The 72,089-nt window shown below is 41.2% G+C and overlaps 1 protein-coding gene across 2 annotated transcripts; it reads left to right on the top strand.

Annotated features, from left to right (window-relative positions):
• Positions 1-16,361: 16,361 nt before the first annotated feature.
• LOC125007866 (complexin-2-like) lies at positions 16,362-71,487 on the top strand. Of its 2 annotated transcripts, none has more exons than XM_047584746.1 (4): positions 16,362-16,748; positions 17,588-17,706; positions 61,980-62,155; positions 67,713-71,487. In XM_047584746.1, exons 2-4 carry the CDS (start codon positions 17,676-17,678, stop codon positions 67,905-67,907), a joined length of 402 nt encoding a protein of 133 aa, XP_047440702.1. In that variant the 5' UTR covers positions 16,362-16,748; positions 17,588-17,675; the 3' UTR covers positions 67,908-71,487. The 2 variants fall into 2 exon arrangements, with proteins under 2 accessions (XP_047440702.1, XP_047440701.1); XM_047584745.1 differs by lacking the exon at positions 16,362-16,748 and adding an exon at positions 17,125-17,387.
• The last annotated feature ends 602 nt before the right edge of the window (positions 71,488-72,089 follow it).

Genomic DNA, 72,089 nt, shown 5'->3' with positions numbered 1-72,089 from the left:
TACTTCACTAAAGAAGAGTTCTACCGTGACATGTCAGTCTTGAAACACAACTAAAATACTACTGCAATGCATCTGAAAAGACATCTGCTAACGCTAGCAGAGGAATGGTCCCAATCCTGGGCCAGGAAGACGTACGTATCACCAAAGGATCTGGGATGTGTGGTTAAGAGAAGGAATTCTGTGCTATCCCGCTCCCACCACGGCTGACTCGGATAGATAATTACACTAAAAAACTGCTACCGACCACATTAAATTCACCCGCTATCTTCAGCCTCCAAGTGCTTTGGAAGCTCCCTGCAGAAATCTTATGCAGCCCACATTAACTAGTCACCGCTCCAACAAAAGGACCTATTCACAAACTCCCACAAGAGCATTGGATTTCTACCAAACCCTCACTTTCTCTTCAAGAAGAGGAGCCAATTACGCCACTCTTCCACTTCTAATAACCGTCACCCCCGCGCCACACCCCACGCTCAGCGCTCGAGGGTGGAAAATTTAGTTGTTTGTCAAATAGTTCTCTAGTCTGTGGAGGTTTGCAGGTGAAAGGAAGAAAGGGCACTTTGTACAGAGGTACAAGAGGAGGAGGAGGAGGAGGAGGAGGAGGCTTCTCCAGGTGGTCCAGAGAGATATTGGTATAATCGTGGTCTCAAGAAAGTTTGTGAAATGGAGCCCGGTGGCTAAAAATAACACAGCAAACGAAAAACTTCACCACTAATAAAGAAGTTTAAGGAGGAGAACTGAGAAGTAGCTCAAAAAAATGCATTTCTCTATGATAGCATGGGAGTCAAATCACAGCGTGTGTCTTTAATCACACAGACATACCAACAGAGATCCATCATTAGAAAAGTTCTTCTAAGTCTGCAGCTTCCAGAAAACCACACATGGGGGAAACATGTACAAGATAGTGGACTAGAAGAGAGATGTTAATTCACAGTCCTTCTTCATGTCTATTTTTCCTCATCTATCACTAAGTGGAATTTGGGCATGAATGCACCAGAAAATCTGCTTTTTTTCAAAGTGTTAAAAGGTGGAGAAAGGTGGAGAACATCATATTGGCTCACTGTGATTTAGTTGCATCAACAGAAAGTTGGTTGAATCATCTTGTTTTCAAAAACAGGGTGAATTCAGGGGAGTTTTATTTTTCTGTTTCTTTATTCATTTTGACAACTATGTTTGATACAGGCTTCAGAAAAATGCTAATGCTTATGCTAATAAGATAATCCTATCATTTTAGTCATCTTAGTCCACTGAAAGTCATTGAGTTTTGATCAACTTTTAATAGTTTCAGAATAGTTTTTTATTTTATTTAGTTGTAGTTCAACAAAATGTAATAAAGTGCAATAAAGCAATAAAACAGCTGAACCCATATTCTTGATATAACTTGTCTGCTAGTGCATCTGGGAGGACGTTACTCATACCCACTGCTGTGTTAACTCAAGTACAAATATACTTAGTCTAGACAGAACATCGTCAACTAGCTGAGATAATCGTAGCCTGTGGAGTCCAGTAATACGTAGTGTTAAAAATGCCAAATGTCTCGGAAGAAATGCTGCCTGAAATGAACTAAACATTATATATGTATAACTATATATGTTAACTATAGAGATAAAGAAGCAAATGCCACATTTTGAAAGAGATTCGTGATCTCATTTCGTCATAGTTTTTATCATTAGATGTTAGTTTTAGCTCGTCTGGTCTCAGTCACAGAGAAAAAAGTGCATTAACATTTCTTTACTGACAAAGTAATTATTGAAAAATCCTTGATGATTTAGATTTAAAAAAAAAAAAAAAATACAATTAATTGTGACACCTTTAACGCTTTACTCTAATCTGACACGTTACTGTTTCCAAACCAGTAATCAGATTAAAGTTACATGTCCAAGTTACTGTGTGTTACTATTTTTCCCATTTTATGTTTTGGGTTGGCAGCTACTCAATGTAACTAATAAAGTAACTTTTAAAGTTACTTTTGAAATGAAGTCATCGGTGAAGTAACTAAGTTACTTTTTAAAGGAGTAATGTGTAATCGCTACTACTTCATTACTTTTTCAAGTTAACGGTGGCAACACTGATAATAAGTTTGAAGATATGAGGTCTTAACAACAAGCTCTGTCCTTTCCACTGGCGTCAGCGTTACAGATCAACAGTTCCCTAGAGGAAAGTTACATTTAAAATGTGCATCAGTTTTCCATTGTGGTGAGAGAATTGACTAAACCCTTCATGAAATCAGGGAAATGTTCCCCAGTCAAATTAGGGTCAAATGTGGTCTAGCACCTCTGCATGAACACTGAGCAGAACCACTTCATTAGGTACCATGAAGAAGTGTCCTAATGTAGTTTAATGTGCATGAATGAAGTGCATGAATCATATGTTGAATATGTTCTAATGCTCTAAATATATTTGAACCATATTTTAAATCCATTAATCTTGATTTTTCCCATGAAAATTAAAATAAATATATATATAAACACAATCCAAGCTCGTCTTCTATGGTTGTTGTTTAAAATACTCGCTCTACCTTGATATTCAACCTAAATCTTCTTTACGCTGGAGATCTTTCGAGGAACTCCGCTCCCCTACGACTCAAACGTAAAATGTGTTTTGATCCCCCTTGATGTCGTATCCTCTGATGGTTCGTCTCTCTCTCTCTCTCTCTGTCGTGATTCATCACCACATCTGTCCTCATTCACACCGTTCCAGTGTCACATCTCTGCACCCATTCAACAACACGACCCCAGCAGCTCCTTTCTTCCTACAGAACATTATTACCCGTGATTCCTTTCTTCCTAATTACGGGGCTGTGGCCTCGGTGCTGAATACGGGAAAATTAGATGATAATGGAAACAAATTGAGCCGACACATGTGACCGAGATCATCCGTGTATGGATCGGTCTCTGACGCTGTAACGTCGCATGTGTAGGACAATGTGAGCGTAAAGAATTTGATTGCTCTCTTGTTTGACCCAGAAAAAAATTAAAAAAAATAAAGGCAGACAGCAGGGAGGGAAAATGTAATTGTGAATAATGAACGTGGCAGAGGATGTGCAGTAACGGAGGAAGGTGGTGTCTGTGTTCTCTGCTCAAGACAACAAATTCAGAGGAGTTCAGAAGAGATTCAGATCAGTGTGAATCCGCTCATGAAGTACAAAACTATGCAGGGGGGGTTTGTACCAATGCACACAGCTCAGAAACTGATGCAAAATATAAAGCGAGGCTCTGATTTTGACAGAAATATGAGTGGCACACAAGCCAGTGGAAAGCAGCCATCCGGGGGTGTTTGTAATCATTATTCGTGTGTGTGGCAGCGCGACAGAAATAACTGCTGAGGATTTCTTGCCTCAGGTTTCTTATTAGACATCACCATTCATCAGTGTAGCCGTTAAAATTCCTCAGCTCTGCACACAGTTTTCAGGTTTGCCCTCGCTCTTTTGCAGAAAATGAACTTCATGTCGGTGCAATTCCGAACACAGCCTCACCTGCCCTCAGCCCGAGCGGACGTCTAATCAGAGAGAATAACCGAAATCACCCGCGTGGGCGTGCGCCGTTTCAAAAGAAGTCTGTCTGGATGAAAAGTACATTCAGCTTCACGACTGCAGCGCTAAAGGGTTTACTAGCATTCAACTGCAAAACAAAAAGATGTGGTGACCAATTAAATCGGACCATGAATGTGTTTATGCCCATTCATTCATAGTGTTTTTTATTAATTTATTTCATCTTCACCTATTGTTCTGTTTCTTACATGGAGCTACATGAGCTACTGTGATCAATTTAAAATGGATGTGATCTACTAGTGTGAAGCACAGTGACAGGGAACGTGACCTCGGCAAACATCCACTGTGAGGTTAAATCTGGATACTATCAAGTAAATCCCAATATTCTGACATTGACTTCTTTATCGAATGCCGCCTTTGTACTTGGGGCGAGTCGTGCTTATTCACAACCTCGTGTGTGGAAATACTTGCCAAGGTCCCGAGTTGTGATGTGTTTCTTGACATTTTCAGGAACGGTGGAGGCGGAGGGTAAATTAATATAATGTAATTTTCCTCCCCAACAGCCTCTAGACTTTGCTTCTACACACCGACAGTTGCCTAGCAGCTGTGTACTCACGACTTATATGTGATGCTACCAGTTGAACACTTGTGTATGACCACCTTCCCAATATTCTGTAGGTTTTCCTTGTGCGTTCAAAACAATTGTGACTCACCAGAGAATGGACATAGGTTGAGTGGAGGGTCCTCTGTGGATCATCCCACAGATACTTGATCAGTTTGGGATCTAGTGGATTTGGAGGCCAGGTCAACACCCTGTGTCAGGATGCAGTGTGTCATTGCTATATAAGTCTACGTAACATCCACACAAATTAAAGTTTCCCAGCAGAACGTTGTTTTGTCACACGATGTTTAGTGTTATTAACTTCGCCTGTCTGTGGTCATAATGTTGTGGCTGATGGGTTGAGGCTTTTGAACTGGTGGAACGTCTAAACCAAACTTTTGCAAGATTACTCTTGAGACCTGAAGCCTTAGCAAATGCACCGAGCACTTTTCCGTGGGCGGTAACTGCAGGTTTGAGAGCTCTCTGGTGAACCGCCCACTTTGTGTTCATTCATAGTGTTGTCTAGGCTGCGCTTCTTTAAAATCTGAATTCTGCACAGGCAGGATGTTTTCATGCTGCCGTTTTGATGATGCTGCAGGAGGCGGAGGAAGCAGTCGTCCTTTGGCATCAGATTTAAGACACTTCCATCCATTGACATTAGATGTTCTTTGTGATTCCACCATTTTTTTGTGTATTATTGCCACAGCTGGGTTAAAATTCACATAATTTCACAAACTCTATGTCAAGGACACCTCAGGAACATCTCTGCAATGCCAGTATGTTACACTGAGAAAGTGTTTTGTGTGTGTGTCAGGCTGCATTCTGCTGGGGATGGTAGCTACCATCACGGAGTGTCATTGCTAGGGGGTGGGGGGGTCTGGTCCGTGGGTGCTACATGTCTAAATAACATCGACACATATTAACACCAGGTCCAGCCACAGTTGGTGGTTTTAATGAAATGGCTGGTTGGTTGGTGTAATATCAAAATTATTCCGTTTAAATTGCAGAAAAGCCAAATTCCCTGAAATCTAGCAGGACATCATTTGGGTTTTCAAACCATCTTTAGAAGCTTTGGCAAATATCTTAGTGTGGCTTTTTCCAACAGTAAACTATTGTTGGATACAGCACTTTTAGATTGATTGTTGTCATAACAGCTACAGAAGACATGCCTTTTATTTTGGCCTTTAAAGGAGAAATGAAGCACTCGATCAAGGAAACCGCATTTTATAGACGGAGTTCCACTCTTATCAACAATATATAACACTTAGACTTTATTGTCCCCATGGGGAAATTCTTTTTCACAGCCCGTCTCTAAGTCCACCACATTACAGCACAGAAGGAGACAGACATTTTTAAAACAGACAAAACAGTTTTTAGTCATAGTCAGGCCTTTTGTTAAAGGCTGCTATAGCAGCAGGTATCAGGCTTTTTCCAAAGCTTCTGCGCCTCAGTGCTCTGTATCTTCGCCCTGACGTGACAAATGTTGGCATATAAGGAGAAAATACAGCAGCCGTTGTATGTTTTTTACTATTCGCGCCACTATCTGTGACCATCAAGGGGTTGGTGATTCCCATAGCGGTAGATGTGAAAGAGAGAAGAGAGAGCTGGAAAAAGACGTACGGTGAAAGGTAGCAGGAGATAGATGGTTTTAGTCAGATATGTAGTGTGAACTTGTTTTATACTGCATTTTAACGTGTGGTTACAGCTAGCTTAGCTTATCTACTACAAACGGGACGTTGCAGTGTTACTGCTCGGACATCTTACAGCGAATGCATTGACCCCTTCACAGTTTGTAAACAGTGTGATGTATTTTGAGAGACGGGGCTTAGCTGGAGGCAAAACATAATAGCCTGTAAACGGCAGTTAGCAAACTTCAATGCACTGTTTTTCAAGAATGGACTTGGAAAATGCATATTTTGAAGAATATACTAATACACTCACTCTCCGAGACCATGAGTGTTATTTTAATTCCTACACTCTCACTCACTGGATGAAGAACACAGAGGGGATGAAGTCTGGTCTGTATTTATCAAGCGAAGTCTCTCCAACAAAGATATTACAAGAAGTAAATGGAACCACTGTGGAGGGTAAAGCAGTCAAGTGCAACTTCAGCTTGGACACCCACTGAAAAATACAACTAATGTTAAGTTAGTTAGAGGTTATCATTAGCATTAACCTGCAACAAGGATCCTTAACGTAATTTAAGTTTTGTATAACCCATAACGTTATCCAGTCTGGAACTGATGATGCATTAGATATTAATCTGACCTGATATCAAGTGTGCGCTGCAAACAGAGAGTTATTGATGATGGTCTCACTCCAATATTTTCTTTTAATCGTGTTCAACCAAAGTCGTCTACAAGTGGTTGAAGTGACAGTGTTCGCCTTAAGCTTCCCTTTGTTTTGCCTCCAGCTAACGCCGTGACATCTCAGTGACGTGGACCATGAAGGGGTCTGTTACCACCAAAACGTCCATCTCCCGGCATATACTGTCTTAAGTTCACCCCATAATGATACTTTAATGATCCACGAGGGAAATTGCTTTGTCACTGTAGCTTTGTTATACATAAAAGGTCAACACTCATAAAAACCAAAACAAAAGATTAAAATAAAATAAAAATATTATTGAGTAAAATAAACAGTATAATCAAGATTACAGATTTAGCATCATGAACAAAATGTACAAAAGTACTTGGCGAAACAGTGTCCGAGGTGATGCGGTTGTTTGGCCAGTTGCATAGCAACAGCGGCATGGATCGTGTCATCGGATGGTGTTTCCTTGTCCGCTGAGGGACGGATGCAAACGCCAACGGAGCGCATCAACTCATAGGGTCTGAAGCCGGGCACAGACGTACCGTTGGTATGAACCATGTCTCCGAGCACCTCTCATAACACGCTCCCTCTGGGTCCCATCAAGCGCACACAGTCCATCGATCCTGCTGCCAAAGACCTCACGTTCCCCATGAGGACAGGCGGCACCACTGACCCGAACCTCCTTCTCCGCTCCTCCACCTCCAGCTGAAGCCTGGCATCTGCAGCGTTTTCTTCTGAAGTTCAGCGAGAATCTCATGTCTCACTCCAGGCAGCTCAGGGGACATGGACAGCGCTAGCAGCTGGAGTCGGAGCACACCACCAGACACAACGGTCGCTCCACCGAACTCCACAGCCAACGACACAGCCAAAAACAGTAAGTCCAGAAAAATAAATAAATAAAAACAGCACAAAAAGACAAAAACGACCAAAAAACATTTTGACTGGTTCAAGGAACAGAAAAACAAGAACAAAACCGACAAAAAAACAACCATTAACACACTGGGATTAACCTAAAGAGGTAACATCATGGAGCTACTGCTGACGTCAGGCGACAGACGGTGAATTAAATGGTCCAGATGGACTCCACTGCTCGGTTTCCACGCCATATTGGTCCAAAAACATCCCTCCATTGGTACATTTTCAAAGGAGGGATCCGACCAACCCCATGACGTATGCAATTGCTTCAAAATGGCGACTCGCTAGCAGGCAAACCAGGTGGAAATGACGAAAAATAAACTTCTTAAATCTTTGATTTTATAAACTTTTTAATAATTAACTTTAGGATCTAGTTCACAGCACAGGGACCAACTCATGAACGTTTCCTTTCCCCTTTAAAGACCTCATGACTTAGTGTTGCATTCAGGATGATGTTGCAATGAACAAACGTGTCAACTCACTGCCAAACAGCTATGAGCACATACGTCACTTTCTTTCTGTGCGTGGCTGTAGGGAGTCATCAGGTTTAAGAGGTGACGCAGTAGAGTCGCTTTACTTCTACAGTCAATATCGGCTGACTTATTGGCTCATGTGTATGAAGCGCTCAAAGGTTATGCTACAGCAAAAAATGTATTCACTAAATGAACTTGTTTCATAAGATAGATAGATACTTTATTAGTCCCAAACTGGGAAGCAATGTACAGGCACTCAACACCGTACATACTATAGAACAGTAAAAACACAATCTCCTATATACACGTTAATTACAGAATTTCGATTTATACATTCTCAGCCGCCTGAATTCCCGCGCGTGTGCCTCGACTCGCACGTATTTACGTCAAAAATCTGTCTTTTTCTTTCACCAGACTCAAACCTTCATCTGCTTAATCCCCCACAATAAAAAAGAGAAAGCTCCCAGAGACCTGTTTCTGCTGAAGAGAGGAGCAGCACTGATATCATCAAGCCCGGATCATTCCGCCGTGGACCGGATTGTTGTCTGAAAACAACAACGCCCGTATCTGGATGAGGCTTCTGGGTGGCATTTCACAGCCCAGCTGAACAGTTGTGGGGGTAAAAAAAGGAGGAGGTAGCACTTAATGGAGAGCAATTTAATAATGTGAGCTCAGTCACTGTGAATGCATCTTAATAAAACGCCAGTTCCTCCTGGTCTGTGCACAATAAAAAGCAACAGCACCGGAGGGAGCGGCGCAGAAGGGATTCTGTATTTTGAATATCGGCTGTGTTGGCAAGATTCTGCAACATGCCTGCTCCGTGCTAGCAGATGCATTTCATTTTCTATTAAAATTTCAATTATTTTTCTTTACTTATTTATAATTGTCAGATGAGATGTGTTATAAGGTCTGTGCATACACTTATACCTGTGATTTCTTCCCACAGTTATAGACAAGCAAAACATTTCAGGTCCCACCTACTCTGAGACAAAGTAGTATGAATAATTGAAAGTCAATTTAACGAGCAAACTTGTTCTTGAGGATGATAAAAATGGCTGCAGCTACAATCAAGTGAAAAAAACATAAGTACAGGAAAACATAAGGGCATCACATCCAGGGAAAACACAGGTACATACAGCAAAGAACAACAAACAAACTGAGGGCAAACAGAAAACGACAGGACTATATATACACACACAGGACAGGTGAAACTAATGAAGGGAGGAGCATACAGATCAAAGTCAACACAGAACAGGTGAGAGCGATCACAGACAGGAAGCGCAACCGTCATTTCAATATGAAACAAGAAAAGCTTCAAAACTCAATATGTTCTCGTACATTTTGAATAATCTAATAATAAACAACCGTGAACTACCTCCACTCTGGTCTGAATTTATTTTAAAATGTTCAGGCCAAAATACAAGACTGGAAAATTAACACAGTCCCTGCAGACCACTGACTGTCTTCCTCACCTAAGATGGAACATACCATTTGTCTCATAAACACGGGGGGGATCAACGAGGGACAGAATTCACAGATAGATTAGATAGGTACATTAACAAAATAAAATCTACTGTACTAGTCACAGGATGTGAAGATTTCCTCTTGTTACAGTTCATTGTTCTGCTGTGACACCTTTGGACCTGATATTCATTTGTGTGGATGTTACTTAGACGTGAAGCACCCACCTAGACCAGACCACCCCATAGCAATGACACCTTTTACAAACCTTAACAAAGAACTTATTTTTATTTGATGTTTTCATTTATTAGTAGTTTAGTAGTTGCAATGTGCAGGCAATTGATGTTGTTTTACCCAGAATGGTTTTAGATATTCCTACTAATACGTGCACATTCTCTTCTTGTTGTGTTTGCGAGTCTGTTTTGACAAAATGAGTGTAGCCAGGTTGTGTCCTCATTCTCCCACCTGCAAATTCATCCTCTGGGGAAATTTGTGCATTGAGCAGATCCAGCCTCCGCACCGCACCGGGGGGAGAGAAAGGCAGCTGAGTCTTTCTGGCCTCCCCGTGTTGATGTACAGGCCACCTTAACGCTTAAACACACACATCAGCTTTGGCAGGCCAGTGGGTCAGTGGGTGTCCTGTGATGTTGGCAAGTCAGAGCAGAGAAAGCTGAAGACATTCTACCATCTACACTTTCTTTGGCTGTGTGTGTGTGTGTGTGTTAAGACAGTGACAGACAGGGAGAGGAGAGTACGCATAGTTCCTCAGAGTGGGCCTGAGCTGCATTAACAAGACGTCAGGGGAGCATGTGTGCAAGAGAGGGGAGAGGACGCGTGATTATTTCTGTGAGCGTGAACTCGTTCCTCGCAACAATACGGTCATCACGTTATTGTTCCTGTAATAAAGCAAAGGCAGCGTTATTAGACCGGGTCAGCATTACAGCACGGGTTGGAGCTGGAATCAGGAATAACAGCTACAGCTGGAGAATCAGCGGATGAGTCACTTTAAACACAACCAGAACACATATATATTATGTTAACTATAAGGAGTTTTATTCTTTTGTAGAAAAAGACTATCCACAATAGGTCAAAGGTCAAGAGGTTTTTCATCGTAATTGAAACCATAAATAGCTGGTGTCGTACATCGTGAGATGAGAGTACGTTCTTCCAGGACCACAGAGCCACATGAAGACATAGGACTAAATACAACACAAGGGACTGGGCATGAAGTGTGCGTGTGCAACCTTTTGCAAACAATACAACACAGTGAAAAACGATACGAAGAATAGTGATGTTTGATACCACTGTTTTCCTTTCTGATCTGATACTTAGTAAAGTTCAGTCTGGTATCGGTGATACCGATCGGATACCGATATGTTGTGTAAATTCTCACTAATGTGTCTGATAAACCTAAAAAAAAAGGAGTGTGTTTCAAATCATAGCTTCATAAAGAACACAAGACATCAGAGTAATTTATTAATTTATTTTAAACTCTTCAGTATGTTGAGGTAGTGGCCTCATTTACTTTGCATTTAAATCAACTATTAAGAACTACTATAAAATGAAATCTTTCATCTTAGTTGTGACCCTGTTCTCTCCTCTTCTGTCCTCCTCATCATAAAAGTCTCGTATTCTGTGTTGTGGTTTAACCTGAGTTTGTTTCACAAGGTTTGTTGTGTTGCCACATCTCAATAGTTTAGTTACTTTCCACTGTGTCCCTACATGACCTCCAATGACCGAAGTATCAAAAGTATTGATATTTTGATTTGAGAACCTATTTTAGAGCATAAAGACCTGGTATCATAAGTATCGATATTTCAGTATCAATCACTAACCAACAGTATCAACAGTGCACAGGAAACACAGCAAAACACACATAAATAAAGACTCATGCAGAGTATGACCAGAGTGTGGCTGGATGTAAACATTTGACTGATGTACAGCATGATGTGTGCAAAAGATGCAAAGATGAATGCAAAGCGCTGACAGGTTATGTGTATAGATTATGATATTATTATGGTTGTGGGTGAGTATATCTGTTTGTATATACTTAATTTTGATTTAATTTTGATCAAACAATCTTAGCCTGTGAGGTAAGAGCAGAAAGTTTTATTCCTTCATGGAGAAAGACAGAATATATTTATTATAAAGGCCAATCGACATGAAGAAAAGAAATTTCTCTGGTCTGAATCGTGTAGCCATATGAGTTTGTTCTTCAGTCTTTACTATCACCTTCAGCGCCAGGCTTCTATGAATATTTACAGTATTACAGCTGCTCAATACGATAGATAAGAAGATCTGCTGCAATCAAACCAATTCCCACCGATAGAGCAAAACTGCATGACAGGAAATGATTTTTTGTTTTTAAAAAGAAAATCACTTAATGTGAATTACCATTGATCTTCTATCCCTGATCAATACTCCTCTCAGAGGGTGATAGAGGAGACGTGTGGAGGCTTGTGGGTGGACTCACATGACCAATGATTTGTCGAGTAAACGGCCTAATAGAAATGAATGGAGAGCAGCTGCAGAATCATTGGAACATTTCTATTGGTTTCTAATTATTCTTACATTTTGCTTCACATTGTGGCAAAATTAATTCACCTACTGTGGTATTCTGACACATCTGATGTAATTCAATATTGAATATAGGCAATATATATTTAGACAGTGACACAGGTTTAATTCAAGGGGTTGAACAAAACTAACCTATGAAACGTGAAGGAATTCCAACCATTGTTATACAAAATCTCCTCATTTCAGGGGCTCAAACGTAATTAAACAAATTGACATTATCATGAACAAAATGTTAATTTTTAATACTTTGTTGAGAGGACATGACTCCCTGAAGTCTGGACGCCATCAAACGTTGGGTTTCCTCCTTTGTGTCGCTTTGCCTTTACTGCAGCTGCCTTCAGGTGTTGCTTGTTTGTCTTCCTGCCCTAAGTTTTGCCTTAAATAAGTGAAATTTCTTGCTCGATTGGGTTGAGATGTGAAATATTCCATTTCTTTGCCTTAAAAATCTCCTGGGTTGCTTTTGCAGTATGTTTTGTGTGATTGTGCATTGGTACTGTGAAGTGTCATCCAATTAACTTTGGTGCATTTGGCTGAATCTGAGGAGAAAGTCTCTTTAGAATTTATTTGGCTGCTTTCGTCTCCTGTCACATCATCAATAAACTCAGTGACCCAGTATCGTTGGAAACCCTGCATGCCCATGCCATTCACACTGTGCCCACCATGTTTTACAGAAGATGTGGTCCAAGCCTTCTGCATACGTCTTTCTTCCCATCATTCTGGTACAGGCTGATCTTAGTTTGTCTTCTTCTTTTTTTTTGCATATGCAAATCCAGTGCGTCATTATCCAGGTCAATTAGGCCATGATCATCATTTGTGGAGCAGATGGTCATCACATGTTCCACAGTCCTCAGTGGGTCTCTGCATTCACAGTGGGAGCTGTCCACTAGACCCCACCTCTGCATTGGTGCGCGGAAGCGTCCTACGCCTGTCTTCAGCCAGTTCAGGGTTGTCCACTGCTTTCAAGGCAGGTGCCAACCAAGGACATCTGTAGGATCATCGATATGCCGGTGAAGCGTAGGTGGTTCTCCACAAAGAGTAGATGCTAGGTTGCATAAGAGTAGATGCTAGGTAAGTTGCATGCTTGTGGGTCTTGGTGAAGGTCTCACCAAGGCCAAGATCTTAGTCATCCATTGCTTTGTCCACATAATGCTGTCCTAGAACTGGGCTGAATTTTTAATCCGTCCTTTCTATTTTTGAGGCTGATTGATGGTTAGCACCTTGTGGTGAACCCTCTGTATTTGCTCACATGAAATCTTCTCCATTTAGAGTTCCTGAGGTCACCAGTGTGCTTTCCTTTTCTAAGAATGTACAAAACTCTTGCTTTGGCCACATCTCCACTGTCCCTCTGATGGGATGATCTGACAATGATCTTCTTTTTGTTCAGCCTGAGTCAGTTGTCCAGTTACTTTTGGCCCCTTGAAAAAAAAGGTGGCTACTTATTAAGGAGTTGCAGTTTCTAAACGATCCATCCAATGTGGATGTGAACACCATCAAATTACAGCTGAGAGTCTGAACTTTAAGCCCATACTGAGTGTACAACTGTATCCTCAACATGTTCTGGTAAACAGCCAAACATATAAAAACCTAATTGTGTGTTTTTCCTTATTATCTTTAAAATAAAATAAAACAGCCCAATATTCATCAGGCTCAAATATATGAAATCAATTTGCTATATAATTCAAAACTGGATCTCCCAGCATTCCTTCACTTCATGCCCATATTTAAACAACTTTATACAATGGAGAAAATGACTGAGGGATTACAAGTGAAATGAAATAAACATTATTTCACTCCTTCTCTCCATTTCTTTATGCTGGCGGTCAAGGCTTTAAACCTTTTTTCCTTCCTATTCAAAGCATCACTTTTCAATGACTGTATTTCTACTATAAAAATCACGCTGCGTGCTGCTTTAACCTGGTACAAAATACTCCCATGCAGGTTAGTACCCTTTGCTTTTGCAGGGATTCCCGGGAACTCAGGGCTCCCAGTCAAACGTCACGTATGTGCAGTAACACACACTAACACAGGTGGAACTGACGTGACGTTATCGCCACCTGAGCCTCGGCATTTGCAGGAAACACCGCGGCGAGGAAATTGAGGAAGGCTAATTACCTGAGTTTGGCAGTCAGCTCTGGCTTTTGTTAGCGAGATTCCTCAAATGAAGTGAGATAAAACGAAAGCGGGGATTAAAATTCTCTACACGCAGCCTAATTCCCGGAAACATGTCAAGTCCCTGCTACGCAACCGAACAGTGAAGCGCTTTGGAGTTGGCACCATTTTTTTCATACAAATAAGTGGGAACCAAAGAACATCCATGAATGCTGAACAGGATAAATGAGGAACGGCTGAAAGGGTGTGTGATGTGGAATTTTGGTGTCAAGGCTTTGCATAAATTTGCAGAACACATCATGTATCTGAAAAAAGGTTTAATACTGAATTGTGTTTGGTGTTGCTGAAGAGATCAGGGGTTCAACTTCAGCAAGATCCTGATGAGAAGAAGCATAATGAGCTGGGAACCAAGTGGAAAAATGAACCGAATCAGTCTCAAAAAATAAAAAACAATCACATTATGTCTGTACACTGAAAAACATTACAGCCCCATTAAGTAACATGAATATTTTCCTTCTCTTTAACTCCAACATTCATCACAAGTTTTTGATATTAAACTCAATTTAATAAGTTTTCTAAACTTAAATTTAAATGAATCCATTATCTTGATTGCTTGTGACTTTCGTCTGTGGTCAGTGTTCATTTAACTCTAATGTCTTTAAGGCTATTAGTATAAAATATTGATACCTTTAAAATAAGGCTCAACAAAAGAGGATTAAACCACTGTATTACGACGTCAGCTAAAATATTGGCACCACACATGGATTTTAGTTCCAAAGCTGCTGTTTTTGGTTGATGAAATTTGAATGTCCTCCTCTATAAACGGCCTAAATAAAATAAAGGACAAATTTCTGGCGGGATGTGAGATGAATCTGTCTGAAGTTTACCTAAACTTTAAAACTTGCAATTAGTTGTTAAGATGTGAAATCTAAGTAGAAACACACACGTTAGTAACTTAAAATAGTAGCTGATATGAAATTAGTTAAATTGATCTGAACTTGGAAATGTGAGTAGAAATAGTAAAGGGAACTAGGAATTCATTTGACAAGATCAAATGAGATTTCTTCAGTGGATAATGTAACCTAATAACTAGTAAGGTAAAAATATGAACTCACAGTATCGAGTTGAAACAAAAAATGATCATTAATAACTCAACTTTCTGACTTGAAACATAGAGTTTGTCACATTTTTCAGCAGATGGACGTTTGTTTCTAAGTTTTACTGACTTGAAATGTTTCACAGTGAAAGAGTTTGAATTCTTTCACCATGTTTTATTCCATGTAGTGTAAAAATTCATAAATATGTTTAATATATATATTTTCAAGACACATTCATTTATATTTCTTTCATTTTTTGTGATTCAGCAGCGATATTCAACACGGTGTTGAATAACAGAAAAATATAAATATGGATGTGACCTCGGTTATTGTCCACTCAAGCTCGATGACTATAAAAACTGAATGATGCTCAATAAAACTTCACATAAACTCCCATTCACCACCTAAAAGGGTCACGAGTTACATATTCATTTTAAAAATCTGTAAGGATCAAAGCTGTGTGGTTATAAAATGTGTGAAGACCTGGTATCACCTCTGTGCTTACCATGAGAATCCATCAGCTGGGACTCTAATCTTATACTTTATCATGTGAAGAAAGTGCCTCTTAATTGATTAAACTGCTTGTTTGTAATGAATTCTGTATAAGAAAAGCTCATTTTTGCACCTTTATATAAGACAGGAAACCAGAATTTTGTTGCTTTTTTTCAACTGTTCATTTTTTGCACAGTTTTGCATTTTTTCCGATTAAAAGCTGAGATTTGCATTTGCTGCTCTCTCTTTCTGTTGCAGCTGCAAGCCTCAACAAATAGCACCAGTGGTACGTGCGCAAACCCACGGCCTCAATAAACTCGTGTACTGGGCTTCGGATGCTGGAGTCTCCATTTGAAACGACTCTGGATCAGAAGAGGTTCCTCGGGTTCCCTCTCGCCCCTGTTCCTCCCAGAATCTGTGCGCACCTCTGCTATGTTTAACGTCCACAGGAAAATCATGTTGTGACTGTGTTCTGTTGTGATTATTGTCGTCAACTAATAAGCACCACCTACTCACTGGAATTCCCCGCAGCAGCATTGAAGAAACCGCACTGGAATACACTGTGAATTGCACATGGCAGCACCTGGATGCATCGCGCAAACCAGGAGACGTGAAGCTACAATGTGAATTCCAATCAAATTCCCGGTGGCTCATATTCTGCACTACCGTTTTAAGTGCGATCCGAGTCCCCCCTTCCCGTTGCAGAGATAGAGGAGTTGGAGGGGGGCGGTGCTGTAGGACGGAGCAGCCAGCCACCGTCAAGACTGAATAATAGATCCCTCTCTATCGGTCAGGGGGACGTTAGTGGGACGTTTCTCTCTCCAGCCCTCCATGTGATTCAGTCGCTCCCTCCCAACGGCAGCTGCTTCACCAAACCACCACCACCCCCCTCCACTCCTCCTCTTCTTTCCCTTTCTCTCTACGTGTGTGAGAGTGTGAGCGCGCGTGTGTGTGTGCGTGTGTGTGTGTGTGTGCAGGAAGACGAAGCGGCGCGCAAGAGGAAGCACCAAGGACGTCCTTTATTTTATATATATATATATATATATATTTTTTACCAACCCCCTGGAGCCGGAGATGCAAGGGACGAGCAGTTAGATTAACCCGAGCTGCTGTTACCTGCTGCAGGATAACTTCGTTCCTGAGGGTGAAGCTCAGCTCCTCTGATCCCTGTGTTGGTGTGTGAGTGTGTGAGGAGGATTCCAGGCGGTCGCAGGACGGAGGTAAATCGATGCTCGACGCGGCCGCTTTGGCACATTTCTCCGGCTCGTGGAGCTATCCGCCGCCGGTGGTGCTGAAATCAGCCTCCGATCGTACGAGGAAGTGCATCTGTGTCTCTGCTTTTCGCACCGTCTCTGCCTCGTCGCGTATGCACAACACGGTCGACGCTGAACATATTTTGCTGCACATGTAACGCGTATGCAGCCGTAGCCGCACGCGCACGCACCACTTTGCGCCTAATTAAAGCGCCGTGCGAGCACCGTTTATTTTTATTTCATTTATTTATTTATTTTAATTATTCTTTTCTGACGCCGGAGTGGGATGGCTGAGTCCAATGCCCCTCCAATGGAGGATGGAAAGTTTTACCACATGATCAGGAAAAACACACAGGAGTGGTTTAGTCCACATGCATGACAACAGAGCGTCCTGCCAAGCCGAGGACTTGCACCGCGCACTTTCTCAAAACTCGATTGAGTGCAGTCAAAGCTCGGATACACAGAGGTTGTCACGGACTGTCGTGACGCGCTCTCCAGTCACTCCCTGACAACAACAACAACATAAAAAAAACAGCTGTCCGGAAACATTTTTTTAAAAAGCGCCACATTTGCAAGTGGATATTGAACGATAGCTGGTGATTTTTGGTTAGTAGTTTTGGAGATCTGTTGACGGTTTTCTTAGTTTCTCTTTGCGTTCAGGTTGAACCATTGACCTTGGCGTCCTTCAATCGGCGCATAGAAGAAACACATAAATAGTGCGCATATGTGACTGTATATGTCATCTACGCAAAAACATTTCAGAACTAATTCTTTAATATTTCTATTTTTGCGCATTTGTCTTCCAGATTTGGCAACGAAGGACTTCTACTTTTGCGCAACTATTGAATGTAACATCGCTCGGATAAGGAAGGCAGGGAATTAAAAGCCATCATCATGAATTTCGTTATGAAGCAAGCGTTGGGGGGTAAGTCACCTTTTGTCTCACTGCTGATTCTGCTTCTCTGGAGGTTTTGGGTTTTTTTTTGTTTTTTACTCCGAAGTTCTCACCTTCTTGGTCCGTTTTGCAATTTTGCTTCTGTACTAGTTCACACATACTTCACTTACAGGTGAAGACATTCGTTCAATATCTCGTTTTCTCTTTATGCGATTTGATGCTGTTTTTTCCTTTGCTTTTTCTGTATCTGCTGTTGGCTACATGCACACATGTTGGCCCCTGGGGGCTCGCTGAGCACGTTAACAGGCTAGTGATTTGTAACGCTGACTAAAGCGTAGTAGTCAAAAGGGCATTTCATATCCGGGCGGAGAGGTGTCAAACCAGGTCTTTTCTTTCCGTGGCTCAGACTTCCCATTAATCAGGTTGCGTGGCGTGTCCTCACCGGACGCTGCATGCGGCGACTCTTATCTCGACATGCTGAGTACACATTTTCCACCTGACGGAGGGGGAAAAGATAATAAGGCGGAATCTAATCTTCAGTAATTTCATTCCAACATGCAGCAGTTTTCTAATTGCTTGCGCCCCCAACGACTCCCCGGACATGAAATTATCACAACAGAGTAATGCATTTTGAAAGAACTTGTCATCGTGTGTGAATATGCAGATGGTTCAGAGGAAGGTTGAAGGGCATGAGTGGTTTTCACCGCGGAGTGAAGCTGCTCGCTGATTTTGCTTGTATAGGGGACAGTTAGAGCGAATATTTGTATCTTCAAGAGCTAAACGGTCTCTGCGCTAAGACATGAAAAGTACAAAAAATATCGTTGCCATAAAGAGATATGTATACATTTTGAAGGCTTTGAAAATCTGGTTTCAAGCCCTTTGCCTCCATAGATACACAAAATAAGTTTAAAAGAAAGGACTTTTATATGCATTTGATACCACAAGATGAAATTCTCTGCATTTGACCACCCATCCTTTCAAGCAGTGGTGTGTGCACTGTGCTGCCCCTTGTGGGAGGTGGGAACGCAAAGCTGTTTTTCTAGCGCACTACGCCACAGCTTCCTTAAAACTCAAACACGCCTGAACCCTGGACCCTCAGATTAAAAGTCTGATGCTCTATCATCTGAGCTACCCAGGCTCTGTAAGAAGAATTTTTGACCTTGAGTTGCACCCATGCAGAAATGTGTCACATGAAAGTTGACAAAATAAATTCCACACTTTCCCTTTTCTAAAAATGGCCTCACTGAAATCTATAAAAAAAAAGGTAGTTGCTCTTCTTCATTGGTTGATGTAACTTGTAACCTGATGTCATGCATAATAAATCAGCTCTCATGGGAGAAGGAAGATCCCCCTAAACCTGAAGGTCTCCTCCTTCACTTCACGTCAAATCTGAGCTGGGAACATTTTGAAATTTCAGATCAGCTGCAGTTTTCGTTTAATATATGTGGAGAAGACTTTGCGTTGTGGTCATCTTTTCCCCCGTTGACTTCCATTACGTGACATAACATGAGCGTGTGCGTAGATTCATGCAGATATCACCGTGTCCCTGGAGGGGATGGACGGTGGAAAGTGTGACACAGAACAGGATCCACTTCACTGGACGGACGCTGACTCTGAAGCTCCACCTACCTCTGAAACAGACCTCCCTGTGGAACGCTGTTAAAATTACAGTCTGTTGAGCTGGGCTGGTGCACTGTTGTTCATGGGGTATAGGTCTGTCTTTTCTTCTTCTGTTTTTTGTTTCCCCCCAGTGAGGTATTTCTGATTGAATACAGTTATAAAAATACATTAAAAATGTATTTAGATCGCAAAACCACTGATTAATAATTTACAGAAAAGCAGTATGGTCTAGCATTTATTGAGCTACAGACAGTAGAATATAATAAAAAATGGGATTGATTTCTTTTTAAAAGATCAAAATCATTCATCCTTCACATTACTTAAATTTTTTCTGGTGCTGTTGGTACGGGAAGCCATTGACCTCCATTGAGTCATGAAAAATCAATTAGTTGATGTTTGTAAGCCATCATGTCTGAAATGTGAAACTTGCTTCCCTGTTAATAGATGATGTATCGCAGCAGCTCACAATCTAACTGCATCGAAACTCATTCATTCATTTTCTGTAATTGCTTGTCCCCTGAAGGGTCATGGGGGGGGGGGCTGGAGCCTCCATGAGAGGCTGGACAGGTCTATAGGTCGATCTCAGGGCTAACACACACACACACACTCAGAGAGACGCACAACCATTCACACTCACACCTACGACCAGTTTATAATCACAGATAAACCTAACGAGCATGTCTTTGGACGGTGGGAGGAGCTGCATCCAAACTAAACCACGACAAACACAATCGTTATATCATGCACAAGATACTCAGTGATAATTAATGGAGGAATTAAAATGATAAAAATCTAAATAATGGCGTCTGGTCCACGCTGCATGTTCGTGCCAGGTCCTGCGTCGTGTCTTTGGGGAGGTTGTGGCGAACGCTGCCAGGCGGTGATACGACATGAAGCTCCCAGTCAATAAAGACGAGATAAATTGGCCGCACTCTGCGCGAAGGAGATTTCACACGTGAGGAAACCCCCGGCAGGTTGTGCCAAGCTCTTCAACCTTACGAGCGTTCCTTTCCATCTCGGGGAACAAGTTTTCTTAAGGAGTAATGAGTTTTCAGTGTGCAGTGGATTAACTGAGGGCTATTATCTCACTTCCCTTTCACTCTGCACGCTCCGAGGAGAAACTAACACTCCATCTGCTCCCATCTCGGGTCCTGATTTGTATTCTGTCTGTTTAGTACAGTGAAGAGCAAGGTCACCTCGCTGGGCGCCGAGGAGGCGTTCATCTGTCACCTGTGAGCATTTCATCTTTTTAAAAATGCAAGTCATAGATCAGAGAGTTTTTTTTTTGTCCAGTAACAGCAGGAGGCTTAAGAACAGAGCTGGTTATTTTGTAATGTGTCTATGTGCAGCCAGTCAAACAAACGCCGCTGCCAACTGGTGGAAAAAACTGGGCCTCTGGTGAGAAAACCGATATTACAAAAGAGGAGAAGCCAACACAGATCACGTTATGTGTTATAATCCATCAGCTTTCTTGCACAATTTTAGGGAGGAACAACTTATATCTTCAAGATCATTACTGACACGTTAGTGGTGGTATCTTCCTGCCTTCCTACGAGTTGTAAGACAAGCACAAAAAGCCTTAAAGCCATAAAGAAATATGTGTATGAATTTGATAACATGAGTTGAAATTCTCTGCATTTGACCATCCGTTCCTTCACTGTGCTGCCTCTCGTGGGAGCAGTTTGGGGCTTTAGGTGCTTGTTGCAGGTACTGACAAGGCAAAGCCGAGCCTCTGCTCCCCATACGATACCACCTTAAATGGTGATGCTCCCCCGACTGAGCTATCCAGGCTCTGCAATGTCCATCTTGACTGACCTCGACCCGCAACTATACTGAACTCTAAAAAGTGTAATTTTAATACCTAAACATGACTGTGCAAAGACAGAACTGAATTCAACAATGAAGTCCCAACGTCCTCAAATGAGTACTTGCTAATTAGCGACGTTGTAGCTTGTTGCTATTGGTAGAATTTGTGAGTTATATCAAACTAGAACCGTTAATAAGCATAAATAAATAACCTTTGCCACCACAAGATGGCAGACTAAATTGTCCACTAATGAAGCAGAATAAGCTGCAATAACATCTAAAACGTCATGTTCCCATATGAGGACGCAGAGTCTCGGGTGGTTTTATTATTTAAGCACCAAACAAACTTAACTGGAGCTTTCTTTTGCTCATCAGTGGAAAAAGTCAGGACAAATGAAGGACTTATTAAGAGAAACCATTGTGGGGAGAGGGGGGATTTATTGCACATGCCATCGTCAGAAGTGCTCGTAAATAGAAGCCGTCTCGTTCTCAACACTTCCTTTCAGTAAAGCTAAAACACGGCCCTCATCCTCCTTCCTCCTTCCTTCCTCCTCCTCCTCTTCTTCTTCTAGCATCTTTGCCCTCGGCCCCCGGAGGAAGAGGAGGAGGAGGAGGAGGAGGAGAATGAGGTGTAGGAGGAGATGAAAAGTGACAAATTGATCTTTAAAACTGAGTGTTATATCATCAGCGGCTGACGGCCGGGGTTGTAAAGTCACGCTGTACCCTGGGCCGGCGGGCGGCCGCTGTAATCTCTGTTTAATGGGAGATATTTTCCATCGTCTGCAGCCTCCGACTTTTTCTCCTCCCACCTCCACTTCTTTTCATTTCTCTTCTTTCCTCTTGCTCATTTTCATCTGTTCAGCCTCTGCGTCGCATTTCTTCTTACTTTTATTTCACCTACTGTTGCAACCTCTCACACTTCCTCCACCCCTCCACTCCATCTCTCTCCCTCCCTCCCTCCCACCCTCCGGCACAGACCCTTAACCCTCCCTCATTTCACTCCATCATTCCCTCCATCACGTCTTTTCTCCTCCCTTCTTCCATTTAACTTCCCCCTTCCTTTTCTTTCCCGCTCCCTTCCATCAACAATTACAGTAAATCTAAAGGGCAAAGCAAGTAAATCCCAAACATGCAGCCACGTTGTGTGCGAGTGTGTGTGTATGTAGTGTGTATGTGTGTGTGTGTGTGTGTGTGTGTGTGTGTGTGTGTGTGTGTGTGGTGGGGGCAACATCGGCAACGTGTGTGACAAACAGACAGACTAGGCTGGACCTTAGTAGTTGGCTTTAGCTGGTATTAGATGATAAAGTGCAAGAGTGTCAGTGTGTGTGTGTGCGTGTGTGTGTCTGTGTGTGTGTGTGTGTGTGTGTGTGTGTGTGTGTGTGTGTGTGGGTTCCCAAGTGAGACTCAGAAAGAGACACCAGCTGCATATAAACACCGAATTCAAACCCACTGACACGTTGATGAAGAAATAGACAGTAGATATAATACTAATGATGTACTTTTTTAAAAACTCGCTTCATGGAGCAGTTGGCATGGCAACCTGTAGTGATCATGATGTCACATCCCGTTTCTATAACTAAAATTAAACTTATCACTGTTATTCTAACCCTTTTAAGGGCACTCACTGAAGTGCTTCAAAATTTCAACCCCAGATTATTATTATTATTATATGTTATTGAAGGTCAGGAGAAGACTTTTGAAGACTTTTGTGAAGTCTTTCAAAATTTCTGATTTTCATGTAGAAAATCTAGATTAATGAATTCACCATATTGTGGTCCCTTAAGATGTCAACAGATGTAAACATGTATTTTAGAGCATAAGAGCTGATTCAGACACTTTGTTTATCACATTAGACAACATTAGGACACTTCTTCTTCTTCATGGTTCCTAATAAAGTACTTATGCTCAGCGTTCGTGCAGAAGTGGACCCTGTACATTAGACATTTAACATGTGATGAAGTTACCAAATATGGTTCCTTGCCCCATAATATTATATTATATTAAGCACTTAAAATGAGGAACTGCTCCTCAAAAGTGAAGCCACGGCAAGTAGAGCTCCCCCTGGTGGCTGGAGGCTGCAGTATAGGTCGTAAGCTCCACCTCCTCCATGTTAGTGGGCGGGGCTTGGGCTAAACTAAAACACTAAACTAAAACACACAGTGTATAATCTAACATTTCCTAACTGGCGGAGGTAGTGCAAAGTGTAGTATTAATTCAACAAAAACACGAGTGAGTACGGAGGAAATAAAATAAAAAAAAATAAAATCCAAATTGTAGTTTAACTCAGTCATATTCAGATAAGAACTGAATGTGGTTCCTAAGCTAATACTTATGAGGATAAATTTCAATATTCCCAACTCATGCCTCATTCTTTCATTATCCTTTTTAGCATTAGCTTTAGCCTTTATAATTTACATTACTTGTTTGCACTGGTATTCTGATGAGTGTGTTATACCAGGCTAACTTCAACTCTACAAACAGTAGATTCTTTATCACTGTCTTGCCTCAAAAAATATTGTTAATTGTGTTAAATAACACACTGAACATTTGAAGCTGACCAGTGGTTTCAGTAAAAACCTTAAATCAGATGAACCAATGCTGGAAATAGTATTTTAATGCACACATTCAGTGCATCATATCGAACTAATTAAAGGTCGTGTTTGTGTGCAGACATGGTCCTAATAAAAGCCCTAATAAGGGGCATTAAATCATCATCAACTCTGATGACTGCTAACGCTGATGTAGTGCCACTGTCAAAATGCAGGACAGTATAGTACATGAGGCATTTCCCTGTGCACTGGTTGTGTGGTCACAGAGGAGATAAAGCACAATTATCCTAAAGGACTAATTAGGATTAGCTGAGGAACCTGGAGGATGTGTGGCTATATGACGATATATAACTGTGGTGTGACCTCGCGAAGCCCTCTGGTGCTATATGTACTCATGTTTACTTACTACAAAAAGGACTTTAAATACTAACATAATGGACATAATGTACTTAACAAATCTATATCTGCTCATTATTAGCCTTTAAGTGCAACTCTTCTGCATGCAGTTCCTCTGTGCTTGTCCACATTTCCTTTATTTTTATCTTCCACTTGTACTCTCCCTGTTATTCATCACGCTCTAATGAGCCAGATATGAATGTGTCTGTTAGAGCTGCAGGCATGGCCTTCATCAGCCCATTGTTAAAAGAGCAGCAGGACCCTCCCATACACAGCTACGGCAAGTAGAGAGTTGATTGCAAAACTATGAATATTTTCTTTTTTCTTTTCAGATTAAGCTTTGATTTAAACTGTGGAACCGTGGCCACAGGACACTGATTTGTGAATCTCCAGTCGGCGGCGTTGTGATATTACAGCGTGTTATTAAATCCCTTCTGCTACACCGAGAACAGGACAGCCTTCAAAGATTACTTTTGCATTTTCTTTTTTTTTTCTTTCTGTCGTTTAATTCGGACCAGTAGCAGAATAGGTGGAACACCTCACAGGAATAGTCCTTTTAAGCACGAGCTCAGATAACGCCACATATAAAACCTTTGTGCATGGGCGGGCATTCTCTCCACCAGCAATTCAGATGAGCTTCTTCACACTTAACTGGCTTTCAGCTGACTTGACACACAGGAATAATGTTTTACGGTGGATACCAGCCCATTTTAACCCAATCCAAAGAAACGAGCTGAGAAGACAAGCGACATAATCCTGATAAATTGATGTGCGGTGATGATATTTGGCCTCTTTAGACATCTGCACAGCACAGTGGTTTTAATCATGCACGGTGCACAGCTTGTGTAGACAATATAAAACTCATATGAAACGCAACTCAGCTTAAGAAACATTATGTTTCATCTTTGAGGCGCAAACTCTGCATTACTGACATACTTGAGGCAAGTATGTAAATGTTCGAATATCTCATTTAGTAATAAGCCAGTCCGTGTCTGTAAAGTTCTTAAAATTGTAAAAAGATTTCGATGTAATCCATGAGCAGAAAGACAAGGTTCATTATCATTGAACAAGAAACTGTATTACACCTCTGAGCTACTTGTGTAGAGATTATACACACTGAACATTTAAAATATAAAATACGGAGCTCAAGATTTTAATCCTTGATCCTCGTGAAAAGAATCCCTTCCTCTTAATTAAACTTTGAGCGTATTTACATGTTAAAATGAAGGGAACCCAACTTGCGAAACTTTCCCCCAATTAGTTATAGATTTCGTTTGTATCCCACGAATGTTCCTTTCTCTTGGGGCCTGTTATCACAGGCAGGAGTGTTTTAATCAACTCAAGACAGAATCAGACAATCACTGTTTTGTTGTTTTTTTGGTTGTTGTTTTAGATTAAACTTTAGTATTGTGTAATTAATGCATGGAGATCAAACGCAGATTCAGTTTCATTTCACAAGTGAGTGACCGGTTCCAGATGGTTTGACATCGCTGACCCTGGAACTGACTCTATAGTTTCCCTGTGATCACAGTCCTGCAGCTAAAGATGGATGAAAGCTTTGAAAAAAAAAATGATTTGATGTGTATTTTAGTGTTTTAGTTCAGCCCAAGCCCCGCCCACTAACATGGGGGAGGTGGAGCTTAAGCTTATATATTAATCTCCTATTCTGCAGCCAGCCACCAGGGGGAGCTCTGCTTGCTTTTGGCTTTTGAGGAGCAGCTCCCCAGTTCATCTATATTCATACAGTCTATGATAGAGACCCAAACTGTTTTTTGTGCCAGGCTGTAAACATGTTCTGCTAACATGGAGGTATACGGGACTGGCTCACTTCCTCCTCCTCCTTCACCTCCTCCTCAAGTGGCTATTCTAGGAACTTTTAACATTTGATGCAAACACCAAAATAATGTTGGTGCTTCAAATATAAGTTATTATTTATGAATTCATTCCCACTCGGGGGATAGATGTGGAATGCTTTCATAACTCTCTCCCCCTCTGCCTCATACTCTTTCACCTGGATCCGCTGAAGGTTCCGGTTTTACAAAGACTGTCGGTCTGAAGATGATTGATGTTTCCATACTTTACTTGTTATCACGGTCCAGCGAGTCACCCCGGAGGTCTTCATGTCACACTACGAGTGTGGCCTGAGTTATAATCGAGGAGCAAGTGACAGAGACCGACCCGGGGGACATTTCTGATACTGGAGTCACTTCAGTCCACTTCAGAAACCGTGTCCAGAACATTTTATGATGGTAACTTAAGAAGCACCTTGAGTTCCCATCAGTCAAAGCTACTGTGATCAAGTTAAAAAGTGAAACGAATACAGCACAGTTTCCTCTAACAACGTAGATATCAGATGGACGTATGTCAGCTGTGCATTTGTTTTGTTGCAGACGCTCTTTGTGCAGATCTGAATTATCTTCCTCGCTTATGTGGTAATGACAACAGATTGACATTCAACAGTCTGTGGGGGGTTTTCTGCCCTGCAACAGCCCGCCAAGGGTGGGCAGCCTGTCAGCTGCAGAGGGAATCCCCATGAGGCCAACTCACCTGTCAATCAAACACTTTCATTTTCAACATAAACAGTCTCGGAGGTGTGTACGGTGGGGAAACATTCACAACTGGCATGAAAGGAATGAGAAGCAGTTTAGTTCTCTCTCAGTCTTTAACCTGCTTAGGATGTACAAAATAGACGGGCAAGAACATTAATGAACCCGAGTGATTTCAGTCCTGATTGAAGTCTGACCTTACTTGTGTATTTTGACACTGACATATCATCAGGTTAAGGCTGGAGTTTCCTTTACGGACATGCAAGAGCAACATACAGTATTTATTTTCCACTCAGACAAACATAGATAGATAGAAAAATATTCTCTTTTAGCTCAGTTTTGGTCTCAACCTTTGCCTGGGGGACGATCTGCTTGTTCAACATTTACTGCATCACTAAGTTCATTCGGAATCTAGACACGAACATTTTGGGTTTTGGCAAAAATAAGTTAAAAAAATTAATAAATAATATATAGATGGGAAGATGTATAGATATACTTCTTCTTGAGCTCTCCTCATGCAATATTTAGAATGTTTTTATATTATTTATCATTTGTATTTTATTCTGTCTCTTTGCAACTGTCACTTTATAAGGGCAACAAAACAAAAGTATTTACTTGAAGGATTAATAAAGTATTCTGATTTTCTCCACCATAGACTGTATATAAATATGGACAATGCGTCGCTACACAAATCACACCTAGGGTCAATTTAGCCTCACCGAAGGTGGGAGGAAACCAGAGTACCTGGAGAAAACCCACACAGACGCATGGAGAACATGCAAACTCCACCCAGAAAGGCCTGAGTCGGACTCGAACCCGCCTCCAAAACTGCAGATAATACAGTAAAACAAACTCACAGACAAAGCAGATTGTTTAGCAAGTCATACTTTTGTAATTCCTTTTATATTAATTGGAGCCACTGATTAACTGCATCCAATTTAAGCCAGATTTTTCCAAAGCTGTGATTTGAATTGATCGTTAGCTAATTCGCCCGATGCTGTTGATCTTTCGCTTAATTTCATTATTCCTGTGTTTTAATGACATTGCCCTTTACTCTGTGTGAACAGGTGAGAGATTTCCTGTCACTGGCTAATTAACTTCAAAGCTGTTTGTGTTATTTCGCAAATATAGATTCGCTCGCTTCTCGAGACTAATAAACAAACACGTGCACCGCTGCAATAAAACGCGCTAAAAGCACACGTTCAGACATCCGTGCAGAGGAATAAACCTAAACATACAAACGCCTCCGTTCTTCTCTTACTCCTCGATGCTAATTACGTCTCCAAATGGATTTTGTCTGATCTTGGTGGGGAGTTCAGGGAATCAAAACACTTGCGTCGCCGGGGAGCAGAGAGACGCCGTTCTGCATGAGGGCTGCTGATGCTTATTACTGATTCATGCTCTGACCTAGAAAGCGGTTAATAGCGTACGCTGAGGCTGCATGACACTTAACTATACGCTATCGTGAGCGGGATGACTGGATAGCACACATTAGCGTCATGGAGCACCCTCTCGATTGTGTGTGCGTGCATGCAACATGCAGTGTTTTCAGCACAATGCCGCTGTTATCTGGGTTTTCTTTCACTGAAATGTGCAGTTGACTCACTGGCTCTCAGATGGCTGCTTTCAAATGTCATATAAGCTATCACAGCTAGAACTGTTAGCGTGGTTTACTTGACACGTTCTGTGTGTACACGTAGAAGTAAACTTGCAACCTTGAGTATTCTCTCTTTTTTCATGAAACAGGACAACATACGCTCGCACATCGATGTCTGTTTAGAGCTGGCACAGCTTCAGCCGTTTATGGGCGTTTCGTGCCCGGAGGTCCGTTGGCAGAACACTTACGACGCATACATTTGTGAGATCAATGTCCAGAATCTGTAACACCACCACCTGGCATCCTTCCACACTCCCACAGTCTGCCGGGCGGGTGGGATTGAATGTACTCAGAAATGTAAAGGCTCAACAGCATCTTATTTTCATAGTTTCATACATGTTATTATAATACAGCGACCAGGCATATCATTATGACCAGCTTCCCAGTAATGTGTAGGTCTGCCTTGTGCCTTCAATACAGTTGTGACTCCTTCTCCTTTAACTGTTTCTCTACTGTCTCATGTTTCTCACCTATATCACTTGTTTTATTTTTACTTATTTATTCATATTTCTTTTATTAATAAAGGTTGGAAGGAAATGTTCCCAAATGGCAGTGAAATTCAGAGAAAATGTCAATTCTGCAGTTCAGTGAATCAGCATCAAGCATTTTAACATCTTTCAGATTACTGCTCTGGTTTTATGGCCCATGACTTTGCTTTCACGTTGGTTTTATTGATCAAGTATCTACGTTTTTAGTTGAGGTGGTCCTGGTCTGCTCTGGTCTGGTCTAGGTGGGTGAAACTCAGGTGATGCACCTTAAATATGAACTTACTACATCAGATGGTTATATCCCAAGCTTTTGCAAAGAAAAAATACACAAACAGCAACAGTAAATGTGCCCTTAGACTGTGCGATTTCTCTTTTTTATTTATAATACTCAGTATAAACGTCTAAGACAACGCACGGGAAATAGGATTCTAAATCCATCTGGGCTTTTCTTTATCATTTTATGTTCATTGATTCTTCTTCAAAACAAATGAATATCCGAGCAAATCTCAATCAATATTTAATCTACACAACCCATTAAAGGTTGCAGGGAAACCTTTTTGCTATTTAATGAGAAGAAAACCAAGAGCACATGATCTACCATTAAGCCCGGTGATTAGCAAAGCGCTGGACTATTGTGGCTAATGCACGAGAGCAGATAATGGGGCCTCTGGCAGTAATGCTGCCTTCATTCGGGCGACATGAGTCACCATCTCCGACAAATAATGGGCGATGCCCCTCCTACGCCTGCTTCCTCCTTTTCTATAATAATGAAAATAATGATATGGACTGAGAAATATGATGCTGTTAGACACACAGACAGGTTAGCGCTAACTCCTGCTATGTCAATAAACCCTTTATCGTACGGCTCAGGAATGTTTTTGTCCATCTACCAACAAATACGCTTGCACTGTCTTTAAATTTAATATACAAGTGGTGATTAGTGTAAGAAATAAAAGAATTATCTTGATTATAAAGGAAATAATAAGAGATATATTTTATTTTACAGACTTCTTTTATAAAATGTCCCACTTTTTGATTATGTGGGCTTGAAAGTCCAAAAACTTGTCGCTCACACTAGTTATTTTCCAACTTTTATTAGCTTCCCTTTTAGACAAAAGGTCTGAATTTGCACGAGTGCACAGATGGGAAGCGCACAGAAAAATTGGCCAGGACGTCCCTGTCAGCCGGCCCAGCGGCACCCAGAACTTTCCGCGGGGGTCAGCAGCTGTACACTTGGCGAACGCACACAAACACACTGGCAGCGGCACGGCTGTCTGAACCGAGGGCAGAGGGAATCGGTGATGTGTCGCGGCCCGCTGAGCCCTCCCAGGAGATCCTGATGCAAAGAGATGCCGCCTGCCACCGTGACACGCGAACGCGAGGGAAGGGGCGAGAAGTTATCAATGGCTCCCGCGGGAGAGCTGAAAGACGCCGAGTTTGTTTTTATTTGCACCAAGTTGGCCAAGAAATTACTGAGTCACTGTTGCTGCTCAGAAACCTTCACAACCCCTGCAGATGTACTGGGGGAAGTTTGATCCACCAGGCTGCAAAAATCAACTCATGATGGCGAAAACAAGCTCTGATGAACATATGCCTGTCCACCACGAATGGCTCATCACCAAAATACGAGGATGCACGTGGAAAGCTTACTCATATTCAGACATTATTCAAACGCACACGCACAAATAAACACACATGTTTGCATGTTAAGTTGGGTAAAGATGCCAAAACGAGCGCTGTTTCACATGCACCAAACCTCCACGAAGACACAGAGAGCAAAGATATTAGTCGCAATCGTGCACACCACAGATGGGCTCCCCCTCTACCTCTGCAGCGACCGTGATGGGAGGAAATGAGTCATCTGTTAGGCCTGAAATTCTGCACCTACATTATGCAAGATCCCTGCGCCGACCACAACGGTCCATTTATCGTCGATTTAACATCAAACAGCGCTGCTTAGTTTGTGTGAGGGGAATTTGAGAGAGGGAAACTCTTCCGCAGTGACTTCGAGGCCAAGTGTAAGCATGTGGATAAAAAGAATTTACACAGCACGGTTAATCACTTCAGCCAACGAGACGTTTCTAAAAGGCTCAGACGCTCATTGAGATAGCTGCAGGGGAAGGAAAGCTTGATTTTTAGTTGCGTCTACATTTTTAAGGTTTCTTGAATATTAGTTTTCAGGGCCATGAAGAATACAGAATTAACAGTAGATATTTCTGATGTTCCTCAAGAGGAAAACAATGGAGCGTGTTTTGGTAGAATTTATATAATGGGATTTATGTCAAATGGCTTTAATGTCCAGGCTTTAGCCACGACTTCTGGCTAATGATGCAATTTGCTGCACAACAGTAGCTGAAATCATAAAATTGATCCAGAATCTAAAAACAGAAATTGAGATATTTTATCAGAAGCCAACCACGTTGTGAGGACATGAGGCGATTGCCTTCCTTCCAAAAAATCATAGTTTACTCCACCTATTGGGTTTCTGCGAACACAAGCCTTTTGATTATGAAACCAGATATTTCTCCAACGCGTTCGTTCGATGCAACCAAAGACATGCGACACCCACTCAGTGGTTGGAAACCCTCCAAAAACCAGTTACCAAACATTATCTATGCAGAACATGAACAGGGTTTGTTATCGCTGGAACTCCTACGCTGAGATTGGAAAATCAGAATTAACTGAAAATTGTTGTGCAGAGGAAATGTTTTTTTTATTTTGGATGATGATCTTCAAAGTGCATCTGTACAGCGAAAATAACGTAGAGCCACAAGCTGCTGCACCTGTGCCCACCACCACGTTGGTTTTATATCAAACATGAACAAAAATCTATTCAAAATATGAACGGTTCGCGTAACCCATCTGTTAATAATTAACCCAACTGTATTTAGTTTTTCTGAGTTTTTGTTTTACATGACAACGAATATTGTGCTAGAAGGTGCTTTTCTTGATATCCATTCAATCCAAAATTCGTGCCAGATCATATAAAGGAACCACTGTTGCCCAAAATAAATCTCGTGACGTCTTCGTCTCCTTAGATAATCACTAATTTTCCTCTTGGCTCTTGGCTGCAACACGCTGAGCCGCTCTGCCCGGTGAGAACAATGAGTGAATCTCTGGCGAAGGCAAAAAAGCAACAGCTGACCTTCGCTGCACCTTCTTGACCAGCATCCAAAATGGCCGCCCTCTCCAATATGTCGCCCTGGCATTAGATTACTTATCATCTCCTGAGCTGGAGCTGCAGCGCCGTCAACAAACACTCGGAGGGTTAGCAGCGGTTCCCTTTAGGTTGCGCGGTGCATCCACACACATCCACTGGCAGCCTCACAGAGGACACACGCCGTCCATGAAAAACAAACAGACCCATCAATTATGTGTACCGCAGGCCGAGCTGCTGTAGGTCCATTAAACTGTGTTGCTCCATTTGTTCTGCAGCATCATTAATCAGAACACTTCTACTGTCTGTTCCAAACTCTTGCTGCAGGTGTGCCATCGGCCTGCACACGGCCATATAAAGATGTTTAGTGTGGCTGCTGTGGATCGGGAGGCATGAGAGTGGTGACTTTGTGAAATGTGGCATCCTGCAAGGTTGAGCTGAAAGCTTGTGGAACAAACAAAGGCAGCCGGGCGCCCTCTGAGGCTTCAGTCAAGGTTACAGCCGAAGCCGGTGCTTTTATCTTCACTGTCACTAAGAGCTCTGGGGAATCTTTACCCTCAAAGCCGAGCATTTAGGCTCTTTTAGAGGAACAAACTGTTAATAATAAGCATGAAAAACGTCATCCGAAAAGTCTGGCAGCAGGGAACAGCAGTTACAGCGTCTTACCTCCATAATGTGAGTGTTTTAAGACCTATGGTGGACTGGTCTATAGTGGACTGGTTTATGGTGGACTGGTTTATAGTAGACTGGTCTATGTTGGACCAGTCTACGGGGGACTGGTCTATGGGGGACTGTTGAACGATCACTGTTCTGAACATCAGGATGCCGAGATTCAAACAACTTAATCGTTGTGTGCAAATTGATATGAAGAATTATTATTATTATTATTATTATTATTATTATTATTATTCAATCCCTTGCGCATGTGAAAGTGTTCAAATACCACTAAATATACAGACTTTCTCATAACGTTAACATAAACAAAAGGTAATAATCCCAGGGATGTAAAACTGTTGGATTGGTACATTATTTAACTCTCTTTACATATAGAAACAATGGATGTTTACATGCTCCAAACATCTTGAAGTGGGGACATGCGACCTTGTTATGAACCCAACCAACTTATTCACACTAAAGCGATACTGCAGTGATACTTGGTCAGTTTTCTACTAAATAAAAAATCTAGCAGGAAAATTTTTTTATTTTTTTTATTTCTAAATACACTAAAATACACTCCACCGCTGTTTTATTCTCTGAACATTGACATTTGTTTAATAACTAAACCAGTTTGAAATTGCACCAACACAAGACGTGAGGATCTGTCGACCTTCTTTCTAAGCGAATATCTGCAGACTGCTTCTTACAAGACTCTTAAAAAATGACTCATCTAATGCAGCAAACTACAAGACTGGGAATTCATTATTGATACTGAAATGAACTGAAAGTACTAAATAAATCAGTAGAATTTTTAGTATGATAGCGGCGACTGGAGGTAGTTGTATAGTTTTATTAAGTGTACGTGGGTGTATCATTATAGTTGATATGAATGTATGACTGTTTGTATGCTCAAATGTTAGATTTTATGTCCTTTGTGGACCCCGGGAAGATTAGTGGGGATCCGTCCAAGAAACAATGAAGAATAATCTAGAGACTTTTCCAGAAACTCTGTTACAATCAGAAAACAGCTGTTTTTGATACAAATAAACGGACAAGTGCAATACTTAAAACATGAACTATTCTTGCTTCTCTTTTTCTCGGCGAAACATTTCCTCTGTGCACTACAGTAAAGGCTGCCGCTGGCTTTCCCCCTTGGTTAATTGGTGTTAACAGCGTTCACATGGCTTCCCAGGTGTAGATCAGTCCGTGATTAGCTGGCAAGAAGGAAAGCCAGCAGGTCTTTGGATCATAAGGTCTGAGATCAGGAACTTCTGCAGTAATTAGTATATGCATAACAAAACTAACTATGTTACATCTAGTTTATTTCTATATGAATATTTCCTCCTTGTGGTCCGTACTGGGCAGGCTTTACGTCCCGCTGGTCGTCATATGGCGAGTGTTCTGAACAACCCTTGGTCCCGAACGCTGCCAAGGTTTCTGTGGTTTGATTCCGACTGGGCCAAGCCATGCTGAAAATGTACGCACTCACGATATTGTATGTTTCTGTGGATTAATAGCTCGTGGTATTTGGCCCCGGTGGCGTGCATGTGGATAAGCACAGGATGGTTAAGGTCGGGGGGGTATAGCGGGCACATGACACTGCCTTGACTCTGCTGATAAGATCGTGACCACGTCATCCACCATCTGTCTCAGGGAAATTCCACCTTCACCGCTCTGGCCCCAGCAACTGAAGCAGGACAGGAAATGACAAAAACGCTAACAAGCGACGATGGCAGATGTGGCACTGAGGTAAACACTCAAAGACAAATATATACAAGAGGCCACGCTCAGATTTCTAAAAGTGTCACAACTCTGATCGTCCGATTCTCTGATGTTGCAACCAAAACCAAATGCATTGTCTCAACAAGTCACACCCACTGTTACGTCAAGGCTAAATGGTTGTTGCATTTTTAGGTTTTTTTTATTCTCACAAACCTGAATCATGATGTCAGACTTGAGCAAAAATGCATGAGTTTATTCTAGTTTACTGATCAGATGGTGGAATAATAATAAATAAATGCCCAACTGAGGCACTCCAGCTGTAGGAAAATATGGTTGACATGAAACTGTCAGTCATTTTCCAGTTTGTTCTCATTTTAGCTCATGTTTACGTCCACAGACAGTCCTGTAACAGAATTACATTTTTTGAGGAAAAATTGTATCAAAACGTCACCGAAATCAGAAGAAAGTAGACAAAGAGATCTGAAACAAACAAATGAAACCGAAATATAGGACTATCTTAGTTCTGAGCTTTGGTCGGCTTCTTCTCATGAACTGCCTCGACTTCTCACAGCTTGTTCTCGACACTAGGGATGCGCATATTCATCCGCAAATAACCATCACAGGCAAATACACATAAGTCGTGTCAACATGCTGTGGTTTCTTAACAAAATGGGAAATGATGGAGAAAGTAGAATGTGACCAAGTTCTGTCAAGTTCTAACCTGAAGACCAAATCTGTCTGGTCCAAAAAGAATTATATTAAAGTCAGAGCAACTGTTCTTATTTTCATTTTAATTGAGAATTAATGGGATTTCCTCAGATTTTCAGTTGACTTGTTGATTTGCACAGATTGTCTTTAATTGCTCTGATTAAAGACAAGTCTGATGTTGGCAGCTTGTTTATTTCTTATACAGTTATAAAATGCATTTTTCATAAGTCATCAGTTCCATGTACACAAGCAGACATCTAAAAGTATCGATATCGGTATCGGGATATTAGCCCTGGTATTACTTGATATCGGATCAAAAGGAAAAATAGTGGTATCGTTCATCCCTACTGGACTGTGATTGGTCAGAAATTGGAAGTGGGCGTGGTTAATGCAGAAAGGTGGAAATGCAAGCAGCCAGCTGTGAGCTCCCAGATGCTAATATTCACAGTGTGACCACTAATTTTTTTTTACAGACCTAAATGCTTTGAGAGGAATGAATCCCGGAGGGCATTTTTCTAATTTTGTTTGGTTTTTGAGATCATTCTAGTGGAGGATTTTAGTGCAGGTCCTTTCAAAGCTGAGTCACAGTGTGATTCATGCGTCTCCCAGAAAACTCCTGAGCTCAGGTGATGACTCTAGAGGATAAAAAATCACCTGTTTTGAAGCCGATTCTAAGCTTTCAAGCTGAATGTGTGGTCCACAGCGGGCTCCTGTCTGGGCTTTTATACATCTCTTGTGTGTATGTGTGGGAGGGGGGAGCATACATCTGCTTTGTGGACACCCACACATCCAAACATACTGCAAAATGTAAGAATACAAGAATGCATTTATTTATTTTAATAGTGAAGCTTGTATTGATAAAACTATTACATTGCAGTCACGCTGACACCATTTTATTCATTGAAGCTTTGTTGGCCGATATTAAAACATTCATCAAAAACAAGATTTATTTTTTCCATATTACTCATATGTATAGTATATTTAAGACAAATATTTAACCAATAGACCTAAAGTTATAGCTATTATTAGAGGAAACCCAGCAGAAAAGACAAACATTTGGCAAATAAAGCCATCAACTCTTGAGGGAAAGTCTTCCAGTTTATCATCGAGCTACAGCAGATCGATACTTAAAGTGTGAAGTGTGTTACAGCAGAAAAGGTTGTTTTTTTTTTTTTTTTTGCACAACAAGCAATTTAGAAAGGAACTTAGCAATAGATCATAGCTTTCTGGCCCTTCTCTGTAGGTGTTTGAAACACAGATTGCTTTTGTTCCCCCACGACAAACGTGAATAGAGGAGCGCAGTGGTGAAGCCGGAGGTCTCAGAGCTGCACCGGTTACTCTGCTCACTGTGAACCTTTGTGAAGGTACACGAGATGGTGGGTGTTGAGAAAAGGCTGCCGGGGCTGCCATGAGTGGGAGGGAGAACTTGTGCTAACTGCTAAAAAGCTTTAAGAAGCTTCCTGGAGCGTTCCACCTAAAGAAAAGCAGCAGGAATACCGCAAACCGGGTCGAACCGTCACTGCTGGCACAGGGGGGTCACAGGTTAGGCACTCTCTTTCACTGACTCCACATCCCTTCCCAGTGGTTCAAGGGGGCGTTCTGTGGTGCTATTCTTATCTGCACGAAAATAATTGGTTTATCGAGAATGGAAAATTTACCCTACACGTAACCAGCTTCAATGCACCACCAGTCGGATGTGTGTGGTCTTTGCTTAGAGTATTTTCTCAAGTTTTGTCTGCAGGCTAAACAGCATCACTGAATGCTAGTTCATGGAACTGTGCAAATGCATCCTCTGCAAGATGCCAAGCCACTAGAAAGAGAGCAACTCTGGAAAAAAAACAAAAAAAAAATGTAAAAATGAAGCCAACTACCACAATGGAGCTCTAATTAGTTTGCAGATGTGAATTGGGCGGCAAGTGCCTCAATTTTGGGGACGGTTAAATGTGTTACTGGCAGAAAAGGAGAGAGGCATGAAATTAGTCTGCTTAACTTGTATCCCAAATAGCTGATTTAATGAATCACGGGGGACCAACTGAGATAGCATTAAGGCGCAAATTGAATACAGCCTCGACATTTACAAGAAAATCCACGCACCACAACAGGGAGGCGAAAGATTTAGGGGTCATGTCGGATACAAGGAGCTAAAGTTGATGCATCTTATATTTTACTTAGTTCGGACGCATCCTGGAGTGTACGAGGGTGCAGATGGCGCAGGGCTGGACTGCTGCTCACACAGATTCAAGTTTGCTAATTTATTCACATCTGGTGAGAGGGGTCGAAACTGAGGGCAAAGAAAATGACCTGCTGTCAGACATTTAATAGAAAAACACCACCTTGAAGTCAGGCCGGACTGTCCACGGACATGCACAGGAATAGATATCGTATGACGAAGCGGAGCCGCACCTTCGCTCTAAAGGTCACTTCTTCCATATTCATTCAGACTGTCACTGTGCCAACACTCCATATAGAATACCAACTGTCATTGTGACATTGCTGAAATTATGTCACCTCGCCGATTCCCTGGTGGTAAGGGAAAAAAAAAAAAAAAAAAGATAGAATCAATAGCAGCTCGAGGCTCATGCTGTAGAGGAGAATTGCTCTTTCTATTGCCAGAGTGATTATGAGACGGAATTGGCAGCTTTGTTATCAGGGCGGTGCACAGTTCAGACATCAATGCCAGTTTTTGTCCTCCAAGACAATAGAGGAGATATCTTCTCAATCCATATCTACAGCGCTACAAAGACACACGTCCCGCAGGCTGAACGAGCAGCAGAAAAGCAACATAGTTGACCGAGCAGATGGAAAGCTATTGAGGGAGGTGACGGCTGCAGCAGTGTTCAGAAAAAAAAAAGGAGAATTTATGCACTTGTGTGTGCTTTAACAGATTCTAGGGAAATAAAAGCACATTCTCAAACAGTAGCCTTTCTAAGCATCAGGAGGTTTGTCTGCTTGACAGTGCATCATAACTAGTATGCAGGACATCAGCGTTAGGAAGCAGCTACTTTTAGTGTTTTTAACATGTTTTTACTTTCCCTGAAACTTTCCAATTTTGACAAGCAGTAGATTTCTTTAAAACAGTTTTCAATATGCTAATTTCTCTATTGAATCACATAGTTTCTTTGCATCATGCAAGAATATATCAGAAAATAGCCAAGGGCAGCCTAAGTATTAGTGCAGATTTTCTACATTTCTGCACACACATTACTAATTAGTAATGAAATAGTGTTCAGCCCCCCCCCCATCAACCCATCGCTATCGATGACAATTTCAAATATCTCGGAATAACCCTGGACAATAAACCCAGTTTTGATCACCGCGCCACAGAAGTCCAGAAAAGAAGCCAACAACAGCCGTCAGCTATCAGAAAACTGAAAGCACTCCACATCGCCCCCCAGCTAATGTTCCTCCTTTATAAGAGCATCAAACAACCAAACCATGCTTTCAGTCTCCAACAGGACAAAATTAACTCACATCACACATCAATATCATCCTCACAGAAGTGAACACTAGATCCATAAGACGATTTGCAGGTTCAATAGAACACTCGACCAACACCTCGTCCTAGAACCATCAGGTCGGAGATACCAGACTTTTAAATTTCGACAGGCACCCACTGCCATAGCCACCCTAAACAAAAGACCCCGACATCCATGTCCACTATTTTCAACGTCTAATGTCATAAGTCCATGTTGATCTGAGCACTTTGTCTTGTCCAATCTGTTGTGTTGAATATATGTGCAGTCAAGTGGAGACACATCTCCCTTCTGAGAGAAATAAAGTCTATTGCAAAACATTGTTGTTAATAGAAACTGATCTTGTGCAGCAAGGCAACACCCCGAAGCACACAAGTTGTTCTACGAAAGAACGAGTAAAGCAGAACAAAATTAATGTTTTGGAACAACCAAGTCAAAGTCCTAAAGTTAATCAAATAGCAATGTTGTAGAAGGACCTGAAGCAACTAGTTAATGCTCCACCAACATCTCAGGACTGAAGAGGTTTTGTTCTCAGGAATTAACAAAAATTCCTCTAAGTGGTGGTAGATGAAACATTTAGTTTAGTTGTGTTACGACCCGGCTCATTTTGGAGAGCAGTAACATATAATTGAGATTGGAAATGAGATGGAAGCGACAACTGGACAGGATCTGGTTAAAGTCAGTCTCTAAAGGCATGCAACCAACAACAAGGCAAACTGATCACTGGTTCACAGCTGCTGAACTACAAGCTATTTAAGATGCAGCTGGGGTTGATTGCCGACTCCTGATTGGAAGGTCCGGTGGAATTACAGTCACACCAATCACTGATTCCAGGGAACATCAACCAGGAAGTAGGCGGTCTCAGCTCCAGAAGGACCAATCCTCAACAAGGAATCACACAGCTAGATTTGCATAACTGGCAGAATCACTCATGGAAATGCAATTGGTATTATGGCAGGCAGCGTTGGCCATAACAGTTGTTGTTGTTGCTGCACAAGGAGGTCATAGCGGACGCTAAAAATGTACCAGATGTTAACAACACAAAGGCAAAATATTTCTGTTTCATTTGCTTGACTGGGGTCTCTTTGTCTATTTTCAGGACTCCTTTGCATCATTTTTATGCAGAAAATACTGATGGGTGCAACACTTTTAAGCAGCACTGTATGTCAACCAGGGAGGAGTGTTTGCCAGAGCTACAGCAACTACGAGTATAGTCGAGATTCTAGCAGAAAAAATCTAAAATTGCAAACAAAAGGTAGAAACGTGGATTACTATTTGAATTTTCTTGGAGGAAAATTGGAAGAAAATATCCATGAATGTCTGCAGATATTAAACTACTATCAAACTTTTTAATGTGGATATTTTTATTCAGGCAACATTTGACAAAAATAAACCCAAAGAAATGTTTGCATTACTTCACAGCTGGAACTGAATCCCAGCTCAAAACCAAGAAAACCCTTGTGAGAGTGAGAAGACATGATGATGAACTTGCAAATGAGAGACTAATTTCCAATGCAGCACTGATGGTATGCTAATAGCAAGGCTGCTAATTACAGAGTAAGTCTAGAAAAGATGATATTCAGTCATGTGACATGAGAAGTTTTGATTAAGTAGTTTCTGTTTTTTTCCACTGTGAAGGAGAAAAGGCTGAATCACGGTAGAGGTTGTCAACAGGTTCAAGAGCAGTTTTACTTTGTTTAGATGAGTGAGGTTGACGTGAACTGCTCTGCACTGTGCAGAGCTTTATTATTTTTTAATTGGTATCTGCAGGAAACGCTGCTTTTTGTTTCAGTTGATTACTCTTTTTTTGAGGGGGATCAAATGACATTGAAGAAAACATCCTTTTGATTTAATCGAATAATGAGCTACAATCCCACCTGCTGAGTCATGTGAAACAAGTGTTAGTTTATTGAGACACATGGCTGCACCAGAAGAATTTAAATGAAACATTTTTATTGAAAATATAACTAAACCTGTAAATCGCCTTCAAGAGATGAGATGCACATGTTGGAGGATAATTAATTCTTTTCCTAATAATGTTGGTCTGTGTATGTTTGGTCATTGGATTTTCCATTCAGAAAAGATATTTTAAAAAATCATCATTTAATTTTCCGTTTCCAAAAATATAAATAAGAATAAAATAAAGACCATATTTTGTAACCGAAAGTTGCGAATTTCAAAGTAAAGGCATGTACGAGGACTTTATTGTGTTTATGGCAAGAGCCCCTAAATATATGACTTTTATCTGTGGTTTCAGTATCTCACGCTAAAATATCTTTGGAATCTTACTCTGTCGCGATTTTTGATGTGATGGCAAAACAAGGCTTTTCATCTGCGGAAATCTCTGCACGCACGTTAGAGCAATGTTAGCTGCTAGCTAACTATTCCCTGATTATATGTAGTTATTTTTAGGTTTTACCTGAAATATGCGGCTTAGCTTTTCCGTAGTCGTGTCCTCTTCACCGAGACTCTTTTACTGTTTCTAAAAACAACGTACTGATCCATGTCCATCAACTTCTGTTACACAGCGCCGGCCTTACACATGCTCTTATTTTGAAAACGACAACTTCCGGTCACACGTGACGCTTTTTTTTTGTTTTTGTTTTTAGAAACAAAAAATTAAAAGCGAGCGGTTTTTAAGGTTTTGTTTGTAAAGAAACATTCCTTGAATTTCAATTTTAATTTTTGAATTTTAAAATGAAATTCAAATAACCACTCATTTTTTTTTTACTTTTCTGAACGGAAAATTCAATGACCAGAACATACAATATCTAAGGATATGTAAGTATGATTATTAAGTAGAAAAATTATATAATTTGGACTGAAGGCCATGTCCAAATATTTCTCCCCAAGCACACAAGCTGTAGTGAATATAAATAGTGACTTTTCAGCCTCCTGATTTGTATCTTATTTTGACAGTATAGTGCCTAAGCCAGCATTGCTTTAGTGATCTGAGCTACTCCGACATCAGTTCGCTCCCCATCCAACACCTTAAAGGTCCAGTTAGCTTCCTGGTGGCCACGAGCTTCTCTATCTGGGCGTAACGTGGTCTGCCACCGACCAGCCCTCGCCACTCAACCCTCGGTGAATAAAGGTTAGCTTTCCGAGTGAGCTGCTCCTGTCACACGCATTAAAGATTCATAAGCAGCGCAGCGGCCGCCATGTGTTGGTATGTACACAACTCCGGGCGGTGAGAGTATCTCGTCATGACTCACGGTGACTCGCAGACATCAAGCCTGTTAGATGGTCCGACCAGCTCGGGCCCCGGGAGCAGAGAGAAATCAAGCACATAAACAGGCAGCGACACGCGTGATTATGAGTAATGAGTGTTTTTCTGCTACGGCATCGGCGTGTGCATCTCACCGTAAATCTGGGATTGTTTTCTGTCCTCGCGAGACGTGGAACCGGTCACGAAAAGATTATGTTTTGTATTATCTGGACAGCTTTGTTCAATCTGAACGTGGGCAGGTGTAAATCAAGCTTCCTGATGAACTAAGTAAAAGATTTCACCTTTCAAAAAAGCCCATTCTGTGAGAGTGGAGGTAATTTTTGTCAGGATTCGCTCCATTTTTAGGGCTGTAAGGGGGGAACACTTTAACATGGAGTCCATTTCTTTTCCTTTTGAGTACCTTAAAAGGTGGAAAGTAACATGTGCTCATTGAACGTTGTCTGAGATTGTCTTACACAGGGTTTATTATCCACCGCGACACGTCACTTATGTAATAATTTAACAATATGCAAAAAAGCTGCTTATATAAAGCAGAAATGGAGCAAAAGAGTTGATGTTTCAGATTGCTAGACAAATGTTCAGTCCAATATGTTTAGCAGCTTAATGGAGCCAATGAAGAGAAGCTAAAACTGGAGTAATGTGCTTATCTCCAGCCAATTCCCATCAAACATTAGGTGTCTTAAAACTGTGCTTCCATTAAAGATGTTAGATATTTTTTAGAAACACATTCATTGGTTCGTTTCTGTCGGTTTTTATCGAGAGCCCTATGTTCGGTGAAGTTCGTTTGGAGGAAAACAGGACCTGATGGTGCTGATCTCCACCGCTCTCTAAGGCTCGGCGAGGATTTGAACTGACAGATATATTTGGTGGTGTTATTCGAGCAGTGAGTGGACGCAGCCTTTTAAAAGAACACACTTCAGGTGCATTAAATGTGTGAAGGCAGCTGTGTTGGATGGAGTGTCCATCCTGCTAAAAGGGCCCTCGTGGCACCAGACACCCAAACAGGTCCAGACCACAGACTGTGTAATTATAGAGGGAGGAACAGATCCTCAAAAGTGAAGCCAAAGTGAATCAAGTAGAGCTCCCCCTGGTGTCTGGCTGCAGTATAGGCCATAAGCTCCACCTCTTCCATGTTAGTGGGCGGGACTTGGGTCAAATACATAACAAATATGTTTTTTTTCAAGGACGATTTAAGTTATTTTAGGTAGTTTATATAATGCTGATGCATGTTCAAGTGTAAATGTTTTAGTCTATTTCACATTATGATCCAACATTTCCTTGTAACCGGTGTAAGTGCAGAGAGCAGCATTAATTAATCGAAAACGTGAAAGAGTCTGGAGGAAGTGTGGCTCATTGATATTGTGGCTCCATGTGGTTCCACTCTCGAACCCGTAGACTCTGGCTCCAAGCTCGCAAGACGTCAGCAACACCTGAAAATAGCTTCAGTTTGGCCAATGCAAAGAAGTGACGATTACGTCCCATATAGAGCCATAAAGGGACACCACCATTAGTGTTTGTCCTCTAAGGAAAAAACAAGAAACGACCTTATAAATAAATTGAAAAGATACAGACTAGAATAGCAAAAAGACAACATGTGGTGGGAGAAACAGTGGGTACCGCTGATGACACTCAGGCTGTGGGTTCAGACCCCTGTGGTGGAGCCTAAGGCTCAGATAGGTTTTGGGCCTGGAATAAAAATGTGTTTTTATGTGCGGTTTTTATGTAGGTGGTTAGGGACAAGGTATAGAAGTAAAAGAAAATCCCACTTTTAAAAAGTAAAGAATTTTGTCTACTGCCTATATGTTATGCTAATGCAGCTGTGCATCTCTTTATAAGAGAATCCAATGATTCTAGGCGTATTTGTAAATGTGAAGCCACCACTCACTAACATATAATTATCATTGTTAGGCTATTAATTGTTTAACTAGTAGACTTAGGCTAAGCTACTTTTTAAACCTGTAAAAAGGTGAGTTTGGGTGAGTTTTATGTAGCCTAGGTGGCTAAAGACGAGGTAGACTGCAATGAAAGAAAATTACACTTTTTGAAATGACATCATTTTGTTCATTGTGTGTCTGTTTGTCAGAGGATTCAAGGCAAAGACTGAAAAGGTGTGCGTTAGCGATTGTGTTGAACCAGTCTGGGCCAAAATGCCAGGGCAGATTTTTTCCATTATTTTTCAGGGAGCTGGCAAACCTACGACACGTCGTCCATATTTATACAGTCTATGCTCAGATGCAGATTTTCTGCAGTTTTTCCGATGCCTGGGCCAGAAAATGCTTCTATTCTGTCTTGTATTTTCTTGGCTTCATTACATCTAATAACTTAAATCAAATCCGGTGAGGGGGTCTTTCAGCCCGTCTTTAATTGTCTGACAGTCTGACCTCTGAAAGTGCGGCTGTATCAGGACACGTTTTCAAAGACTATAAATGGATCGCTGATGTATCAGGGGAGGCTGTCGAGGTAAGGTCAGCGAGGACGCTGCCAGGAGCTATTAGAGAACAAAGATGGATATTCTATACAGGGGCTCCTCTCTGGGAGAGTTATTAACGCTCGTCTCTGATGTCTTCGTGATGAACTTTGATGAAATTATCATGTAAAAAGGAGGATTTTTCACATAAAGGGGTGATTATAAATCAATGATCACCAGTAAATGCACATTTTTGCAGATGTATATCTTCATATTTCTGAGTCGTGAGTGACTTATAAGGTTAGCCGTAATGTGAAGGGCACACAAACGGAGTGAGCTACTCCAGAGTAACCGAGTGTACCGACTGTTGATCCTCAGACTAGTGCGCTGGATTATCACTGCAGCAGGCGGTTGCTCACGGATCATTTTTTAACAACAGAATAAGGAGGATGAACTGTTCAGAAACATGTCTGCGTTATTCAAGTTCCTCTCGTCTGCTTTAGTGCTCAAAATAAAACGGGCAGCGGTGAAAACTCTTCATGCGGGAAGATGAAACCAAACTCCTTGTCTCCTCTCGGTCCGCCTGCACGGCCTCGTGGGCATCAGCACCGTCCTGATGATGTACGACAGCTTTTATGGAATTCATTCGTTCCTCATGCTCAGATTCAAATTCAAATACAAAAAAACTTCATAACCAGATCTGTCACATTTGGTCAGACTTGAAGAGTAAGAAGAGAAGTAGTAGAAGTATTTTATTTTCTATAGTACAGTGTGCTTATAAATGCCTAACCTACACTCTGAACAATTTAAGTTACCTTTCTCAAAAATAGCTTCACCAACACAAAATGAGTTGCACATGTTTAACTTTATACTTCCATCATTCCAAACTTTAACTAAAGTTACAGAAATGCATTTTCTTTTAATGCCTTTTTTTTAGCTTTTTGTACAACTAATTTGCAACAACCTGTCAGATCATAGTTTAGTTTGGGGTCTGGGATTATTTTATAATAGAATAAATCGTTCAGTTTCATAACATGAGAACTTAGAATCAATGGATTTGTGTATGTATCAGTGTTATTGATGATACGTACTCTTTTGCAGTAGGACTATTGAATTATCAATTGTTTTATAGGTGTGACATGTAAGGTAGTATTAAATGTAATGCCCTATAATTAAATACATGTTTACATTTATGCAGGATTGCTACTGACGTAGATATTTTTCCTTTAATCAATATGTTGTTTCCATGATAAATTATGATCCATCATAAGCCTGAGGACCTTCAGATTTTTAATTCAATATCACCGTTAATTTCTTGTTGACATCCATTAGTTTTCTGAATATTTAGAGACATTTATTCACGTCAAACCAAGTTTTCAGGATTTTTTACTCCCTTTCAGCATCGTTCAGAAGTTCCTTGAAAAGAAAAGTGTGGCCCATCTATCTGTCTACATGAGTGGCTAAAACACTGATACATTGACATTCAGTGCCACTCCCTTCCCTGTTGCCAGCCAAGGTCAGTGGCATGGATGAGTCAGCATCACAGACCCCCCTGTCCCCCGTCCCCCGTCACACTCTACTTCCTTTTCCTCCCCGGCAGCAATCACCTCTCAGCCTCCTTTTCACTCCATTTTCCAATTCTTTTCCCCTTCACTTTCCTTCCAATCCATCTCTCTGTCGCTGATTCTCGTCTTCCTTTCCTCCCCCCCGCTCTCCTCTCTCTTCTCCTCTTGTATCTCTCTCTCGGTTCGGTCACACGGGTATTACATTTCTGGAAATTCAGAAATAAAACGCCGGTGGAGGGTGAGGGAGTGCCTCGGCTTCGAGGAAAACTTGCAGAGAATCCAGCGCTGACCTGAATACTCAGCTCGCATCTTACACTTTCCTTTTGCTCTTTTTCGTCTAAGAAGAACTTGAAAGAGCTGCGGGTAAAGGGGGAGGGCGGGGGACTGGTCGCCTGCTGAACATCAGAGGACATCCCAGAAATACTCCAACATCAGCCCCAGCCTGAAGAAAGTGTGCCGCATGTAGCATGTATGTCTGTAGTATGACTGAGAATTAGTCAAGGGAAAGAAAGGCATGATGGGATTTTAGCGCTGCAGTCAGTTCACACTTAAATGGATGAATGTGCCACAGCAGAAGTTGGCAAAATAGCAGAGAAGATGAGCTTCAAGAGGATTCAGAATCAGGGGGGAAATTTAAGGCACAAGTGAGCAGCATGACATGCAAGTACAAGACACTTGAAAGGAACAAAAAACAGAACAATAGAAGTATATACAAAAAGAAATATAGGGCATAAACTATGCAAACTGTCCATGGAGGCTGTAAACAAGTGCAAATGTAAACAGGGATTTTATATTTACAGTGCAAAGGTAGTATAGATAATAAATTAAATAAAAAACTTGGGGGAAGTCTTAAACTAATATGCACTTTAGGCTCCTCGATTTGGTGCCTCCCCATAAATGTCACATCTACCCAGCGGAACTACAAGAGCTGTGATTGGTTGGTTCGCTTTACTTTTTCTTACTGTTCCTCCATCTCTGCAATTTTTGTGTTATTGATTGTATCTCTGAACCTCCTCAGTTAACCTTTCCTCCACGTGTTCCATCTTTATTGATCCAAAATAAATATTTCTACGACTCGTCTTTTGCAAAAAAATTCCCGAAAGTTTCCGTCGCCATTGCTAAAAGTGGAGCAGGAAGTAGAAAACAAAAATTAACAAGGGTGGCAAAAAAGACACAGCGCCAGTTAGTGTTTGGGTGGAGTCATTACAGAACGAGCCAGACTGACGTTGGCTACGAACATACGTTACAGCCGTGTGGTTACGGTGAGTGTGCTATAGTTGTGTCTATGTGCTAGAGAAGAATCAGAGAATGGGTAAGTGTGAAACTGGACTGAAACTGGACTGAACCACCATCCTTTCAGTTTACAGCCACTGACCAATTGCACCATGAAGGAAGCAAAGTCATTAGCTGCATTTCCATTACACTTTTTCGCAAATTAAAAGCGATATTTCTGAAATTTTGCTAAAGTACAATTGCGCGTTGTACGTGTTTCCATTGAAAGATGTTCTCCTAAATTGTCGTCACACCAGACAGACTTCGGTACATCTGAAGTCCAAATGTTTCCACTGCACTTTTGTGATGAACTTTTACATCGATACGTCTGAAAAACCAACTCATGACAGAGTAAAAGTGTTTTAGCTTTTAGGTATTTGGGTGGTTTTTCGAAATGTACCAGTTTTCTATCGTGATATTTGGGTTTTGTGCATTTCTTGGCTCTTTCTGAGAATTGATAATGCAACAGAATATAAGTGAAATCCGAAGCTGTGTGGGGTTAAAGTTTCTGAACCTTTCTGCTTGTTTTCAGTTGGATTCCTCTCAGTTGGCAACTTGGCACTTTAAGGAAGAAGGTCGTTTTTCGTCTGACATTCCCAAAATACATTTTGAAATGTATCAGAGTTTATAATAGATCTGTCTTCGTTGAAATACTAAAAAGATTCAAAGACTGGTTCGCTGTGCCAAACACACATAAGAAAATGTGTCATAAGAAACGAGTCCGTGTGCAGAGATGTCACAGAGTTCAATAGGAGCCGAAGCCGCTAATGAAGCAACACTAACAGCATTCTGCGAGTTCATAAAGCCCGAGGATCTATGTGGCCACTCTTTGTGAAAGCAAATGTTTTATTACTCAGCATCGCATCAATTCAATAGAAGCTTCTATGGGAGACGGAGACCGGGAGGAAGGCTGCAATTACACGGCGAGCTCTGTTTCACAACATGAATCAACTCTGCTGTATTTTATTACCAACTGTCATTTCACTTCCAGAGGGGATGATGGCGAACAAGTCAGAAGTGGAACGTCACATGTTTTCTAGCTTTTCTGGTCTGTGTCAAAGCTGAGAGATGTTTAGATGCTCACGCGCTACGGTTTCAAACATCCAGAGAAATTATGTGTTGGATAAAGTACTTAAACAAGTCGGATCCAGTATGCAACTTGCAGGGCTTAAAGGCAGCTACCGTCTTAGTGCCAGGAACTGTAGATATGCATAATTTAACAGATGTGGACTGGAGGAAAAATGCACATTTTCAAAATTGTAACATAATCTGAGCTGTGCAGACGCTCCACATGTCTTCGCTGTCTTTGCTCCTGCATGACCACTCATGCTGTGAGAGGGCTTCGGCCTGAATTCCATTTTCATATTTCACACTCCGGAAAGAGCTTCAAATGCAAACACAGAAATCCAGGGCACGGGTGGAAGCGTGAAGGTCTCACGTTCGAGTAATCATTGAAATCACATTTCCCCCCATGTGATCGATGAGTATACCCAGAGAGTGACAAGAGAGGACGAGGCGAGGGGTGATTATGCGCGGCGGGAAGCCGCGGATCCCTCGCGTTAAGTCGCAGGCTGAGGCCTCTCCAAAGCTATCGGGAGGTGCAGAGGAATCAATCACGGTTTCCCCATATTAGCATAGATGCAGGAGGTGAAATTGGGGTGGAGGATGGGTGAGAGGGAAAAGGAGTCTTGGATCTTGGGGATCAATGTGAAAGGAGGATCCCAGCCAGCTTAGTTCCACAGGGTTTTATCATGGTAATACCTATTTCATGAGGTGACAGCGGCATCGCAGCGCTCTCTGAGGACACTTCCAAAAGATGACTTTTCTTAAAAGGTCATGCTACAATGTGGGATTCGGTTTAGACTCTGTTTGCCTTTGGTTTATGTGAGTCTGAGATTGAATTTTATATTTTCTAAGACTGAAGATCAGCTGCTCATTAAAAACCTTGTGAGATTTTTTATTTTATTTTATTTTTTTTTTATCCTGTGACCCACTTCCTCCCTAATAAAGGAAACAGGTATGCTAATAACAAAGTAGTTGCTGACCCACTTGAAGAACTCTCGACTATGCAACAGTACAACATAGGGCTGGGCAGTATTTTTTTTTTCTTGGTACGATATGAATTGTTAATATACTAGCATACCGGTGTATTTGATGACACAGCTTTAAAACGCACTGTTTCAGACTGGACGGCTTTCATTGTGGCACAACTAAACACACATGGTGAGACTTTGTCACAGCGAGACATGGTGAAGATTGAAAGGTCCGAAAAATGAAGCGGCAGAAAGCGAGAGGACTTGATTTCCACATCATTAGTCAGTGTTAACATGGCGCCATGCAAACCTGTTTTACTGCTAGTGTAAAGCAACTGTGATACTGTCAGAATTTTGAAAAATACGGAGATATAATATATTTTTGCTCATAGCACCCAGCCCTAGTATAACATATCAACCTGCAAACCGTGTTAAGCTAATTATTATTTTATTTTTTAACCTTTGTTTGACAGCCTGGGCCTCAAGCTTCAGCCTGAGATTCTCAACCTCCCACCGTTAGGTCTACGACTTCCAGCAGTGTCTTTAAGTATATTTCAAATTAGCTTCGAGTCGTCTTCATGACTGAGTTTCAGCCTTTAGACGCGGCAATCTTTCAAGTGGATAGAAAGGTCATTATGGCTGCGATCGGATCGTTGGTTTTCATATGATGGAAATAGTGTGAAATGAAAGCCACGTTAAAAGGAGCTGATGTACATAACGTCAAAGATGAAACTGTAGGATTGATGGATTCCCTTAAACCCATCTCATGCATGACAATTTGAAGAAGCCAGCTGTATAATATAATATTTTTGCACAGTTCCATCAGAAAAATAACATCACTTTATAAGGTTGTTGGCCATTTTTTTCCATGAAAAGCTGCAGGGACATAATGTACGAACATCTGTTGTGCACAGGATGAAGTTCAGAGTTTACTTTTCTTGTTCATCTGTATAACGACGGAGAGGTGACGGCATCTGTTAACCAACAATCCTGTTAATTGGATCTGGTATGAATTTGCACGTGTTAGAATTCACATCCTAGGTATGTAGAAGGTGTATAAATAGAACATGAAAACAAAGTGAAGATATACGTGTGATCTAGTAAAGCTCCTCAGAGTACGTTTTCTTATCCACCGTGTACATTTTATTGTGTAGTCTTGGGCTTGTTTAAAAAAAACGTCCATTTTAAAATGCTGCATCTGTTATAGCATCATATTTGCTTTGTTAATACGATAATTAATTGACACGTGATCAACTATAATGTATTTGCATTCTCACCAAGACACAACTATTCTTATAAATCTAATTAAATGCAATGCTTGAGGTTTATTATCTAAATGATAACCAACGAAAAAGCAAAGTAGCTCTCATTAGCAAAACTCAGACAAGACTTTTCATTAACGCTGCACTAATACCATTGTCTTGTAGCGATGCATTTAATGAGGTGTAATGCCTATATTTAGATATTCCCTTGATTGTAATTCCATGCAATGATCAGAAAGCCAGACACAGGCAGCACCGGGGTAACATAATGTCTCTAAAGTACCGTCTGAAGCCTTATCGATCCTCGTTGGAGAAGAAACATTGTTAGATCCTATGACGACGTGGTGTTTTTTTTTATATATAGGGCCAGGACCTTGAAGCTTTTACATGTGCTGTAATTTGCTGGAGGATACTTGAAGCAGAGCGATGCTGTGATAGAGACTGAAACCATGAATTTATAATGTGACCTCAGTGCCGTCACGGGCTAAATGTTCCCATAAAATAAAAAAATAATTATACAGTGATCAGTAACTCATCAGAGAATGGACATGGACTTCCTGTCATGTCTGGGGGGTCTGGTCTGATCTAGGTGGGTGGTACATGGTCCAAGAGTTTCCCAGCAGAACACTGAATTGTCACAAGATGGTTATTTACTTCTCCTGCCAGTGGTTTTAATGTTGTGGCTAATCGATGAAAACTGATGTAACGTTTCACTCACACACTAAAGCTAAGGCTTGGTTTGGTCAGTGAGAAGTCTTAAAGTGCAACAACGAAGGCCTGACAGCATTAAAGTTGCAACTTATGCCACTAAAATAAATTTAAAACAACTTTTTGCATGTGCCTTAAAAGTAGCATGTGGCCATTTAACCATTCATGCTGTAAAGAAAGTAAACTATAGTCGAATGTCCTGCTTTCTTAGAGCTGAACACCGAAAGCTAAACAGCTGCAGCTGGTAATACGTACGCTCTATTTTGAGGAAAGCATCCATTTATCTCCATTTTCTCTCTGAACTAATGCCGTTGTCCTCGTCTTCGTCGAGGTATAATCTTAGCTGAAGCCAGAAAAGTTTCGTCCCCCTGCTGCAGCGCCACCTCCGAGTCTCATTTACCGCTGTGACTCCTGAGTAATTGCACATGAATGTCGCCGATTGCTCTCTGTGATCTCTGGCACGCGACCAAATGGGCCCGCCACAGCTGTCGGGTCCCGTTTGAGCGCGCTCCAACAGAAATAGGCTCTTATTTGAGGAGGCAGATGAAGCCACAAGGCCTGAAATTCATAGAGACTTTTATTATAATGAGTCCAGAATATCACGGAGAGCGTGACTGCTCAATTTCTATTGCCTCTGTGACATTTATATTTTGATTTATCTGCTAATTTTCCTGCTTGGTGGTGTTATTTATTCAGTTTATTGTTCTTCGTCTGCGCACTTTGGCAAGATAAACTAAGCAATTCTAAAGTAAAAGCCTGTTGTGGTGACCTGCATTCGCTGTGTTTATTTGCGTGTGGTTTGCTGCGTCCTTGGTGCCAACCTCCGAGGTGATAAATCTAGTCTGTCTCTGCTCGCTCAGTGCCGAGGCCAGACTCTGCGAGGCTGTCTTTGGATGATAATGGTTGCAAACGGGTGATGAAGCACAGGAAAGAAGGAGCTCAAGTCTCCTTTTTCCCACATGACCCAAAAATTTACTGAGGTAAGAGGAGGGTAGGTTGGGTTAGTTTCTAGTGCATGAAACATCATTACACTTTTCTGTCTGGTTTGCCACATACTTCAAATGCTGACATTATATATTACCTATTCTACTGAGGTTCTTCTTACTTGTCTGTGCACCTACCACATCAGTTCGCCAAGTGAATGCGGAATCAGTAAAATGGCCAGAATGAGACATAAATCTGCTCCCAGTGTAACCAAATCGGGAACCTAATCTGAATAGGCAGTTGAGGTAGTTTTTGTAAGAACATAAGACATGTTGGGCACATAAAATTAAATCTACTCAAGATGGTGGCGATAGTGCTGCTTAATATCCGTTGGGATTAATGTCAAAGGAAGGAAACTGACAAACCTTTATATGTTGAGACAGTGCAGCTTAATTTACCCTGTAATTCATTATGTTTAACAGATGACTTTTAACATTTCCATTATCTTAGTTTGAGATGCACATTGTGACCCAGTTTTAACAGTTCATACCACTGACCCAGCGTTAAGGGATGAACCTCTCATAGTTTTGCTCTTGAGCAGTTTTGAAGCTCAGTGTGGCGGCCATGACCGTCGCCATCTTGGAATCACCATCTAAATCAAAAACTTGTACATGTGGAGCTGGGCCAATCGGCTGCTAGCAACCTGAAGCAGCTCTTATTATTTGTCAGGTGGCCACATCCTGAATTAACCATGATTTTAAGCTTTTATTTGCTTAAGACAGGTGGGTTTAATAAAAATGCTCAGCCAAAAAGTTGTCATAAAAGACAGCTTTCTGATGAAGGGACTGAGTTGTGTTGAAATAATTTGATAATAAGTACTAAGTAATAAAAGTCCTAATAAGTATAAATACTTTGTACCCTTTGTAGATAAGTAGAGAAGGATTATCAGGTCTTGAGTGTTTTCAACCCTTTGCACTACTTTGCTAGAAGCACAGTATTACCTACAAAGTCACTTAAAGACCATATGAATGTAGGAAGAATGAAGAGAACTGGATGTTTTATGTGTGACATCCAGGAGATTTAACTTGCCACCATCCCACTTTAAAATAATCTTTCCCTGGTCGGCCTGTAGCAAAGGAGAAGCAATCTTCTGCAGTCAGCCGGGCCTTTGTCCTCGTCTCTTAGTGTCGTTAAGGCTCTCCAAGGACCAATGTTTCAAAAAAATTAAAAAATAAAAAAATCAGACCAAACTCCCCCGATAGAGTCAATAGGCAGGACGATCACAGACAGCTCAGTGTGAAAAGTGACTCAGTCTTGCTTTAACAAAAGATCTTTTCAAGGGTTTGACATTGATAAGACTTCGTGTGGGAGTCAAAACAGCGGCAGATCTTTTAAAGCATCACGCTGCAACGGTGACTTACGCGTGACCTTTAAGAAGTTGGCGGGATGTTAAGTCACTTTAGAAACACCTACACTGATTTACAAGCTCTGTTTTCATCCAACCGAGGCCAAATTTTAAAAGCCATAAACTGCACGAGCTGATTAAGGAGCAAAAGAAAAGCAAGAAACATCATTTAATCACGACTACAAAAAAAAAAAGACTTTATTATGCACCGCATCTCAGAATGACTTGATGACTCACATGAAACTTTACGTCGACTGCTGCTGTAATTCCAGAGGAAGTGAGTGGTATCTTGAGATCAAATATTACTTTGTGGTCAATGAAATACGTTTTTACCAATGAAACGTGGTCAAAATTGAAATAATCCAGAAGATATCAGTGAAATACACAAAATACAACAGAGCTGGTTTTTAATTAGCTGTGGGATTTTCTTGCAAAAACAGCAAATTCTGCTTTTATATTTTTGGCTTTGAGGGTATCTGCTAAAATATGTGAGATTCAACTTGTGGATGACACTGAAACCAGAGAAGAACGTTCGTATTCTGTCTGTACCCAGCAGAGGTTTGTGCCTGTAAGGCTGCCTCTGTGGTTTTTCCATTGGGACCACCTTCCTGCTCCACTTTGGCCTGGGTGGGAGGGGGGTGCAGAAGGCTGATGAAGACGGACTGTGTGACTGAAGTGGGCAGTAGGGGTTGAGGTAGGGACCCGGCGGTCTGCCGCTGTGGGACTGATGAGTACTGGTGACAGATGGGAGAGCAGGAACACAGAGTCCTTGAGCTGGTCCCGCTGTTCACTCTCTCTTATGCTTTCACTGTTTGTTTTTCTGCAACATCTCCCCTTAGATCTCTTGTTTTCAGATCTCTTTTGTCTCTTTTACTTCCTCCTCCTCCTGTCTCATTCTGTTAATCTTTTGATTTCCCTTTCTGTCTCTTCCTCTTAACTTTCCCCCGGCATGGATTTCTCAGTTTGTCACTCAGTTTAGGGCTTGTTCAGACTTTACATTAAGATCCGATCTGGGTGATCGATCACGTAAAAGACAGGTGTGAACACCCATTTGAGAGCTCCGATCTCTGACCACATTTGGAGGTGGTCTTCCTGGTTTCACTTGACTGTCCTCTCACAGAAACTATTTTTCATGGTTGATCATTTAATGTGTCGCCTCTTTTAGTATCTCCACTTTCTCTGTCAAATACTAATTTTCTATAGTAGAACTGATGTCACTCAGATTATCATATTTAGCCCTTTATTCCTGCTTTACGTCTTTGTCCTTCTTCGGGAGCATTAAGTCTCCTCAGGGGACACGACTCATGTGATTTCAACCAATCAATCAATTACGCAAGACGTGCAACTGTAACAAAAAATAGAAACGCTCTCCGATCCCAAATGCACCTGGAGAACATGAACTCAATCTGATTGATTCAGAAACCAACATCCTATACATACACGTCCACAGAGGGAATTCAGTGGTGCACATTTTGTTCTCATTCTGCACAGCTGATACGTCCACTCTGTCTCCTCATGTGTTCACACGCTCTCCAAATTTATGTAGCCATGCACAGGCTAATCCACCCCAACCCCCCCAACCAGACCATCCATAGCTTCAAAACTGCCACCCTGATCCCTTTTCAGTTTCTAGTCGTCTTCCCAGTGACCTAAAAAGTCCCTTTAAAGCTGTAATGAATTCAAAGAGATAGCTAGGTCTCTATGTTCATGGTGCTGATGGTGTAGGTTCTAGGGCACCGGCTTATCCACATGAATGTACAAGGAATAAAATTTGAAGTAATTGGTCAGTTTGCCAATTTGCTGTCTCAGTCATAAAATGTGGTGCAGACATTCGTGCACCTCAGAGATTGAACCATCTGTCTTCTTATCGATCTTCCTTTGTTACTATTTAATGGATTGAACTTTGGTACAAGTACCAAGAGCACCCAGAGGATGAACCTCAATGACTTTGATGATCCCCCTGACATTTCTTTTTGCACCACAAGCCCATGTGAAACATCTCCACTGGTGGTAAATAGTTTTTCGAGACATTGGGAATTACAGGAAACATTTAGCTACGTGTTATCTTTAATATTTGTTGATATTTCTCATAGGAACTATTTGATCTCCTTGTAATTAAATCCAGCTGAAGCTTTAAAAAACTTTAATTAAATGTGCATTACGTCCATTTTAAGATGCACCACCTCCATTGGACCAAAGACACACTATCCAAGATTAATACGTCTGTGAAGGTACTTCGTCATTCAAGTCATGGTATATCCAAAAAGATTTTTAAAAAAGGATTTTGGACTTGTAGAGTTTCTTGAAGACTACATGTGATGGATACAAACAGTCTACCACAACATATATATTGATTCTGACTGGCCACCTGTTCTAGTCCATGTGGGAAAACACTCGCCCCATCTCCATTAATCTCATTGTTTGGTGTGACCCCAGTGGATATTTCTCTCAGTGGGCACAGTGTTATCATGACGGCTTTTTGTTCTCTGCTGATTCTTTTCCTCCAACATTCAGCCAGTGGATTAGAGAGGTGAGGTTACCTGCTTCACCAGAACATGTTATGCCACTTGGCAGCTTTTGTATCCTATCATGTGGCCCATTTTTTCCTCTCTTTTTTCCTCCTTTGTTCTGCAATGCAAAGAAAAAAATATATAATAAATGGTCTTTTGTTCTTTCTGCACCTTTGAGCACATGACTGTCACCAAGGCATTGACAAGGGATGACTGTGAATGTGTCCCAAGTCTCTCCTAATGGCCCATTGAACATAATTGGTATCTTTAATCAGTCTCCGGCTCCAAGTTACCACCAGGTTGATCGCTGACCCCCATTCAGCTGGTGTGGATGATTCAGAGTCTTCTTTGGGTCCAAATTGTTCACAAATCACTGGTGTCTTCCTTCCTGGGGGAGCTGTATTTTTAGATGAAGGTGAACGGGAGGTTCCGTGGTGTTTCAGGGTTTACGGTATTTCTGGTGCAGATTAGATATGAAGGAAAGCGTTTTTGATCCTTAACATTACAGATCATATCAGACTGTGTGCTGTGTGAACGCTAGATCTGGGTTAAGATTAATCTCATGCCATGAAAACCCTTGTTGCAAAATCCTTGTGCAGCCATTTAAAGCGATTTTTTAGTGAAGAGCGAGTCATTCATTGCGTCTTCTAATTAAGCTATTTAAAGTGCGTTTCGGTGTTTTTCTAAGCGTGGCGGAGGCTCTCAGTTCGTCCTCTGGAGCTTTCCCTCTCTTTGCATGGCTCTCAGGCTCCACAGCTGGCAGCTTTTTGACAACACCGAGGCTTTTGGGAATGACAACTGTCTCACACTTCGGCACAGAAACTTTGTCAGAATCAAACAAGCTAATTATTCTTGGATGTGGAGGGTTGAGAAAGGCAAATGAAGGGTGGAGGGGAAGCAATTTAGTAAAAGACATAAAGGATCAAACACCAAAAAGTAAAAGTAGTCCATCGATAGAAGGAAAATCTTTTTAATATTACATCTGAGACGGATTCAATCCTTCTCCTCTTGTGGCTTTTTATAAGGGTAAAAATACTACAATATATCCACATCCAATTCAGGATAGACCTCGCTGGCACAAATTAACATTTCAGTATCAGTGGCAGTACAAATGAGAAGGTAATAATAGCTCAGGATGACAGGAACGTAGGAAGATACGTCTAATAAAGCATAAGCTCAAACAGGGTAACAGTGTGTGTCGTGCTATATTTTAACTCGAGGCTGCAGACTCTAAAGTTTAGAAAGTTTTCTTTGGAGAAGTTTCTCATTTGATCTTGGCCAAAAGAAGAATGTATATTAGGCCTGAAGTGATGAAAAAGGAAGATTTTCCCTCGGAGTGCACTCAGCTTTTGAGAAGAAGAAGGTTATTCATTTGGGAAAATCTCCTCAAGCTACAGGCATTAGATCCAGAGTGTAAGTTTACAACCCTACTTTTTCTTCTTTTTTTGCTGGGGCAATGCACAGAGACACCTAATACATATTCAACTCTCTCAGACCCAATTTGACCCAATTTCAAAATGTAAACTGTCACAACTTTGGTTTTCCTCCATGTAATTCCCTGAAAAAAGACATGGATGGTTCCCTGCTATGCTCTTTGTAAGTCAAATAAATTATGACTATATTTGGCAAATTATGTATCTTTTATTAAAATTTATAGCATGTCTTGTATTTCAGGATCCATTTGACTCAGTTCTATTTAGTAGATGTGCAACTGGACACACACATATACAGTATGCAACCATCCACTCCACTAATAATTACTAACTAGTAGTTTCATGTAAAGTAGGTTTATTGTCCATAAATACAGAAATAAAAGAAGAACAGAAGGGTGTGATCATTTCACACATTACAACCAGTTAAAACAGACCCAGGAAACAACTGTTGTAAGTGTTCACCTGCTGGATGTGTTGCACCATCTTAGCCTTGAAAAACTGAGGCTGACAGTAAATGGTACAGAAGGTAATTAATGCAAAGATAACACGAGGTTTAAAACACAAGTGCAACACCAGACAGTAAATCTGCCAGATTATGAATCAGATAATTAATTAATTATGAAACTCCAGTGTTCCTCTGCGTTTGCAAAGAAAAAATATGATTGCCCACATTTAAGTAGTGAGTTTCTCTACCTATTTCTACCCTAAATAGTTTCCAGTCACGGTGACGCATCAACTTGTTCGTTCACACAAGCACCTTCCCACACTGCTGCAGAGCGCTGAGGATCAAACTGAGGATCAGTGTCTTATCAGACGACACTTCAGCCTGTGGTTCATGTATCAGGGGATCAAATTGTCGTTTGTCTGGTTTGTGGACAAAGTGCTTTAAACCCAGACATCATCTTCCTTCCCAATGCCACTTTTGATCAAAACATGCTTCACGTTAATTATTTATTCATAAAGTCCAGTTGGTGTGTTTTTCTTTGAGATAAAAGCTGCTTCGATAAAGGTCGTAAATTATTCACAAGTAACAGAAATAGATTGTTGTGTTTGGTTGCTGCCAGAGATGGACAGACGATGGATGGAGTCTCAGAAATATCCACTGACTCGTCTTCTGATGACTGATGCAGAAGTCTGTGCTGACAAACAGTCGTTCGGGCAGTTTTTTGCAGGGAGAAGCTTATAGAAAGAGACAAACGTTCGCATTTAGCCTCAGATTTACAAGGTTTAATATTTGATCACTGTTTCATTTCAGACATTTCTGCAGAAGTTTGACTTTGAACAAGAATCAAATCAAGAGAGATTTGTCCAAAAGAAAAAAAATAACCACCTCTTCAAATTTTAAACCAGAAACTAATAAACATTGAAACTGGTAGATATTAGAGATGTTTCATTTAAACATTGCAAACTGTTTTTTTTTTTTATTATTTTAAATGAACAAAGCTGGAATCCATGAGCACAGAAACATTGAAAACATGACTTCATGTCGGTCATCTTTGTCTACTGAATTACAGTAATTTAGCATTTAGTCAACAAAGCTGGGGAGAAAACACAAACAGTTGTCTGCTATTATGTTGCAAATGTCCAAAAAAGTCTGATTCTGGTTAATGTTTTTGAAGCATGCAAACACATACGGAGGTAGAAACAAAAAATACATCTGCGTAGGCTCCGGCGTCTACATCCCTCGGTACTCTAAATGAGCCTTTATGCTGATCACTTTATTCATCGTCCTTGTAAACGTGGCCGCTGACATGAAAAAGTCTCACTGTCTCGACTGAATCCACTCCTAGCATGTCGGCATGTCATGTGTCAGAAGCAGCGGTCGCCCCCCCTCCGTATGAATCAGGGCCGGGGCTTGTTCTGGTGCATCAACACGGCCGGCTCAGACTGCAGCCAAGAACCCCAAGGTCACCCCTGTCTCATCAATTTTACCGCGAGAGCAGATGCTTCTGTCTTTGAGTTTTTCCTCCAGAGAGCCTGCGGGGCTCAGCCTTGCAGCCCGGCACGAGCCTTTAGCTGGAGACGGAGGCTTCTAACAAGGAACGGAGTTCTGCTGGACTGAGGGCAGGGGCGAGAGCCAGACGTGTTTCAGATTTGCCCGGTGCGGGTAGAGGGGGGCCCTGTTCTCATTAAATTCAATTTCTTTTCTGTGACTTGGAAGTGAGCGGAGAGTCACGGGTTCAAGATTCCTGGGCGCACTGTTAGAGCGCTGGCTGGTTTCCAGCCATTGAGCCGGAAAGATGAGCTAACGCCTCTAGAGTAGGAACACACAGTCAGAGCCCCGGATCACAGGAAAAGTGCAAAAGCACGACAGGGGCAGCTCGGCATGGAAGCTGACACTCCAGATTAGTTTGTGCAACTTCCTGATCCGAACGCTGGCCTTTAAACTTTAAGATAATAGCAGGTGTTTCTTTTATTCAACCCCCGGTGGTGTGGTGTTCTGGGTTTGAATTCACTGGCTGGAGTTTGCATGTTCTCCCTGTGTGTGTGTGCGTGGGTTCTCTCTGGGTACTCCAGCTTCTTCCCACCGTCCAAAGACATGCTGGTTAGTGATGCACAGATCGATACTGAAACATCGACACTCAAAATATTGATACTTTTGATACTTTGGCCATTGGAGGTAATGTAGAAACACAGTGGAAAGCAACTAATCTGTTGAGTTGTGTGTTAGCCCTGAGTTAGCATGGTGACCTGACCAGGATGTGCCCCGCCTCTCGTCCAATGACAGCCAGGGTAGACTCCAGCCCCTCCCCCCTGTGATTCTCCAGATGAGTGGATAGAGAAAATGAAAGAATGAACTCTCTTAACGTTGTTTTTTTTTAAACACTTTAAAGCATCAAAGCCTGAATAAATGTAGAAGATGAGTCAGTGTAGTGAAGTTATGTTGTCTTTGTGTAAATGTAACTGACAGCAGAATGTCACTTTGTGCAGACACAATAAAATTGTACTGATGAAGCAAAACATTTTTCATCTGAAGGACTCACTGAGAAAGTTGTTTTCATTTCATAATATAGTGCAGCATATGGACTTGTCTGACAGTTCTGACGGTGTGAACACAAAAGCAGACATTTTCAGGGTGTTTTTTTTAACGTTCATTTCCAGCTTAATTCTATTTATTTTTGGTCTGTAACATCTGTCCACGGCTGCTACAGTATAGTAAATGCTGTTAGGGTGTTTCCCAGACTGGAACTAGATTTAAATTATGATGATAATTCCTAGAGGTACTGGAATAGTGCAAAACACAGCAGCCATGTAGTGGCAGACGAAGCATGACAAGTGACGCATACGTAGCACAGGCCATATGCTCCACAAAGACGGAGGTAGTTATCAAGAAGGAGTAGTATGTGCCATAAGCTGTATTCACATGGGATTAGTTAAAAATGAGGACGTCCTGTGATTCAAGTATTACCCCCTATGTCTGAGTTTCATGTGGTTCATTCACACAGGAAAAGCAAACTCTGCCTTTTACTCAAATTTACGTTCCGGCTCTGCTACTTCCCATCTTACTCCACTACATGTAGAGACAGTTTTAATTAATTAATTATTTTGCAAGTCATAATGGATGATAAAAATATATTTTTGATGCTATTCATCCCGTATAAGAAATTACCACCAACCTGTCAGTATTTAAATCAGTTCCACTTTTACAGATGAACGCATTAATGTTTGATTTAATGATTTTATCCATGTAAACGGGCGAATAGTTCAATGGCATCTCGACTTATAACCCATCCTTCATAATTCTTAAGTGACAAGAGACAGAAAAAAAGCTTTAAATCACAAAAAACTCACCCCTAAATCAAAGAGATGTTGATTCTCACTGGATCAGATTTATGAGAGGTCCTCTCTAGTACAATTACGGTAGATAATTTGTGGTGGAATCTTTACTTTACAAATCACAGATGTGGACGATTCGCATGAGATTAAAATCACAGACGCCCTCCGTGATTATTAGAAATCACCAGAGGTTCCCAGGTAAAACTAATCCTCTGCGAATTGGGCTGTAGGTTGAGTTTATTTCATCAAAAATGCCATCTTTCTAACTCCATTTTAACCTTCCTTGAATTCAGAATCCGAAGCTTCACTCATGGCACGCACTTATCTCCCGACAAAGAGATTGACATTTACATATAAGATATGAACTGAAGCAGTGAAGTGATCATCAGCAGCGAAAGCCAAACAGCTGCAAGAGGACAGAGGATGTCATCTTTTTTTTTTTTTTTTTCACCACGCACTTGATGCCTGGTTTAGCATATTTAACAAGTGCAGACAGGAGAGGAGATCAGGAGCCGGAATGAGCCCTGGCATCTGTTTGTTATGGTCATTTCAACAGCACTCCAAGTCCCTTTGTTCTCCGGTCTTAACCCCCGGGTCCAAGTGGGCGCTTTGCACCAGGATGTAAATGGCAAAGGCCGTAGTGAGCGTGCACAAAGGCAGTCAAGAGAGTTGCTAATAATTTATAGCGGTTGTCTTTTCATGTCGTGCTCTTGTTCGCAGTCGTCACCTCTCGCTCCTCTCTATTGTCCGACTCTTTTGTCTTTGGTGGTTGGGTCGAGGACACGTCGGGCTGCTCTTTTCACCGGCCTCGAAGCGGATTGAAATACAGAGCGATATATTGACTTTTCCATATCTCAGATGTACCACCGTCCTCAAATGCTGAACAACAGCCTGATAGCTGAGATCCATTATTGTTCCATTGCTGTGAGCTGCCTCTGTCGTCTGTTAAAAGATTTGACACTTGTGTAGTTTAACACTCTTTTCCCTCTCAATCAACAGGGGCCACCAAAGACATGGGTAAGATGCTTGGTGGGGAGGAGGAGAAGGATCCCGATGCTCAGAAGAAGGAGGAAGAAAGGCAAGAAGCCCTGAGGCAACAGGAAGAGGAGAGGAAGGCCAAATATGCAAAAATGGAGGCAGAGAGAGAAAACATCCGACAGGGCATCAGGGATAAGGTAAGAACACTTCAAAAACTCTAATTAAATCAGCAAGTTATTCAAAGTCCCATCAAAAACTGTGTGAAGTGGATTTTAAAAGGGGGATGAAAAGTTTTGTCATGCGAGTCATGCACGGTCTCTTTGGGTCAAGTGTTTTCCTGCACAGTTAAGTCTCAAACTATTAACTCAAACTATCACTCAGTGCAGTTGCTCAGTACTTTCTGCTGCAGGTAACGGCCTCCTACAACAAACTGGCTGATACCAAACGCTGCAGAGAGTGTGCTTCCTATACAGGGATGAGCATTGATAAGATAATTTTATCGCAACCTTTTGTCTTATTAATATTTGTATGTTAAAAGCTTTGGCCTCTTCCAACTCTTGAGAAACATTCAAATTTAAATGTCCCACTATGTTCACCAACTAGTTTAGCTTCGCCCGGTGGATATTTGCTGTTGTACATGTATATATAGTACAGAGTACAGTAGGTTTACCAGATCTTTCTCATATCAGCTAAATACCAGCTTATTCTTAGATGCTAGGTCAATAAAAGCAACACTGACAGTAAAGTCATAGACCATAAACTGCAGAACAGAAGATTTTGTCTGCATTTTACTGCAGCTTGAGAACATTTTCACCCTAAGCGTATTTGCCTTTTAACCATTATTAACACAAAATAACGGTCTCCTGGAAGAGGAGAGAATCTATGCATTACCCGTTGATGTACATCACTACTGAAAATGCTCTAATTCTTGGTTCTACCCAAAAACTAATTAGCCAAAGGAAGGAGGACACAGGTTTGCCTCTATTAGGGAGCTGCTCAAATTAGCCACTTCAGTTATGATCAGGTTCTTAACACGACAGCTCTGATGCCTAAAAATATGCCTGAGTTCAACGTTCAAAGCTTCAAAAGGATTCTTTTCCTTTAGACTTTTTTTTTTTTTGTGCCGCCAAGACTGTCCTGTCTTTGATAAAGCTCTGCTTAATATTTAATGAATCTGTAATGGAATGTTAAATGATGGTATCAAAGCTTGCAGTGGAAAATTACAGGACACTTCTATCTTATACTGCTTCGAATACTTCAATAGCCTCTGAAAGCTCTCAGGACTCTTTTCAAAACTTTTTTTTTGTGAGTGGCTCTTGTAAAACAGTTTCTGGAGTTACAGGATCAGCTCTTAACTCCATTGCGTGCCAGCACATTTTTAGTTTTTGGAACAATAGTGGAAGAAGAAGAAGAAGATGCAGGGGGAGAGCGATATGACAGCATGTCTTTGGGAAGCGCTTGATTATAGCGAGCTGACTAAGCGTGACTGTCTACACTTCAACCGATGCGAGCCTTTGTTACTGCGCTACACGTCTGAGAGGGAGGAAGACAGATTGCAAGAGGCTGAGACGGAGAGAAGAAGAGAACGGGGGAACAAACAATGGGAACAGAGGGAGGTAGAGAGGAGATATCCATCAACCAATCACGCTGATGTTTTCTTTCTGTCGGCGAGTGGAGGAAACATTTGACAGGTGTTGAGCTAAGACTTTTTACTCAGCTAATGAGGAGGCTCAGCTTTGTTTATTGTGCCCAAATTTTGCAGAAATGTCGTCTGTCAAAGGTTTTTTTTGTTTCATATCCTTCAAATATGGGTGGCAGCCGGAGCAGGGAGGATGTTGAGGTGGATGAATGGGTCAAGAGAGCATCGGACACACATGAGATCACTTTGCTCGCCGTTAACACTGAAAACTTAACTGCTAATGTAAAGAAGTTTCATTTGAATGTAACTTTTTTCTATATTGCCACAAAAGTAAATTGCTAATCTCTAGTGCAAAATCATTCATAAAACTAACATCTTAAATTAATCTACGGATTATTTTTTCCGTTTTCCTGTGATAAGGAGTTAATTTCGTCTGTTTTCTCAAGATCTATTTATCTCATTATCTCATGAAAAGAAGCTCAGTTTGTTTTTTCGAGATAACGAGTTAATTAGCTTGTTATCTTTGTTTTCCCAAGATCTCAATATATTTAATTCGAGAGAGTTCCATCATACTGACCAATGGATGCCCCTAAGACTAAAATATAGTCAAATAATAGTCTAATGTAAGGTGTGCCGTTTGTTTTGTGCTTTAATGTTTGAATTAACAAAATTAACTTGTTATCACATGAAAATGTGAATTATATATGTAATATGTACAAATGCATGGCCGTTTCCAAAATTCAAATATCACAATAAAAAACTGGTAACTGGAAATGGATTTTGAAAAACCTCTGAAGCTAAAACACTTTTGCGCTCTCATGAGGTGCTTTTTCAGACGTATCGATATAAAAGTTTATGACAAAAGTGCAATGGAAACACTTTTTTTCGCATTTCCCCGTCGCCAGTGTCACTGGAGATGATACAAGGGGTCATGTGACCAGTTCAAGTAAAGTTACGAGACAAAACTTTACAAGAGTTACAGCTCTTTCGCAAAACACCTTTCAAAACAAAGAGCAATCGGACTTAACAAAATTTCAGAAATATTGCGAGAAAAAACTGTGATTGAAACGCAGCATGAAATAAGATTTGGAATTGAAAGATTATTGATTAAGCTGATGCCATACGATTGAGGATCTGAAAGCATCATGTTAATAACTGGTTCAGTTTAAGGAAGATGCTTAAAGAGTCTCATCAGCTGCAGATCCAAACTGTTTTAATCCAACATGCCCAGCACCAACTAGCTGCTCATCTGGTACATTCTGTTGCTGTTTGTTGAGGTCTTTAGAAACTAAAACAAAAACTCAAAGCTATTGTAGCGTTGATACTTTCTTTCAGTCAGTTAGTTTTATCCATAAAACCTTAAAACCAGTCAAACTTGTCTCTAGATGCTGTACAGAACACAGAGCCTGAAAACCCCCAGAGCAATCACTAAGGCGACGGCGTCTGGGAGAATCCCCCTCGACAACCTCGACAACACGTCTCTGAAAACACACAGATGCTCCTGCTGCCTCCCCGCGTGGCTCTGCAGCCGAAATGGACACTACTATTCCTCCTTTAAGATATTTATGGCTCCAGAATCACATTAACGGGTGACTGGGAAAAGCAGCAAAGAGGTCACAGAGGAGTCTGTCTCATTTTCCACAATCTCTGCCTGGAGATCAACCATCACTCAGCCTCGTTGACCTTCCCGTGCACTGCAACCTTTTCCTTTCTGTCCACATGTATTGATTTTCCTTGACCTTAGGAGCACGAATGGGCAAAATAAACTTCATAGGACACTGAGAGCCAGGCTCCAGACTCCAAATTAAAGCGCACCAGAAGCCTCTGGTTTCTCAGAGTTAGAACTGCTGCGCTGTAACACAATCCGTCTCTCCATCTGTTTGGATTCATAAAAGCTTCAGGTTCCATTACGGTGCATCGTTTGAAGTGGCATGCTGCATTAGCGGGAAATTGTTTTAGCCTGTCCAAGCTTGTTTGTTTCATGTCGTTGTCATTGTATTCTTTTCGGAACAGCGACCATAAGGAGGTTGAATTAGTTCCACGCTAACTTAAATGCAACGAAGGAAGAGCCGAGCGACATCCTCAATTAAAGAGAAAGGACCGCACGCAAACCGCGTCACACTAAATTATTTTCTTTAGTGGAATATTTCAGCCAAGGTGCTGGTGAAACAGATTTTCCACCCGATGATGTTCTCTCTAATCTTTTAAAGTGCAATCTTATGTTCTTTCTTCCCCTGAAACACCCTCGTGATTTAGTGGACGTCTGCCGAGGCCGAGGGGTTTTCTGAGCTAATTGTTGTCCAGAGCACCTGCCGAGTGCTTCTGCCTCTGTAATTGATCCATAAAATATCCAGGAAGGTCAAACTGGAGCCAGCAGCAGCAGCAGCAGCAGTTAAAGCTTCCACATACGCCCACAAACACAATCAAAAAACTGAAATCTCTTTTCCCTTTGCAGAAATAGATTTTTGCTCATGCAGAACCCAAACAGCTACAGTTCACTGTACACTGACTGGATGCAGCCTGAAGCTAATTCACTCAAATGAAGACATCTTGTATTCAAACTAATTTACCTAATTTTTTTAAAAAAAATGTTCATGCCACGTTTCTATCTTTAGAGTAAACACTGACGTTTTCAGGTCAGTCACAGTTTTCAAACGAAATCTCTCGAGGAAACCGAAGGAGACGAGTTAGTGGAACAGAGGTTGGGATTTATTTTGTATAAACAACATTAAAGCAAATAAAACCTTTCGACACCTTCTGGCGTCTAAAAATAGGAATGTTTCTTCTTAATTTTACTTTTCTTGTTTTGAATCTTTGTTAAATTACATGGATAGACTTTCTAAGGAGTCGAGGTGAAAAAAGCACATGGTGTATAATGTAATGATCATTTTTAAAGCCCGTCTCTGAATCTGACCACTCATATTTCTAACCACAGAAAAAGAAACAAAAAGAAGTAGCAGAAAACCAAAAATCCACAGATGCGATAAATGCACGATTTAAATAAGGATGACAAGAAAGATGCTCAAGAAATTAAACTACATTTAATAATAAAGATTTGTTTTAGAGATACTTTCTAAATAGACATAATTACTGGAATGACAATGGTTATAAATACACATTTCTTTTGAAACAGCTTCAAGGTTTCTTTCTTTTTTGAAAGGGAACGAAACAAAGTACTGAGGTCCAGACAGAAATGGATGAAATAGTAAATCTGAAAAAAGCAGGGATAAAAAAAATGCAAAATAGGAAAACAGGAATCAGTGGTGTCGTGTGTCCTATGTTATGTTAACCCATCCGTCCACCTCGACCTCCTCCGTGCAGGTTTGGGCACCTGAACTGTTTGGCTTTACCAAGTGTTGGAACTAACAAGAGTCAATTAAAACATTAGGTCTTAGAAAACAGGCGACCTACAAACAGAGTAGTGGATTTTTTCTCGAGCCTTAGGCAAAACCATTGGGAGTGTGGGGGAAGAGAGAGCTCCTGTCCACCTGAGCAGAACTGACCTAGTCCAGGAATCTTCACCGTTTTTCAGGCCAAGGAAAAACAAATCGATGGAGAGATTAAGTAGGGGAAAGTGCTATTTATAAATATGCATTATTATTAATTCAATATTAAACTATTCAAATAATACAGATTCAAATTTCAAACATGTGCAACAGTAAAGTGGCCGTGAAACTGCCATAAACATGCATACCTTTACCTAAACATAGCTTAATGTAGTAGGGACAGTGAATCTTGTGTAATATGCAGCCTTGTGATTGGCTCAGCAGCGATAGGGGCGGGTCTACTGTGTACAGGAAGCTTAGATTGACAGGTCAGTGCAGACAGCTCCTGTATCGTAAAATAGCTAAGTACTGACTGAAAGATAACGTCTTTTGCCTCCATTTATACCTTTATTTTACCTTAAATATATAAAAAAAATGTCGAATCAACCAAAGATTTTGTGAGAGTGTGTCAGTGAGAGGGTCTAAAACACACTTCTCCAGAACTTTTCAAGGCTGGGACACAACCCAGAACATAAGGATTGTTGTTTCTTTTTAAAAGAAAAGAGGGAACAAACCAATCTTGGGAGAAATAACTTACTATAGATTCTAATTTTCCTACTTCCTGTGCAGTACGGCATCAAGAAGAAGGAGGAGAAGGAGGCCGAGGCGGCGGCTGCGATGGAGCAGGCCTCCGAGGGCAGCCTCACCCGCCCGAAGAAGGCAGTTCCCACCGGCTGCGGCGACGAGGAGGAAGAGGAGAGCATCGTGGACACGGTCATGAAGTTCATCCCAGCGCCGCTCATGGATATGTTCAATAAAAAGTAACCGTGTTTTTTGGGGGGTGAAATGTGATCTTACAACGTTCATCTAATCAATGCTGTACAACTCCTGCAGTCACACCTTCCTCCACCTCCTCCTCCTCCTCCTCCTCCCCCCACCCCCGTCCGACACAACACAACTAATAAGTGTCCTGGATTCGTGCCATGACTTTGTCCTTGGGTCAAACTGTCTGATCCCAGACGGTGATTCATACTTTTTAAATGTCTCTGATGGCCCAGAATTAAAAAGTGTGTAACACCGGATCTTTAACGTCAAGGCAAACTGATGCCACGTTTCCAAAATGTCCGACACTTAGACCCGACATCGCCTATCATCCACCCTTTTTTTTGTTTGTAAATAGCCTCGGTTATATAAAAGAGTACTATATATGAGTGAAATAATATGACGTATATCGAGATGACTAAAGAGTATAAGCCATATTTTTAACTTTTAAGAAATTATCCAAATCATATCGAAATTTGATTCAATTTTGATTCAATGTTACGTTCTTGCTAATAATATTTGTTACATGAGGTGTATATAAATAGTCGCATTTCTATTGGTTGCCCGTTGTGAGGATTCGAACCGTCCCTCTCCTGCTCTCGCTGATTTACTGTGAACGTGTGACACGAGCAGCGGTGAAGTCGAACCAACGTCTGAACACCAGAGAGTGGAGGAAGCAATTTGAGACGTTTTTCCTTTTATTATTATTTTATTTTTTAAAGCATGCAGTAAACTGTGGTGAAGTGAAGTACATATATGGATACCATTATTTGTTAATAATTATAAATACGTTGATATTTGAGGCAATAACTGGTTTTCCATTTTGATTTAATTGACATCTCCACCGTGTACAGTAAAGCGATAATTGACTCTGTCTAAAAACGTTCTTCCATGGGGAAAACTATAAACGTTCTCCATACGTAAAAAAGTTCTTTAAATTCTCTAAATTCACTTGCTCTACATGTTCGTGGTTTCAGATTTGAGTTGAATGTCCAGCAGCAGGTGTCGCTCGCTCTGCTTTCGTAACGTTTCGACCAGGCTAGTTGATTTTAAACTGCATTTTCATGACTTTTGTTTTTGTAAGAAAAAGTGGAGAAAAAAAAAATCACATTTCACAAACTACGTTGTGAACACACACACTATGTGAACAGACAGTGACAATAGTGCAATATATTGTTCGAAAAATGAAGTTGTCCTGTGTCCGTTGGTTTAACTGATGGGAGTCGAGTCCCGAATCAGCAATAACAGACAATCTTCATTGTTGCGTGTTTAAAGTTACTCCTTAATGTGTTAGTCGGTGTTATAAAGATGCGGACGTTGTCGACAAACCGTAGTGAACGTGACGCTTTTGTAGGTCAGACGTGTTTAATTAGAACAGAGGAAGGAGGGAAAGTGTTTCGTATCGTGAAAAACGTTTCAGTCGCACGTCGACGAGGGTTCGTGTTTCGACGAACGCAGGTTTTCAACAAGCAGACATTCGAAAAATCATGCAGAGAAACTCTCTTTTTTTTTTTTTTTTTTTTAAATAATAATAAAAAAAAAGCCTTGTGCCCTGCGTGAAAGATCCACAAGAAAACATGTACCTGCTCCGTAGAGCCTCGTCTGTCGTGCAGGTTGTTGCGTAATGGCACAACTTTCAAGGCGAGGATGAAATCGAGTTGTTCTCCATTATGCCTTGTGTTTTTTTATTTCTCCTTCATTCCACAGTGTCTTGTTAAAACATTCCAGATATTTCCGACATTCCTCCAGACCTGTGCTGGTGACACGCAGGTGTAGATTTACAGTAGGCCTCAGTAAATGCCTTTATTAGCCTTTTACAATGAGCAGGCTAAACGACGTTTTTATTTATTTATTTCATGCTGTTACAACCCAGAAACTGATCCTACGGTGAATCGAGTTAATGCAGAGAGTTACTTTAGCTGCCATGTACAGAAAATAAAATAAATAAAAAATCCCAACATGAAATCTAGGGGGTTATTATAAATGTGCTGTTAGCAGTGATCAGTTAAATCTTGTGATAAAATTTAGCCGAGAAAAATGTTCTTGTGGTCCACTCGCGCACAGTAGCTGTAGGTGTGATTAAGGTTTTTACTAAAACCAGCCACATTATCACTGTTTTTATTAATCTAGCTCGACATAATTCTAAACTCGTGTTCCTGTGGCGTAGACGGGGGGGAAATTAGCTTTTTCTCTGCGCTTTGTGAGTGAGCTCTGTAATCATGCTGAAGTTACTGGAGAAAAAAAATAAAAAATAAATAAAAAAAACAACATCCATCAGCAGGCGCAGCGTGGTACGGTCACCTGTAGAGCACATTTATTGAACTTCCTGTGATTTTAATGTACTTGTAAACTGCCTTCGCGAGCCTCTGTTATTTTCCGTGCTAGCAGGTAGTCGGCAGCCGATTCATGCACTCAGATCCATTATCAGAGCAGTTATTCAATCAAACCAAAGAATAGTAATACTAGTAGTAGTAGTAGGAGGAGTAGTAGTAGTAAACATGAGGTTCCATATTACTATTATTATTAGTTTTTTTTTTAGTTCCTGCATCTTTATTTTGAAATTCTCAGGTATTCTAGCTTTACGTTTGACTAGACGTTAACCATACCTAGCCTATAATTACTCTCTCTGCTACAGGATTCATTGATAGTGGCCTAGCGAGCCTCGAGCAACTTTTATTTACTTCACGAGAGACATTATCTCGTGTTTGGCCCGAGAAAACACTAGAAAGCTACAATTACTGCCCCTGAAAGGGAACCTCCCAGCCAAAACACCTTAGAAAAAAAACAAAAAAACATTAGCGTCTTCAGACCGCCGGCCTTTTCCAACCTGGCGGCTCTGAAATCAGATCAACTCTTCTCACATCTCATCCACTAATACCATCCTAACTCATTTATCGCCATCTTGTAAATGCTGATTGATTGCGCTCCAAATGGCTTCTAGACCACTGCCTGAGAAACAAACTGCCCCGAGTCATGCGTAATCAATATCTCGTCGTCCGGTAGGAACCCACTACGCTCACACAGCCGTTAATGGGATTAAAAAAAATACATAAATAAACAAAAAAAATGCCTGGAAAACATGGCATGGCTTAAAAAAAAATTTAAAAAAACTCTTTTGATGTGACTTGAATGTAACTGTCTGACGTTTCTCTTCTTCTTGCATCTGTCTTTCTCTGTTTTGTACGTGTTGAGAAGATGTTTACTCTGGTGCAGTATTTTTCTTTTTATATATATATATTTTTTTCAATTTCTCGTCTGTAGCCGGTCCTGTTCCTGTCCTCTAGTGGTTGGTATTTTTGAGACAACAGCAACAAAAAAAAAAAGAGACATGTTCACATGGTGCATTTGTTTTGTACTGCAGAATCTTCTCACCCTTCTCCCTATTCGTTGACAAAAATGTATGCATGCTAATGGTGTGCGATGTAGGCAAGGTTGTTGATATAATCGTTTCGTGTCCTCTCTGTGTTTCAAAGCGCCACCTGTTAGCCTCACTGCATGCCATTTTAGACGACTAAACTTCAGTCTGTAACTTTCCTGCAAAAATGGAATCACCGCACACTGAGAATAAAGTGATTTCATATAATTTTTCATCGTCTTGTGTTTCTGCATTCAAACGGCTCCGCAGCAGACCCTTGGCTACTGCTGCCTCTGTGTAAAGATGCTCAAACATATACATATGAGTGCACTAGTAGAGGGATGTAGTGTGTCTCTGGCTTGGTAGGAAGGATCATCCCTGATTTGTGAGGCTGAGGCGTGACCTGCAGTCATGGATCACATCCCGTAGACAAGCATGGCATTTCGTTAAGGAATAATAATGTGCAAAGACCTTCAATGTATATCACATGTTACTTGTTTCTGTCGGACAAATCTGTTCTTCATCTCAACACAAATGTTGTTTCATTTTTATTATTTTTTTTCTCTCTCTCTCTCTCTTCGGAAGAAGTTTCAACATCTATTCAATAAAAGCGAAAAGGGCTGTAAACAGAATGCACTGTGTCATTCAAATCCAGAGACCTGACTCGTGGTCGTGTCGCGGTCGAGTGCGCGGCCGACATCAAACGGATGCAAATGGCATCTCTCTCTCTCTCTCTCGTCTAAGCGCGTTTGTCGTAAGTGGGTCTGTGATATCGGCAAAAACCTTTCACATCAAACAAGCCCACTGTAAAGATAATGGAGGAACGCCAG

The sequence above is a fragment of the Mugil cephalus genome, chromosome 5 (assembly GCF_022458985.1).
Source record: "Mugil cephalus isolate CIBA_MC_2020 chromosome 5, CIBA_Mcephalus_1.1, whole genome shotgun sequence".
Lineage (NCBI taxonomy): Eukaryota > Metazoa > Chordata > Actinopteri > Mugiliformes > Mugilidae > Mugil > Mugil cephalus.
Note: the sequence above shows the minus strand (reverse complement) of the source record. Positions and strands in the feature narration are given on the sequence as shown.

What these genes read in the sequence shown, in the direction of transcription:
- LOC125007866 (XM_047584746.1), top strand. Translation starts at nt 17,676, where the DNA reads ATGAATTTCGTTATGAAGCAAGCGTTGGGGG. An exon ending in TATGAAGCAAGCGTTGGGGG is followed by an intron (nt 17,707 to 61,979) that starts GTAAGTCACCTT and finishes CTCAATCAACAG; the next exon opens with GGGCCACCAAAGACATGGGT. An exon ending in GACAGGGCATCAGGGATAAG is followed by an intron (nt 62,156 to 67,712) that starts GTAAGAACACTT and finishes CTTCCTGTGCAG; the next exon opens with TACGGCATCAAGAAGAAGGA.